General features: G+C 31.5%; 4 protein-coding genes and 1 long non-coding RNA gene across 5 annotated transcripts in view; 1 reads left to right on the plus strand and 4 right to left on the minus strand.

Annotated features, from left to right (window-relative positions):
- Positions 1–15,027: 15,027 nt before the first annotated feature.
- LOC136272438 (carbonic anhydrase 7-like) lies at positions 15,028–21,029 on the minus strand. The gene is made up of 7 exons (XM_066073996.1): positions 20,902–21,029; positions 19,561–19,710; positions 17,967–18,136; positions 17,313–17,405; positions 16,647–16,719; positions 16,121–16,272; positions 15,028–15,295 (listed from the first exon to the last, which is right to left on the minus strand). The coding sequence occupies exons 1-7, from the start codon at positions 21,008–21,010 to the stop codon at positions 15,185–15,187; spliced, it is 858 nt and encodes a 285-aa protein (XP_065930068.1). The 5' UTR covers positions 21,011–21,029; the 3' UTR covers positions 15,028–15,184.
- An 8,256-nt stretch (positions 21,030–29,285) lies between these two features.
- On the minus strand, positions 29,286–33,484 carry LOC136272381 (uncharacterized). The gene is made up of 4 exons (XM_066073866.1): positions 33,389–33,484; positions 30,972–31,265; positions 29,987–30,872; positions 29,286–29,849 (listed from the first exon to the last, which is right to left on the minus strand). The coding sequence occupies exons 1-4, from the start codon at positions 33,389–33,391 to the stop codon at positions 29,821–29,823; spliced, it is 1,212 nt and encodes a 403-aa protein (XP_065929938.1). The 5' UTR covers positions 33,392–33,484; the 3' UTR covers positions 29,286–29,820.
- A 4,382-nt stretch (positions 33,485–37,866) lies between these two features.
- On the plus strand, positions 37,867–42,083 carry LOC105339530 (uncharacterized). The gene is made up of 4 exons (XR_010710486.1): positions 37,867–38,160; positions 38,283–38,367; positions 40,333–40,618; positions 41,354–42,083. It is a non-coding gene; the product is annotated as an uncharacterized lncRNA (long non-coding RNA).
- An 8,884-nt stretch (positions 42,084–50,967) lies between these two features.
- Positions 50,968–53,375, minus strand: LOC136272317 (uncharacterized). The gene is made up of 3 exons (XM_066073746.1): positions 53,230–53,375; positions 52,978–53,079; positions 50,968–52,821 (listed from the first exon to the last, which is right to left on the minus strand). Exons 1-3 carry the CDS (start codon positions 53,351–53,353, stop codon positions 52,223–52,225), a joined length of 825 nt encoding a protein of 274 aa, XP_065929818.1. The 5' UTR covers positions 53,354–53,375; the 3' UTR covers positions 50,968–52,222.
- Positions 53,376–68,027: 14,652 nt separating this feature from the next.
- The window catches only part of LOC117683894 (E3 ubiquitin-protein ligase TRIM45-like), a 4,164-nt gene continuing 102 nt past the window's right edge, over positions 68,028–72,089 (minus strand). Inside the window, exons 1-5 of the mRNA XM_066072632.1 lie at positions 71,208–72,089; positions 70,427–70,742; positions 69,032–69,181; positions 68,789–68,890; positions 68,028–68,632 (exon numbers count right to left, since the gene is read on the minus strand). The exon at positions 71,208–72,089 is cut by the window's right edge and continues 102 nt beyond it. Of these exons, the coding sequence (XP_065928704.1) occupies positions 68,028–68,632; positions 68,789–68,890; positions 69,032–69,181; positions 70,427–70,742; positions 71,208–72,089 (2,055 nt within the window). The remainder of the gene's footprint in view (positions 68,633–68,788; positions 68,891–69,031; positions 69,182–70,426; positions 70,743–71,207) is intronic.

Consider the following 72,089-nt stretch of genomic DNA (forward strand, 5'->3'; position numbering starts at 1 on the left):
AATACAAAATTTATTGTTATTTAAATATTCTGAGCAGTCATTAATGCCAAATATTTCAATAAGAGAAGTGTTCATTCAACTCGTCTAATAAATTCGATGTTGGCCAGGCTGAACGTCCAACACAAAGTCAAAGCTATTTATTTTTCGTCCAAACACGACTAAACGAAGATGGTCAAAAACAGCGGTGTAATATGAAAGACTGTGAGATACTTATAATGTTACTTACACCTGGAGTGTTTGGTATACAATGCAACAACGGATTGTTAGATGAGAGTGGGGCAACACATTTGATGTTGGACCTACCGACAGAAATACGATTGGTAGCAATTGTCTGCAGGTTTCATGAAATAATGCAACTAAGTTTCTCTAATATGCAAAAAATAATGAAATTTTCATTTCAAATGATTAAAACATGATCATAAATGCTTGAGACTTTGAAATTCGTTAAACTGAACAAAATAAATGACATCTGAGGCCATTATTCATGATCTATATCTAGTCTGTAGGCCTTAAAACACAATTATCAAGAAAATCAGACATTTTGTCTCATTAAACATCCTATATCTAAAAATAAAAGAGAACCTTTTTGTATGATTGTAATGAAAAAAAATGTTTTATGTAGTATTAAACAAAATTGATATATAATATATTTGTAGAGTTTGTCAGTGATTATTAAAGTTGTAAGGAATGTGTTAGAGAGAACTTTTAGAACTTGTCAAACAATATTAGAATCAACAACTACATACTTATTAATTATTTTAACCTGATTTAGCTGGTTGGCGTCAAATTTTTTGTGTTGAATCTAATCTTTTTGCTCAACACAATGTACGCAATTGCGTGCCATAACTGAGTTCAAACAGGGTGTCTGTACATCATTTTTATGTAAGGTAGATTGTAAAAAAGTAAAAAAGCTTATTTTCTACGATAACCAAAATGTAAAATTTTTACAATGATTTGTAAAAAAGTCTGCTTTTGCCAAATTAATTTATAGTCATTTCCCTTAAGTTAACAATTATCGTCTGCAAGCCAACGTGGCACCAAACTGTTGAAAAATTTTTGGAATGAAGAAACGATGTTTATACAGATGTCAGATGTTGGATCATGCATGCATAAAACTAAAGAATGATCGGAATAATTAGAAAACCTGTGAGGTAAATCTTAAAACATTGAAAAAGGAGTAATGATGTAATCGTTACTCAGTTAAAAGTTTTTGAAAAAGGAACCGCGAAATGAATGAATCCCATACCGATTTCCTGAGAAATAAAAGGAAACATACGTGTTAAGAGTAGAAAATATTGATTTACTGCAAAACAAGATTCTAGTCTACTAAATCAAATCGTAAGTAGACTTTCTCAGCTGTCATTGTTCGTCACTGATACAAATAACCGATACTCTATCTAAAAAGATAACAAGAATTCTACGTCCAATCAAACAGAGCAGAATTGTATGCATGCATAACTTTCATTCATTAATTTCAAATCTATACCAAATATTGCTTCCACATAAACAAAGGTCGAAAAATGACATTTGAATTTTGAGTGACATACATGTATCAAGTAGCCTCCCTTTATATTAAAGAAGAAGATTGTACGTCGCTAAACGAAGAAAATTCTCAGATTATTTTATACCAAAGGAAAGCCATCTTATACAAAGAACTATATATGGCTGATTAGTCATTTTTCCTTTATTGTTAAAATAGTTGGTCCAAATATTTTAGGGGATGACGAGATCTCATTGAACGTCGGCAATGTTGCGAATTCGTTTGTGGTAAACTACTGTATCTTTACTGATTTGAGTTTGACTGCAATGCCGTTTTGTTCAAATAGCAATTTAACATATTAATGCTCATTCAGAAAAAGTTAAATACATCTGTCACTATAGTGTGAGCAAAAGTTGATGTTCTTGCATTACATACTTCGTACATGTTTTTAATGTTTATAATAATTCAATCATCAAATGAAAAGCTTTTTCTATTATCATTGTGACGTCATAGATAAGTTCACACACATCTGAACGTTCTTGCCACTCTGTAGTCTCTTGTAAGGAAACGTGTTTATTAATCTAAATGTGTCAAAAAAGAATAGATGTTAAATTAAGGATAGCAATGAAATATGGTTGCATATATAAATGTGTCCAAAATAAATAAAACTATAAACGACGAGCCATAGTTAAAAAAGTAATTTAAAAACAACGAATATTTAATCTTTTGAATAAATACGATACTAATTTTTATGATAAAATTTGAAAAATGAATTCGTTCAAACATTATCACTTTTCGCTAATTGTAATACTAGTTTTGTTAAAAAAATAGAATACATGATCTAATGATGTTAAAAACTGTCGATTTTTCTTCAGTTTTTCACAGTCTATTTTTCTTGGGAAAAAAATCAATACATGAACGTACATGTGCATATAACTTTTTTGGCGACTCCCACTCAATAGGAATGCTATTGTAATCCTGGATGTTAATGTACTTTTGCATGAATGTATTATCAACAACTAATTTTTCAAATATCAATAGTTTATCAAATTTTTAGTTTATAGTGCGATCGCAGCTCACAAGCGCTAAGCGACGGCAAGGATTTCGAGCTTTGACGAAAATGCCTGGGCGATTTATTTAATTTATCAGCGCAGTGGTTCAGTGGGCTTGTGAACCAAACTTCACAACTTCGGATTCATCTGTCAAATAATAAAGTTTTTAAAAATTATAATTTTTGTCCCAAATTTCATTATTTGATATATTTGATATGTATACTTTTTTGGCATAATGTTGTCTTGAAATGTTATTTTTTTTTTGTTTTTGTTTTTTTTCCATTCAATTTGTAAAGAATACTGCTTTAATAACTATTAGAAAGGCAAATCTAATGTAATGTAGGTGTTTTAGTTTACTCATAACTCGTTCAAATACTTCAATAAAAATAAATGATGTTTCATAAAAGGATGGATCAAACATACACAAGGAATCATCTATGACTGGCTTGATTATATTTTGTAATTACTTTATGAATATATCTGATATTTTATTGCTTTTACATAAAATATGCACTGAAACATTATGCTAGTTAACACTTCATAGATAGTGCTTGTTAAGTACGAAAAAGACACCCACTCCCATCTTATGACTCTAGCCTCACGATTGAAAAATAATTTTAACCCAGGAACACTTTGATGTTTATTTCTAAATACTTTTTCAACACTTAAAATCAATTTTTTTTTAAATTTGACACATGCTTAACTCAAAATTATTTTTTACATTGCTACGAAATATCGACACATTCAGATTGCTCTCTCTATGTTCATTACTGACCCACGTAGGATGATAAGTCCTATGCTTTAAAAAAACCGTTGCACTGATCTTTCTTCACCGTGGATGGCTGACTTACTTTGAAAAAAAAATATTCAGTCACTAAATTATTTTTCTTTTGAATTTTTTCATTGCATCCATTAAAAAAACATATTAGGCTTGTATATAGTGTTGTGGATGTAAACATTTACTAAAACTGCGATGAATAATCACTGCACGTTTAAATTAATCTGAAATTCCCAATTGTATTGTTAGAGTGCAATTATTTTATAGAATATTTTAGGAAATACACTGTTTCAATTTTCATGTCATTTTCGCCTATTTGTAAAAAAAAAACGTATATCAGGGGCTTGTTGGAATTGCACAATAGTTGCATCATGATGAAGATACTGTAAACACAGGCCCCCTTTTCCTCGAATTTCCACAGAAAACTGTTCTCTGTCCAAACGTAAGTTTGAGATGTTATTATCAACCGCAAACACTCCTGAACGTCGCACGTAAGAATATCCCACTATAACTGCTAAACATGTTGGACCCGCCGCCATACTTATCCCAGATTCTTCCACGATAAATTTTAAACAAAGTACTTTCCAATGATACAACCAACGAAAAGACCACAAATACGTCCACAATTAAATAAGTCAGTAGCACTACTGGCTCTAAAAAGTACTGTAAGTGCCATTTTTTACTGATAATTTCTGATATTTACTGATATTGTACTGTTAGTGCTGAGAATTGCTGATATTTACTGATAATTTTACTGCTGTTACTGATAATTGCTGTTGGTTCTGATATTTACTGATGCTTTTGCTGTGAGCTCTGATAATTACTGAGATTTACTGAGATTTACTGTTGGTACTGAGAATTGCTAATAATTACTGAGAATATTTTAAGGCCCAAAACATTGTCTTTTAATTATTGAATAACACATATTTCAGATTTAACACAATTTATTTAATTATATATTCTTAAGTTTTATTTATTTGAAATTTAGCTTCTTTTTAACTTCGGAAACTCACAGATCACATTTTAGACAATATTAGAAAGCCGGTCAAAAATTGGTACTTAAAGTTAAGGCAGACTCCACAAAAATTTTAATTTCTAAATGCGATGGACATTTTTTTTTCAACAATGAAAAACCCCAAAATTCTTAACATGATTATTTTTCTTTTCAAAACAGAGAGATACCCGGTCAGGACTTTATAATGTCTTTGAGGTTTTACTTCACAGAAAGATTAGCGAGGCAGTATCTGGGTATAGTATACATACTTTCAGCAGATCAAGAGGTTTGAATGTCGCAACTCAACCTTGTAAATTGTCAGTCTGGCACCTTGTGTATGACATTACGTAATATCCGTATACAGGAATCCATGATCTTGAGAATATTTATTCAAAGAGAAAAGAATTATTTTTATTGACAACAATATAAATAACGTATTAGAATAATTTTCATTATTCATCACCTTTTTTGTTCCGCATTCAATTGATTCAAAAACGTTTGATAAATAATCTCTCTCTCTCTCTCTTTCTCTCTCTCTCTCTCCTACCATTTGCTGAAATCCAAATAGGTAACAATCGGCGAAGAATAATTTTTATTGTCCGACCTTTCACTCTTTCTCTTTTAATACATATGCAATATATCTTCTGTTGCACGGCTAAGTAATGTTGTCATGATCTAGTTCTATTATTGTATATCTGCCCACCCTGCTGCTCTCTCTCTCTCTCTCTCTCTCTCTCTCTCTCTCTCTCTCTCTCTCTCTCTCTCTCTCTCTCTTCTCTCTCTCTCTCTCTCTTAGATAATCTATTATAACGTATTTTGAGGCGTCAATGCAGAAAGGCATAAGCATGATTATGTCCCATTACAGTATCATAACCACCGATTGCAACAGTGATTTGATTGAAACCCCCCCCCCTCTCTCTCTCTCTCTCTCTCTCTCTCTCTCATTAATACTTTATTCATGCACTTGTATGCGGTTATATGACCAGCGGCTATATAATTTTGAAAATAAGACACACAATTTAACTGATTTTCCTTAATCTATGAACGCTTAGATATTTAATCTCCACGCCTAAAAGGAAGCAGAAAAAAATATTGTGTATGTCTGGAATTAAGAAAAACCTCAGAACTAACAGAGAGCACTCAGACTATACACACGACAGGGTTACCACGGCAAGGTGTGAAAATTGACCACCTATTTATATGTCTGGCAGTCGCTGAAAAGATTCTTTTGTATGTCTGGGATCAAGAAAACCCTCAGAACTAACGGACAACGCTCACAATATATACACGACAGAGTGACCGTGGCAAGGTGTGAAAATTGACCACCTGTGTATATGTCTTGCAGCCTCAGAATAAACAAATATAAATGGCCGGGAAATACAATGTGAAACAAAAGTGTTTGATTTTATTTTGAAAACAAAATTAGTGATTAAGGCCGGGATAAAAACATATTAAGTTTACAAATTTTTAAATATTTAACACGGTTCAATTAAAGAGTTGATCGCTCAAAATTTAGAATCATTAAATTAAATAACCACAATTACATAAAGTGGTTAAATTTTTGTTTACTATGGATTGTTCTATATATACAATGTAACACTGTAGTATCAAGAAGATTGTCGCACGGGGATGGGATATATAGCAATTCTGCAATTTCTACATTCATTTATTTATGTGCTGAATTGTGTTAATCAGCTAAAATAAAACTTAGAACAAGAACAAACAGAAAAAATATGCATTGAAATAAATAAGCAGATTATAAGAAGAATAATCAAATCTAGTTTTTGTGGTTGTAAAAAAGAAGTTACTGTTGATAAAACTTTAGTTAGATCTTACATATTTCTTTTTAAAAAATGCCCGGTATTTGTTTACCGATAATTTTAAATTAATAAATTTGCATGTAACAGTAATTAAAATTAACCTCTTAAAAATCCCCTGCCTGTAATTCTCAGTAATTACATCAGCAATTCTCAGTACCAAAAGTAAATCTCAGTAATTATCAGAGCTCACAGCAAAAGCATCAGTAAATATCAGTAAATATCAGAACCAACAGCAATAATCAGTAACAGCAGTAAAATCATCAGTAAATATCAGCAATTCTCAGCACTAACAGTACAATATCAGTAAATATCAGAAATTATCAGTAAAAAATAGCACTTTTAGTAATTTTTGAGCCAGTAGTGTAGAAAAAACCATGTAACTTACATTTCTTTCCTTAAAAACGAATAATATTCAAACAAAATTTCCAGTGCGTAAAATCGTGTTTCTAGATCGGTGTAAGGAATCAGAATGAAAGCATGCGGTTCTTTATCAGATTTCCATCGGTCAAGGCTACTATCGATGAGGCTAAGATATTTGGGGCTCAACATGGGGTATCTCACCAGTGTTCAAAAGCAATAACTAATAATACAAAAAACAACTGTATCGCCATAAATGCTATTATCTACATATTAGATGTTTTTCTTCCTTTTTTCTGAACGGGTGTAATGATCATAAAAAAACCTCAACCCTCACTGTTACTAATCCGAAATACAATACTTACATGTAACATCAAACCTGGTTTGTTTTTATTTCAAAAGGTTAAGTTTCTAATAAGGTAACTATCGGTTATTTTTTTTTTTTGTTAAAACTTAGCAATAATTTGAAAAAATACAATGTTTAAAGAGAAAGTTTTACAGTTTTTCTTAACTGTTAATAGAGGTAAAAGCTAAATTCTTTTTTCAAACTTGAACTTTGTACAAAACTCGTATTCATACTGATTATTGTATCTGATCATTAAATTGCTATTGAATGAATTATTATGTTTACGTCCTTGAAATAAACTAGTTAAAATAAACAAGTCATTAAAAAACATAAAACTCTAAAAAAAAAAAAAAAAGTGACTGCATTTCTTATGTCCAAATGATATAGCTCTGTAATTCAGTCCTTTTCAGAGACAGTGCAGCCAATGTTCTTTTTTTGGAATGTCACATGAGCATCCTCTACAATTGATAATATAAGGAAAGGCAAACTAAATGCCCACACAAAATAACATAAAATGGTTATGTATGTGGCGCAAAGATTCAACATGCATACTTAAAACTTTTGAATTACAGTTTATTTTCCACTAATGTTCATATTTTTCCAGTGAATCGAATTGAATATTTTTTACATAAATTTGATATCCAGTAAAATAATGTTTGGTTGTACTTGTGAAAACTCCTTCTGTACAAGTAGGAGTAAATGTTTGATATATAAAGAAACCAATGGTATAACATCTCCCAGTACGTGCTAATTGACGACTCTCTATAAATGTAGAATCAGTCTGCTCGATCTTCACTGCACTTGTTCTTCTTTCCACGAACAGTTATAATGGCAATCGTTCTTCCAAAATCGTTTTCTTGCCAGTTGGTTGACATTAATGACGACGATCATTGCTTTACGCAAACCATCCTCAAACCAGCTTTAATCTGCACAGGACCAAGCGATCGGAACACCCGTTCAATCTTGATGAACAACTTTCTGGAGCATCCACGCCTAGGTAGAGGTTGCAAAGGGCAGATATCATCCTGAGTGGGAAGAATGCATTAAAGACTTATCCAATAGACTTTTAAAAGCAGATTTGCAATGTACATTGTAAATAATCGGATGATTTGAGTGGGAAATTGTATGTTAATTAAGAAAGAAACTATTCAATTCTGAGGATTACAGCAGAACATCTGAGGATGCAGAGACTCTTCTCCAAACCTCAGACGGCGAGTACGGTGGATCACAAATGTGTTTTTTTTAAATTTGACTCTCCTGATCATGTATTTTTCGATTTTTTAAAAATGTATTACATGCTTTTCAATAACAAAACAAGATTTAATGTTCATTTGTAACTTATGTTAAAAATGTGAAATAAAACGTCATAAATGTCAAAAACAAGTGTTTTATTTTGATACATGAAAGATATCCGAAGCAAAATATGTACAATTTATACTGCTTAATGGGGGTAAATTTTGTTCAAGCTAAACAAAGAATAGTATTAAAAAACCCAAATGACTTCACCAAATTTAAAACGAAGGAGTTAAAAAATAATGACAACGCATGGATACAAAAAACGATGAGTAATATGTCTTAAAACAGATTTTTTTCATTTCAATTTAATGTACTATCGGAATAATAAAGATATAAACATGCATGTTATTACTTTGTTCTCTTCATTGAAGTTCAATATTCTCAGACTTTGTAGTCTCGCCCCTTTTTTATTTTGAATTACTTATTGTGTTTGTAATAGGACACACAGATTGCGGATTTTCTTCCTTGGGAAAAGGGTACGGTCATTATACATGTATGTAAAATATTTACTTATTTATATTTTAACATTTAATCATATAATGGCTGAAAATTATATAAATGTATTAAGGAATCATTCTTTGAATATTATGAGGTGATATTTTCGGTTGGGGAATGATCAAATCCATCATTAAGTTCTTTGGGCTTTATTGGATTTGACCACGCCCCGACTGAAATTATCATCTCATTATAAAACTCAAAGAATGATTTTTTATTCCTTGAATAAAGATGGAAGATATCTTCCTACTGCTTTTAATGACACATTAAGCTTTTGTCCCGGGAGACACGATAAATATTCTTCTGTGTCCTTGCTCATTAACCTTTTGCGCCGAGCTTAGGTAGCAAGGGACAGTTTCGAATAAAGTACCTGTCAATATTTTTGTAAAATTGAGAGTTGCTGTACTTGAATGCTTATGAGTGTTGCTAAAATTGATGAAATGATTTTTAATGATTATCATTAGTTAGAGGGGTGTCCCTTGTTGAAATTGATAGCAATATGTAGGCCCCTTATGTAAGGTACATGAGAATCAGAAGTAAAATGCGAAACCTGCGGCTATGACTGTTGTGCTGACTTTACACAGTGAAATTGCAATTTACAGACGGGAGGTAAGATAACACGAAAAGTAGGTGGATGGGACATGGTACACTATACACCGGTAAGTTTGTGACATGTGATAGTGCAACATGCACGCGGTACGGAAGGTCAACCCTCTGCAGGGAATTAGCTTGGGGAGGTCTAACAAGCTGAAAAATCATGAAAAATTAGCAAATATGAAAGGGTCAAAATCTCATAAAAACCAGTATGTAGAGAATTTTACAGGTTTTGATAAGTGATTTTCTTCAGAAATTGGTGATTGGCCTTATAAAGAGTGAATTAAAGGTATTTGTGCTGAATGGGTACTGAGGAAATTCTAGTTACAGAGTTCCGAAGACATGCATCCCTTGGCTACAATGAATTGTATGAAAAAAACTGTCCCCTGCCACCTTAGGTATTGAGTTTTTTGTTATTTCAAGACATGTATTTAGTTGCGTGTCAATATCAGTGAATATATCAGTAAAAATGTAAAATCTCCCTTTCATTTTGTCCCTACCACGCGTTAGTAATACTACTGTTCTGCAGTGACTGTTACCTTTATAATTTTAATGAAACACGTTATCATTCTGAACTATGTCCAGTTTTAAACAAGTTAACTAAACACGGCGTGGCAATGAATCATGTTTGAACAGAATATATTTTAAACATAAGTTGTTTTTGTAATTGTTAATGTTCAAATGAAAAGAATATCAAAATAAAAGAAAAACAATGGGACAATTTTAAGACCGGTTTCAATTCCAAAAAAAGAATGACAACTCGTATACAATTTTCTTTAAACATATTTATTAAATAAATGTTAGTAACAAATAATTTTAAAAAGTTATTTTTTTTCCCTTCACGTAATGATGATTTTTCCGGTGATTAGCTACATGATTTAATCTATGTGAGTTTTTAGCCAGCAAGTCTCGTTGGCATTTTGTAAATCTGGCTTCGCTGAATAAAAACCAATACTTATGTATAAAACTTTTTTGCAGAATCTCTCTCAGAGTGCATGCTTCATGTTTCTTTGTTCTTTTGGTATTGATTTAAATTAACAATTTCAATGTAAGGTGTTAAATACACATAGTTCCACCATAGTTAATGATTTTGATATAAAAAAAAACATATCTTGAACATCTTACATCAAGGACAATTCTATTTCTAATTATTCTATCAAGTAAGTAATCAACATTTGGCAAATATTGTGAAAATGGTAAGTGTTAATTATAAAAGGTAAATGGCGTTGATTTTCTCTCTCTCTCTCTCTCTTTCTCTCTCTCTCTCTCTCTCGACAGACAAACAGACACACAGACAGCGAGAGAGAGAGAGAGAGAGATAGAGAGAGAGAGAGAGAGAGAGAAAGGGAGAGAGAGAATCGCCGTCTATGTTTTTCACGGGGACAAATTAAAAAACTTTTGGATGAAAAAAATTTCCCTTATTATTAGTCTTTAGAATATTCCTTCTGCGTCTCTTTTTATTAAACAAGAACACATTAAATGAATGTCTGTCAAATCAAATCGACTCTTAACCCTTAATTTTTTTTAAAAAGATAATATTAAAAAGCAATGAAAAACTCAGCATAAAAGGGCAATTTCTAATATCGAAGCTTTTTCAAGAACTGTTGCAAGACCAAATTGCTTTGGACCAATTAAATGGAAGGTATTCAATAAGGATTAAATAATACTTTGGTACCCTCCTACTAGTGTCTTGAGAGCATCAGTGGCATATCAATAGGTTTATATATCAATGAAATATGTTTATAAGTATATATTTTTATTATTTGAATAGATATTTATCATAAAAATCTTTATTTAATGTTTATATCATGTTGATTGAATAAAACAAAAACCATTGCTGGTCAATAATAGTTGACATATACATGTAACTGTGTATATTATTGATTAATTAAAACAAAGTTACATTGCTATAAATGTACAATCATGAAATCAATGTGTTGTAGATAATTCATATTGACTATTACATAAACATCTTGAACAGAGAATAATATATCCATAGTTCTCTAAATCGTGATTGAAATCTTGTTTTTGTGTGTGTTTTGTTTTTTTGTTTTTTTTTTGCTTACTTAATCAGTCAGACACATGGAAAGTTTCATTTTCCTAGTATTTGACAGATTGCAGATTTGTCAAATAAGATAATTGGTCCTTATGAGGATACCATTCTAATGGTACAAAGTATCAGATACATGTTACTGGATCAGTAAAAATGTTGCAAAGTTTTGGACGAAGGTTAACAATCCATAATTAAAGTTTATAGTAATTGAGGAAATTCTGAGATTCTTCAAGTAATCTTTTTAATTTTCTCAGTCTTAAATAAAAGTTAATCACAGAAAAAGTTCTTTTTTAATGTTATTCAAAGTACTCAAATATTTAATCAAAAAAGCAATAGGACGATTTTTAGATCGGCAATTCCAATGAAAGAATGATAACTCGTATACAATTTTCTTCAAAGATATTTATATGATTTATGTTAATTAAGCAATGTTTATAATTGATGTTAATTAAGAACCATACTTTAAACAGTTTTCCGTTACACATTGTTATGATTTCTTCAGTTATTAACTTTATGTTTATGATTTAATCTTTGGAAGTTATAAACGGGCGGATTTTGTTGGCATTCAAAAATCTGGCTTGGTTTAATAAAATGCAATATATATGTATAAAACGTTTTGAATTAGAATCTCACTCAAGTGCATGCTACATGTTTTTGATGTTATCTCTAAAAGAAATCTGTATTTGATTCAAATTAACAACTAAAGTGTTTATTATCAAAAGTTTATTTAGAGTGTATATGGTTTATATCAAAACAATATTGAACAATATTTAATCAAGGACATTCTTACTTATGTAGTATCACTAATAAAAAAAATGATTTTGCATGTAGCGAGAAACAAGGAAATGGTAAAGTGTAAATTTTAAAAGGTTATCGACGTCTACGATTTTTTTCACGGAGACAGGTTAAATATTTCTTATTTTAAGTCATACAGTTTGACTTTTTAAAATTGTTTATCTACATCTTTGTAAATAATGTCCACGCACACGTCAAATGCATGTCTGTAAAACCGGGTCGGACATACCCCTATGATTTTTGTTCAATTAATTAAACAAACGGCAATATTGAGACATTAGGAAAACAGCGAAAAATTAAAAAAATTAAAAAGATAATAAAAAAAAACTCAGCATAAAAGGACAGTGTTCGGATAATAAACTGTGTCTAATACTAAAGCTTTTACAGAACTGTTTTAGGAACAGATCGCTCTGGACACATGTACTTTTATTTAAAGTAAGTAAAAAACGATTCAGTTACCTTACTTCAGCTGTACTAAGCTATTAAGCTTATTGGTTCTTGTGATGATACAATTTTAATGTTACAAAGTACCAGATATATTTTTCTGGATCAAAATTTGAAAAAAATTAGGACGAAACATAAACAATCCATACTGTAAGTTTGTGGAAATTTAGGAAACTCTGATACTCTTCAAGAGTTTTATTTTCGATCTTTTCAGACTTTAATAATGGCAAAACAATAAAGGTGTTTTTAATTTTTTTAAATTAAACTTCTAAAATATTGATTTATAAAAGCAATGTTTTTTAGATCGGAAAGGACTATATAAGATAAGGGCCTAAAATGGCCCCCTATAATGAACATCATCATTTTACTGTAATTCTTTGTTTTTTTCTGTACAGATATATATGTAATGTTTTTACATTATGTTCGATTTTGATTCAAGTGCCCACAATTTAGAAATATGACGTAGTAAAGAAAACCTTTTCCCGCCATTTTTGTATTTTTTTGCATAAAACAGCTTATTTTCAAGCAAATTTTCTTTCAGAAAACATAGAGCGCATGCTTGAACAAACGAAATATTTTAATTAGAGATATATTTAGCCAAGACAAATAAGAGACAAAAAAAAATTTCCTTGTTCAAGCATGCGCTCTATATTTCCCATTCATAAAATTATAAGAAAAATGTCAATTATGGACTGATTTTGACTGAATTACAGAAATAACGACACTTCTGACGTCATATACTGCCAGTGAGTACAAATAAATCAAATAAATAGGTGAAAAATATATTTTATATCAGCTCTTCTAAGAAATAACATAACATTTTATTATACCCGAAACACTTTCAAAAGTGACAAATTATGGGGGCCAAATTTAACTCATATCATACATAGTTCTTTCAATGAAAGAGCGATAATTCGTATACATTTTTCTTTAAAAATATTTGTATAGTTAATGTTAATAAAACATATTTTGAACACTTTTTTCGGTCCCACTACACGAATGATGATTTCTTTTGGTTTTAACTACATGATTAAATCCTTATAAGTTTTAAACTGACGAATTGTGTGGCATATGAAACTCTGGTTTAACTGAATAAAATTCAGATTTTATATTTTATATCAAACAATATTGGACATCTTCCATAAAGGAAAATTCTATTACATCTTGAGTTAATTAACCATTCATTAATGATTAGTGTTAATTATAAAATGCAATTGCATCGATTCTGAACACATCGATATAGCCAATCATCGTCTACGTTTTTTAAGGAGAGAGATTAAAGTACATTTGCATGGACAACATCATAGCCGAGCCGTTTATTAGATTGATCAACCCAATATCTTTAGTCAGTCAGCAACAAACCTAATAAGTGTTTTGGTTTCCCGAGGACTATCAAGTAACACATTTATTCACCAAATAGCGATGATATACGCTATGCACAAGATACATGACATCTCGTCCATTTTAACTCATTTAAACTCTTCAATATTATAAATCTAACCTTTCAAATACTCTTTAAATATCTTTGCTTCACCCTTGTTTCCTCACAATGTTTTGTTGCGTTTTAGTTTTAAACGCTTTCCCTCTTTCCTCTGCAGAGATTTTAGCAAATTTTGGCAGCTTGTTCTGCTACAGACACAACAATAAAACGTCAATATTGCAAGAATAACTACTCTAACTTTAAAGAATTTCAAAAGACAACTACAACTCCAAATAATTTTTTAAAAAAACTTACGGCATGTGCTCTCTGTATTAAATAATATGATTTGTCGAAATGAGTACGCAAAGCATTGGTCAAAGATGGCCATATTGCATAATATTAATTATCACCGAACTATCATGGAGATATATGAGGCAGTCACTTGCTATGGTTAAACCGATAAAAGTGTGAAAGTTTAGTCCACGGGAAAACAAATTATTTATTTAATTTCATAAATTTGATTTTTAAAATATTTTGTCTGCATCTTTTTTCATTAAAATCCACGCATAAACCAAATCTATGCCTGTCACATCGACTTTTAACCCCTATGCTTTTTGTTGAAAATGATAAAAAGGCCAATGTTGAGATATAAAAAATGAAAAAAAAATCAACGTGATAGGACAATGAACATCGAAATATTAAAAGAACTGATGTAGAGCCAAACCGCCTTAACTAAGAAAATGTTAATAGGTTGTCTACAGTTACTGATAACTCATCTTTTGATAAATTCTTAAGGAAAACAAATACACCTCAATAAATACAATTTGAATTGATGAAAGGGAAACATTCGAAGGTTCACAAATGTCACGTCATCTTTTTTTTTTACCCAGAGAAACTATTAGTTACAAAAAACAATTTTTCACTAATATTTATCATTAAAATTATTGACTTCTTTTTAAACGCTATCGTCCGGTTAATTTCATGACTGGTGGTGCAATGCAAAATGCCCATAGACTTATTTTTATTTTAAGTTATGTATTTAAACCTTACTAGCCAAACGAGGTGTTTTAAAGGAGAAATCTTGGACTTTTCTTTGATTCTATAAAACCTCAACGTTTGAACCCTGAAATATTTATAAATATCTGATAATTAAAAAAACATGCTGCATTGATATCTTGGGGACAGTGTATAAACTATCTGTATTTTTACCAAGCATGATGACAATTATATACAGTCATTTTTCCTTATTTACTGATTTAATCAGTTGCAATACAATTTCCGTTTCCCTAGTGTCTGTAATGGTCGTAGATTTGTCAGATGAGCTATCGGGTCTTTATGGTGATACGATTCCAATTTTCTGAAAAACTTCATCTACAAAGATACATGTATATAAATATTAAACAATGGCAATCAGAAATCTTCCAAGGCAGTATACAATTGAAGGAGTCAGCAATATTTCAGTTACACGAGAGCAAGTATATTTCTCGAAGCAAAGCTTCGTAAAGTAGGCTTTCATCGAGATATAAACTTGCTCTAGAATCTCGCTGACTCTCTGGATGGTCTTCTTTAACTTTTTTTATACTGATAAAAACAACCAATCACGATAAGTTCAAATTTATATGATTGTAATTCTTCTTGAATCCAACATATTAAAACGTCAAAATGAAATTATATTGAATTAGAAATATTAGAATTAAAACTATATGATTTTAGATATAAGCGATTTTACGGAGTATATTGGATTTTTTTTTTTTTTTTAATAAAAAAACCTGTTTAGAAGAGGGTCTATAGTTTAATAAAATTGGCGCACATTTTTGAAGGATATCATTCTTTGTTACCCACCCCTTCACCAAAATTATGAAAATAATATATCTTTATGATTTATGTTGACACATGTAACGAAGTGCAGAAGCACGCAACATGCGACATGCAGACCATCTGGTACGGGGGTCTTATCGGATACAAAAAAATTAACATCCGTCTGTATTTGCCCTGCTCCTGTTTTGTATTTCTCCATTGGACTTTTGATTTTATATACTGTTCGTTATCACCACATACGCAAAAGAGAAGTCTATACACATTTCTTTTAATTTTATTATTCAATCAAAATTAAGTTAAATCTTAATTCGTTTCGATTAGAATAGGTTTTATAATTATAACATTTGGTAAGTCTTTTTAATCTACATGCATACTCACCGTTCTTGGCGATATCTTTTGAACTTTTCTAAAAATCAACCAATGAACACTCTCGTAGCAACCAGGGGTCGTAAGCGACCCTCTATAGTAGAACAAGTGTGAATTTCTTGGAATGCAGGTCACGGGGTTAAATTTGGATTTTACTGCATGTCCTAAAATTGATATATTGTTATTTCTTATTAGCGTTTTACGTATATGAAGTATATAAGACTGCATCATCAGATGACCACGAAATAATTGAACAGTTTTGCTGCTATATAATGGCATTGTTATAACTTTTAAACTTTTAAAAATACTACATTTATCTAAACTTCTTACTATATAGATAAATACTTATAGAGGAAAAAACATTTCATTTCATTTCTTTTAACGACAAAACTGTAAAACATATCTATTTAAAGACCCTGATTGCAATTCATTATCATATTTGTAAAAAAACATTTTTAAGCAACAAAGGTTGACACATAACCAGATACAATGTAACGTATCAGATAGAACTAAGTTTTGAATTGTAATTGCTACATACCGGGATGATATACGTGGTATCCATATTTTCGAAAATATTGGTCAATAGACGACAAACGTGCACTCGGGCTTTCCTTTTTACAGAAATAAAGTTTTAAAATAGTGTTCAAAAAGCTTTATCTTTTATTTTAAATGTTTCATTTCAATTATTTCTAATTGGGTATTGCTTCATCGTTTTTGTTTAAAGTTTTAGTTTCATAACTGCAACGACGTAAGCCAAAAAATAAACAATTCACAGACACCGTTACAGTTAAAAGATAAGTTATTTGGAATATAAACAAATCAATGCAGCTTAAAATCAACTTTTAAGCTTTCTGCTTTGTCTATTATCGTGATAAATATCTGTATTATCCCTTGATGGAATTCAAATAAAAGCTTTATTGCCTAATATTTTTTAACTTTTTCCAAAGCATTCGTGTAAAACACTTACAAAAACGTTTTTTCTCAAGAATGAAAACATTTACAACACAGAAGTGTAACTCTTATAAATGATTCAGACAAAAGACAATAGTGAATGCAATGAATTTCTGGCTACATAATATCATCTGGAAAGGAATAGATTTCCTTTAATTTTATTTATTAGTAACTTTGTTTTCCTAGTTTTTTTGTATTGTCTGCAAACTATACTTGTATCTTTGATATGCCCTACACAATATTCAAAGTATACCTTGAAGAGAATAGCCACTACAGCAATGCCGTCCTCCTTGTCAATTGCATCAGTAATTGTTCCGTATTTTGTATTGAAATGAACCATGTGTAGCTTTAATAACCAAAAATATCATTTCAAATAATTCTTCACAATTTTTACATGGCTTATCTGAAACAATAGAACCTCATGCAAGCTAGACAAAGACAGTTTATTACATGTCTATTTTTAAATACTGTTTGAACAAATATTCATAACCATTTATCTAAACATTGTTTTGCAATTAACTAACCATATTTCAACAACAGCAAACGCTGAAATAAAATGTTTTCAGTAGTTAAAAAATCAAAGTATGAGCATGAAAAGTAAAAAAATGTATATAAGGTTTACAATGAAATGCAATTTATTTTTAATGCTAACGATGATTAACACTCTAACACTCATTATAGACCATATCAGAGGAGCAGAAGTTTTTCATATAGCCATCTTCACTGTAAATTGCGACATGTTCTTTTGTTTACTGCTCTTTTTTTGGCCCATATTTACTTAAAGTTATAAAACATGTTTCAAGTAAGAAATGTATATTTAATGAAAATCTTAAAAACAACATGCAATATCCTTATCAAATATAATTCGTTTTCACTTAGTATACCTCAATCGGTCATTTTAACATACCTCTGCCGAAAACCTTTTTCCATTAATTGCGTGTTCTGTTCCCAAGTCATGTTTGTCCCCAAAGTGGAAGTGCCACTGGGCTAACTGATAATCAACATTGGAGAAAAATGGAATCCCTGTGATGAACTTCCGCTTGTCACATTTTCGGACAACAAACGTTGGGGCATGTCCTAAAAGAAGTATTAATGTAAAAAAACCACCCAATGAAACTTAATCACACATAATTTATTAACATCTATCAGTAAAATTGGCGTTGTATCAACACATGTGAACTAAACCGTTGATTACTGGTTTTTTCATTTAAAAAGTAATCATGTTTTTTATTGTTTCTATATTATGTTTTTAAATTAAATAAGCAAATTACTATTATATTTCATCTTGCATTAACCGAATACCAAACTCATCACGAGAGCTGGTTTCTGTCGTGAGCTAATACAGGTTGTGATATGATATTGGTAAAACTGCTCACAGTATTTAAGTTATTATTGCAGGGCCATTTTGAAAGAAAAACAATGGGAGTTTACCTATCGCTGACTACTTTGTCTTTAAATTTTCAGAGTGTCAAGGAAGCAGCCGTTTCCATTTAGTTCGAAATTCAAAAGAGGACTATACATTGGTTATTTTAGTAAGTCGGAACAGTGATTACAAAATGCGATTCTACTATAAAATAAAATCATATTTCAATTTTACAAGCTTAGCCATAAAAACTTCAAATGGTTGTAATTATACATCTGCTTTGTTTAGATCTACTACCTGATTTCTCAACATATCTAATTTTTATTTACTTAACGGTCTCACGTTTAACTTTCTAAGATAAAAATTTTTAATAAAGAATGTTACAAAGTTGCGTTAAAATATAAATCGATCATTTTCATTTTCAACAACTGACTGATTACTGATTTTGTAACTGGTTACCATAGTTTTAGCCGAGTAAATCATTAATCGATTAAAATCGCCATCCTTACACATATTCAAACTAAAAGTTGTACTAAAATGATGAATTCTGCTAGGGCTAAAAATAAATTCAAATTGGATTAATAAATATTGAAAAACATGACATATGCCATTTATGTTCATAAATAGTTTCATGCCCATTTCCTTGGTACATACAATACGTCAAGCGGGATAACTCTAACAACTCTCTAAGATATCGCGTGTTTACCATCTGGGCTAGCCTCAATATTAATTTAGATTTAAGGTCGGCGCCATATTGCAGATCAAATTTTTGTTATTTTTGGCTAATGTTAATATCATCCAGATTCACTTGGTTTCAGATGTTTTTTTATTTTTGAAGTGGGTGGCATTTTTACTTTACCCCACCTTTGATGTTAATATTTTCATTGGAATTTTTGAATTTTTTCATTTGTATTACTGCAAGTTTTTTGGTCAAATTAAATTTTATAATTGTAATATTTTTACAAGTTCGTCATTTAATAATAAATGGCCTTTTTAAATTTCAAACTGTAAGTTTGTTGTCAATTATAATGTCACATCAAACAGAGAACCTGTAGTGCGATTCATATTTTGGAAGATGGGCATAAATTCATTTAGATAAAGAAATCAAAAATTAAAATTCCCTTATTAAGTTTCATACCATTGTTGATAAGATATCCATTGCATTGCTCTCCATGGTTATTGAACTTCAGCCTAAATCTTTTCTTAATGCACTTAGAGTGCTGAAGGTCAACTGGTGACTGGTTTTCTCCCTTACATTCCCGCCATGTTACTCCCCATTTTGTAGGGCCTATGATTATACATATTAATTCAAAATAAAATCCTTGATTAAATATCAATATCGATGTAAATATGATTATTGATACTACTGTACTTCGATAAATATACAGAAATCTGTTTTTATTGGTTTCCCTTCTGGTTCGTAAACGTGTATTAAGGAGTTAAACATTGAATAAAACAACACAACCCGCGTCAGCATGTAATGTTTATTTCTATTCTTTTTACAAAATTGTCGCTATCTTTATAGTCCGCACAATTTTTCAAAAGCAAGAATCTTTCTATCTTTACAAAGTTGATATCTTTTTTAGTCTTATGACTTTTTAGTTGAAGTTGCAGTTTAGTTAAAAGTACGTAAGTTATTGTTATTTTTATAAGAGTTACTCAGAAGGAACAGCAAGTTATTTCATGTATAAAACAATTTTCGAATATCCGACTAAGAGTAATAAAGTCCCTACAGTCCGTTTAATTAGTGTTATAACTAAAACCATGTTACGAAATCATCTTCATGCACGTACAGCAAACTTTAATGTATGAAATAAGGAGCAATTTTTGGCAATCTCATTAGCATTAGACCTTTCATTTCGCTCTCTATTATATATGGTTATCGTTCATGAAAAAAAAGCGAAATGGAGGGTCTTATTTTAAGTAGATTGAAATTTAAGTTGAACAAAAATTGATCATTGCCTAATTATTCATTTAAACGTAGTTAAGAAAAGTTCAAATATTACGTGTATCCGTAGGCAGAAAATGACTGAGGTTGCATTTGGTAGAGAAGATCGATATTTGATATGGTTGCAAGTGTATGAGTGCAATCTGATATTTTAAGAACTTTATCAGAAAAGTTTTATGTAAAGAAAAAAATTTGGAAACAATGAACATTTTAGTCAATTTCCAACACATCTTAAGTATTCTGAAATGAAAAAGTTATACACGTTTAAAAAAGAAATGTCACATCATGATATCTCACAATTTTACACCTATTAAATTGATCATTTTTTATTCGTAAACCAAAAAATATAATTATAATCAATTTGTATAAATAACAATGACGTATGGTTTATAACCAAACTGTTCGCATTCTCAAGAAACCTTTTCTGTAGCTGATCAGGTCACAAATTCACAGTTCTTAAGAAAAGTTGGTAATTACATGATAAATGCATAAGAATGACAATCTCATGTAAAATAAACTGTCATTACAAACCGTATTGGTCGCCGCCGTAAGAAAACTCATGATGTCTTCTGCAAACAACGAAGACAAAGGTTAAGATATAAATTACAATCCGGAAAAGTGTTTCCATAACGTGCTTCATTCAGCTACTAAATGTTTTCATAATAATACAGCGAGTCCTTAACAGGATTATACAATTTTTCCACACCACATCTCAAGTAAATATAAGTGGCAAAATAAAATACGATATAGTGATGTTGTTACATATTTTCTCTTGCTCGATTTCCTCTTAGCTTATGTATAATTTCTTTGAACTGTAGCATAAGGTCTAGATTGTGCATAGCTTTGGAAGACGACATTGTCCTTTGGGTCAATTTGCAATATTTTTGCAATATTTTTATTGAACGAACAAAGCTAATAGGTTAAATAAATGTTCAACTCACATGAAATTATTAGCAATAAAAAAATTCCTTATTCAAAATTGTGTAAAAGATTTCAAATAAAGTAAGATTAAAACTCATGGTGGGCTCCCTCAATTCCTATAACAAATGTACGTTTACTTAGTAATATGATCGAGTGATCACTTTGTGTCTGTTTTAGTATGCCTCTGTGTGTTTCAGAGGATAATTGTCCTTTCTGACATAAATTATTTTGTAATAATACCTGCAATATGACTATTGAAAAATAATATGTGCCAGAAAAGACAATATGATGGTTTAATACATTTATTTGCGCATTGAAAATAGTCACCGTTTTTGAATTAGTTTTAAATATTGAAAAGAAAAACAAGTTGCAAGATGATTTTGTGGTATTTGATGTACTGCTTAGAAATATTAAGATGCACATGTCAGTAACAATTAATTATACATCATAAGATTTGAATGTAATTCTAATGTGCCTGATTTTGCAAAGGTTTATTTTTTATGCAATGCAAAGTTTAGTTTTCTTTTGTATTTTGTTTGGGTCAAAATTAACATTATCCGTGTACAATTTTATAACTTGTGATTTTTGATTTAATTTTGGTAAAATTCAGAAATGGCATCGTTTCTAGGTATTGTAAAGTATACTAGAGCCAAAGGAAATAGAATGACTTGTTCGCGTACCTAGTTGAGTCGGTCTTGGATTTTTATTAAAAGGACATAACAAATAAATATTAATCGAAAAAAAACCCTGTAAAGTCGGCATACATCGTAATATGCAAAAACAATGTGCACGATACAATTTCGACTAAATAGTTGGAGCATCATCTCGGTACTCTTTTTCCCTGTTAATCTGCAAAAAAACTGACCGGTCAATGTTTTGGCATAAAGGGCCTCGCTTTTTGAGATTATTAAAATTATATTTCAAGCTCATAAGATATTAAGGACTTTTAATTAAGATACCGTTGAATTGCAATTTATTCTTAAGACAGTTCTTATAAGTAAAATGAGCAAGAAACCACATTTTCTTCAAATTTGTTCTTTGAATCCGATAGTCTATTCATTGAAAAGCACAAAAATGTATCCAGGAAAACCGCTCAGACAATATTTCAAAAAGTCTCGCAATATTATTGATTGAAAACCGCACTTACATTATACAGAACAAAATAGAGCAAAGCAACAAATATGTTTAAGATTGATTCATTGAGATAGAACGAAAAGATTTTGCTTCCTTACCATTATAAAAAAGAATTTAAAAAGTTAAAAGATAGATATATTTTGAACTCCAAAGTGCGACGGAATTTAAGGTCAAGATCTAGTAAATGAAAGGTGCCTACAGGTTCATAAAATTGAAGACATGAATTCTTTCAATGATGCTTCGTAACAATTGCTACGTTTAATAGGGTGTACCGGGGCTAAAAGGTTTGGTTCACACAATGAAAAATCATGTTGTAAACTGTCTTTTTCAATGAAATATGAAGGAATTGAGGAACAAATTTCGGAGTATTATCCATTTTTTACTAATAAATATATCTGGAATGCCTACAGTCTCCCCAAAAATTGAATTAAACAAGCTCTTGATCTCCTTGTTAAAATGATGTCAAATTGAATATAGGTATCGTGAATACTTTTCCCGTGATTTAACATAGAATATCAAAAAATTGTTTAATTTTCGACATAATTCCTTTAAAGCTGTAAAGTACGGGGAAAAGATTCTTCAAATCTAGCACCAAAAAGCCAGTCTGGAATCATTTACTAGATCTGGACCTTAAAAGTGCGAGGGTGTCGCCAAATTCCGATGGTGTGCGTCAAATTCCGATGGCTTGACACGCCAAAGTACGAAGGTTCGGGTGCAATTGCCAATGTCTGCTGGTGTTAAAGTTCTAATTAGAATCAAAGGCACAAATTTTGTTTCCCATATCTATCCTTTGTCACAATTCGATTGTAATAGTGCAAGCAACAGGAAATTAGATCGAGATTAATTATAAAGAAGAAACAAAAATGATGGTAACTGTTTTATTAATATCCTCAAGTGGTATGTTTGCTAAGACTTTATCATCATTGACTTATTAATTTATAAATAAGAGATTATTATTGAATATTTTGCAAGTACATGAACTAATTGCCGGTGTAATGAAGAATAATGACCCCCGTATAATGAGGACCGGGGTCAATTTTGACGTAGAATAATGGCCCCCCCTTGCTGTAGAATAATTGCATTTTTCTGAAGTAAAAAGACCCAGTGGTTATTTTTCTTCATGTTAAACACAAAGAGAGATGACCCCCGTAGAAAAATGACCCCCGCTGTAAACAAGAATAAAAATTCGTTACCCCGTAGCCAAGATATCTGACTTTGAATTTTCACACTGTTCAGCTGATTTTGAAGTTATAAACACGAAACAGAAATCGCTGAATATATAGTTTTTCATATTCGTAGCAAATACACCCACAAACACACATTGCCACCAGGCTTGGGTAATGTAAATGTAATGGTAATGCATTGCAATGCATTACATGTTTTCAAAGTAATTCTTGTAATGTGTAATGCCACACATTTAGCATTACAAGTAATGGTAATGTAATGCATTACTTTCCAAAATCTAGAGTAATGGTGGCATTACATGGCATTATTTTTCATTATTATGCTTATTTATGCATTTTAATTTTAGAAATTGTCATGAATTAAACAAATGAAATTGCATCTGATTTAACAATATTTGAAATATAATAACATAATAATATTTGAGATAAAACTATTCTAGTTGTATTATTAAAAATATAAAACACGCCATTTTAAATTGTCCATATTTTTAGGCATAACACCACTTTTAAAATTAATGTGTTGTTATAAAGATTTTGAAATCATTTGAAAAATTTACTCCAATTAATTGCTTATTCAATTAATTCTTTACTATGATAAATGTGTCAACAGCACTCATTATAATGCCCTTAGGATAATCTTAATATCAAAACAATCTGTTGTTTTAAAAAGTGCTAAACTCCTCTATCAACTTATCTTGGCTGACCTACCTATAAAGAGGATAGACAAGCATCTTTAAAAGCTAAATTGAATGTGATGTCCAACCATAAAAATCAATTCCATTATTATAACCCATTTGAAAATAATCTCTCTCTCTCTCTCTCCCTCTCTCTCTCTCTCTCTCTCTCACACACATACACATACTCAATATCTGTGTTTTATATAAAGTACATTTGTTTTGACTGATAGAAAATACAATTTCTCTTATTGTCTGAATATTTGATATATCTTACGTTAAAGATTACCAAACAGCACAGGATGAATGATCATCTTTAAGTTTTCCTTAAAGATAACTTAAAGGTGTTTAAAGGTAGCTTAAAGACGATCTTTAAGCCACCTTTAAGCTGTATGTGGTGCTGAAAGGTGGCTTAAAGGGGCCCAAAAGAAAGCGTAAAGATGGCTTAAAGGTGTTTAAAGGGAGCTTAAAGACTCTCTTTAAGCCACCTTTAAGGACAACTTATAGGTCCTTTATGTCCAAACTTTTTTAAGCCACATTTAAGCCACCTTTAAGCCAATAATTTAATTTAATAGTGTGCCTAATTTACCATTCAGTTTGTAACAATCATAACCAATTAATGAATTACATGCATACATGCATGCATGTATTTAGAATAAAATATGGTACTTGGTCTTCAGTGAAAAAAAAATATATTAAACCTAAATGGAAACTGTTAGGCTTACTAGTACTTAGTTAATAAATTTAAACTGGGAACATAACTAAATGAAATACAAGGAAGGAAATGAAACTATTTAAATTTAAAATGCTGTTGAAACTATTAGGGTTGTATTTCTGCGCAGTTTCCCGGTTTCCCGGTTTTCATTATCACGGCGCCGTTCCAGCATGTATGATTTTAATATTAAAATATTGATTTGATATATTTACAACAGATCTAGAATAGCAAATTAAATAATATATGTTTAAATATTTACTTGCATACACGATTTTTAAACTATCAATTCTATAACAAACAATATTACCAATTACCGGAGACATATTTACTGCTTGTGGCAATAGCAAATGATGTATACATATAAATGTTTATACAATCTTATTGTATGATGTACCCGGCTGGGTATGTGACATATTTACCCTTATACATATATTGAAAAGAATTAATCCCCATTTATGATCACCGGCACAGTAACTAATTAGCCTCTTACATACATGTATCTTTAATTTTTAAACATAACATTTTTAAAACCCAGAGTTAGGAAATAATGCTTTGAGAATGAATTACAAATGTAAGATTTCAACGCCTTTAGAAACCCTGACGTGCACCTGGGCACACGACAAACCTGTTGTGTAAATCTTGTATATTTAGTGTTAGTTCCAGGGGTTTTCTTATGTTGGGCAAACAATAGACTCTAAATAGATATACTCAAACGAACAAAACTATGTCTAGACAAACAAAGCAGTAATATCCTGCCCGATATAACAAAGGCAGTTGAGAGTCTTTTCATCTTTAACATTGTCACAAATCAGTATCTACCGGTATTATATTTGTTTTCTTTACATATAAGTATCCTGTAGGGACCCTCTTTAACGTTCCTGTGTAACTAGTTTTTTTACCCGTAGTGTACCTCTCTGGACACGGTGTCAGCTATAGTACGTATTGGTCAGCTCTTTTCTATTGTTTGATTACTTTATTTAAACTGCCGCATTGCAGACCTGGCAGACAGTGGCCACGTTTTCCCCATGACAGGCATGAGCAGCTAAGGTTTTGAGTAACCCTTTCTCCTATTAGGGGTCCCTATCCAGTTTCTGGCAGTCCATCGCCGTGGTAATACCTGTCCGCCACTGACTCACGCCATGCGAAATCTACCCACTCCTCTTCTACATGCCCGTGACGAAGACTATGGACATCAGAAACTGGATAGGGACCTTATTAAATTAAACAAATAAACATATTTTGAGTTACATGATTAATATACCTTACATAAACATAGGCTTAGTCGCACGGACTTAAAATATAACATTATGGCAACAACAGCACGCCACACAATAGCACGAAACCACAGCGAATACGATCACTGCATAACGTTAAGAGTATCACACTACTTAACACAGAAAAACCACGTCAAAACGATATACAAATACTCCGTACTACACGGACAATATACAAGTACACCGAACTACACGGCAAAATACAAGTATATCATGCATTTATATCTCAATATAAAGCACACACACTCGACACGTGAACACACAGGAACACGCGCGAGCAAGCACCTATGTTTAACAGTTCTACCTCGTAAAACCAGTATATCAAAAGTAACAGAAATACTTAATATAAACTCCACAGTAATGTAAAAAGACTGAGCCGTAGTTCAATTACAAAAGTATAGAATAGTTTAACTTACCCCTAATAGGAGAAAGGGTTACTCAAAACCTTAGCTGCTCATACCTGTCATGGGGAAAACGTGGCCACTGTCTGCCAGGTCTGCAATGCGGCAGTTTAAATAAAGTAATCAAACAATAGAAAAGAGCTGACCAATACGTACTATAGCTGACACCGTGTCCAGAGAGGTACACTACGGGTAAAAAAACTAGTTACACAGGAACGTTAAAGAGGGTCCCTACAGGATACTTATATGTAAAGAAAACAAATATAATACCGGTAGATACTGATTTGTGACAAACATGTATCTAGCAGATCTAGAATTAGACCTAGAAATAATTAAAATCAATTTTTTAAAACTTATTATTGTCTTTTCACAAAGTAATGGTACATGTAATGGTAATGCATTACTTTACTCAAGTTATGGTAATGTAATGCATTTACTTCAAGAAAATTAAGTAAAAGGAAGCATTATGGTAATTTAATGCCCAAATCCAGGAAGTAATGGTAATGTATTGCATTACTTTACAATGTATATCGCCCCAAGCCTGAATGCCACAAATTGATTGTTAACAGTTGCGTATGGCGGGAAATGGTGCTTCTCTTGTGTAGAAATCCGCTACACTATTATATAATACTTGATACTTTACCATGAATAATTCTGAACAACATTTTGAATATCTCTATTAATTAAAAACAACATTTGATTTACAAAATTTATGCACAGCTTGCTAAACTTTATTTTATTACGATTTTACAATAGCATTCGCAACAAATTAGGTCTACACTTGTGTGATTAGAAATCTGTGCAGATGTTGTTACTGTTGCAAAGTCATACCGTATTTAAAAAAGGAAACAAAGGAAAAACCAATTCATACCCTACGAGGAAATTGTGTGTTAATTAATGAATGATTATCATGAAAGAATAGTTGTTGTAATAATATAAGCAATAGTCATCTGTAAATAAATTGTCAGTCGAAGAATGATATTTATTTCCGTGAAAGACTTAATAGGCAGGTAACGTAAGAATATGTATACTTCTTATTTACATTTCTGGGGGAAAGTGATGTATAAAAATCATTTTACGTTAGTTTTGGTTTTTTTACTTAGTACTTTGTACATTGATATTCTAAACATATGTTGTAACGTTGTATTTGTGATCATGAATAGACTTTTTTTTCTTAGAGCAAATGTGTGAAGAGTACCTGACTATGGTTAATCATGAATACTAAATAGATAATAAACACTGATCTAATATGATAAGAGGATATTATTTCCAAAAGCGATGATAAGGGGTTCGGGCTCATTTAAAAAGTATGCCCCCCTTGATTTGGATCACAGGAACTTAGAAACACATGTGTTAAGTAGAGGAATTTCTTAATATTTGTAACAAGGGTCTGTGTGCTTCTATCATATCTTAATTTGTCTATTTAGCTCACTAGAATTTTTTCATTTTTTTACTCTTCACAACGATATTGTAGTGAATGGTGGGCCGCTGTTTCCATTATCTTTAAAGTATACATCAAACAAATTACAGGGCAATGCAGGAGACCAATAGGGCTATTATTTTTATGTATCAAATCTGGGCTGTACGGGTACCAATAGGTGGTTCTAAGGGGTTTATATTTTTGGTTTTGATCCCACGATCTTTACTGCTTCGAAGTTGTCAATGCTTCTACAAACTACAAAGTTAACACATTAATCAGCTTGATAATAATTAAATTATGCCGATGATAACGCAAAATATATGTTCTGTTCGAGTAGTCCCAGTATTTTGACGATTTTCCTTACTGTCCGTGAGCTTCTACTAAACATTTCATAATTTTGGTTTTATCATTAATTCTTGGTGATGCACTTGCATACCCAGTAGAATATTATTTATGATTTCTGTTACTTTCTGTAAACTGCAGTAAAAATTACAATTTTAAATTATATTGCAAAGGCTTTCACAAATAATGAAAAATTGTACTAAAAAACTTTAATCTATATGTGGGTCATTATTCTACAGGGGTACTTTTCTTCATGTAGAGTTTACTCGTTTTTATGAAAATGACACTTATTCTTAAGGGTCATTTTTCTACGTAGAATAATGACCAGGGGTCATTTTTCTGCGTAAAATATTGACGCGGGGGGGGGGGGGGGGAGGGGGGGGGTCAATATTCTACGTTACACCGTTCGAATTATTGTTTCGAACCTATTTATGAACTTCATGGGTAGTGTTACAATTTTTTATTTTTTGGTAAGGTAAAAAGGTGATATATTTTTAACTGCCACATGATACCATGTCAAAACAGCTTCAAAGAGCGACTCAAAGCCGATGTCAACATTTAATTCTGTAGTAAACACTTTCATCTTATATTAAAATTCTGCATTGTTTTCATTAAAATTACCAATTGTTAAAATATAATTTCTTCGATCATTCAACTCAAATTTGCCTAAACATACACACGTAGTAATCAAAACGGGGGCGGTTATGAAATATTTGTCCAACACAAAAAGTTTCAAAAGCATTAATTTTTTAACCTGTATATTTAACCTGTTTAATCAAATCCAAGCCCTACTAAACATAAACTGTTAAACCTCATTTCACAAAGAAAAAATATGATTCCGCAATACATACCTTAACACTCTTTTATTTCCAAGCGTATTTTAGATATTCATTGTGACACAATTAACAATTTACATTTCTATAAATTGGGAATTTTTTGTTCACCATATATTTTTGGCTGTTTTTAGTTAAATGCACAGAAGCGTGAAATTTGTTCATAATATATTTCTTAATGTAACAGTAATTTTCTGTCATGAGACAATCTACAAAAATTAATTTTATCATGTAAGCAGCAATGAAACAAGAGTTAAGAAAAAGACCAAACTTTCATGCTAAAAGTTAATACGATAAGATCAGATAAGATATTAATAGTAAATAATAGTTGCAGAGTTTGTAATGAACGTACTCTTTCAGATTGTACTCTAAGCTCATTGATAAATCTTTTTGAAATAGGTTCACAATCGATATTAACTTTTAGTTAAGAGATGCATCTTTTGAGACAATAAAAGTTTCAATGCCAAGTTTATATTCAAATGTTTCAATCCAAATTCATTGATATTTCATCAACAACAAAACCCATCAACAATTGAAAAACAACACATAAAATCAATTTCCTGTCTTCCATTCTTGGATCACTGCAAATACAAAAGAAAAGACTTTACAGATATTGCCGTTTAGTAAAATGATATGTGAGCTATTCCTTTTATTTCAGTCATAATTACTATAGCAAATGATAAGTACATATTCATATATCTATAAACGTTATACTTACATTCTGCTCTTGCCTTCAAATGAATAGAGGATTTAAGTTTTTCGATTTGCTGGACTGCACTTTCTAAATCTTCTACGGTTTTTTCGCACATTTGTCTGACTTCTTCCTGTATTTTTTTTAGTATTTCATTTCTGTTTTCTTGGACCTTATCATACACTTCATTGGCAACCTTCCTTCTCCACTCTGTAGAATTTACATCAACTGAATTAAAGAACGTGACAACTATTGATCCCATAGCTAATACCAGACCAAGCAGGGGAAAGAATATGAAGGTAATAGCCCCAATTATGGCAAAAGAAAGTGATTCTATGATTTCAGGTGGCATTTCAAATTGAAGTCGGAGCATATCATGCTGCAGTTCGCTTTGTACTTTGGATCTAATGTGTTGCAAAATATCTTTCCCTATTTCTGATCCAAGTTCATTGCCAATATTTTTCAATGTAGCTTTTACTAAAACCTGTTTTATACTGTTGACTGTTCCTGAGTAAAAGCATCGATAGGTTGAACTTCTTACTGTGCCGATGCGTTCGCCTTCGCATTCGATGTAAACATCATAGCATTTCGTTCTGATTTTTTCTCTCGTCATAGCCCGATCAGCTGCAGTTGAAATGATTGAGGCAAGTTGAGCAAGTGGAATGCTCCTTTTCAAGGATTTTACAATTTCGGAAAATGCAGACGCTCGCTTGAATGCATATAATTTTGCAACATAATCGAAATTTTCAGATGCATGCTGAATGTAAATATCTTCAGCATCTATGTAATGTGCATATTCAGCATACACTTTTTGTTTGGCTTCTCTAAGTTGCATGGCGCTGCTTTTTATCAGAATAACTCTCGGTACACCTTTGGGATTTAGGCCAAGGAAGGTGGATCGGTTCATCGGATACTGAAATAGATTTATATCATAAATTGTTTGACTGACTTTTTCTAAAAGATAAAAATATTGATAGATTTAGTAAAGTCAATATAGCTAAGATCTAGTTACATTTTCAATAACTTTTATTGTTCCTTTCTCATCATGGTCTACTTTAACTTCAAATACGAGGACTCCATCAGCCTCTTTTCCTGTAAATCGCTCGTAAGCAGATTGAAAAAGACGCAGTTGTCTCGAGGAAGCTTGAATTTCCTTGACATATCTACTTTGAATCTGACCCAGCAGATTTGTTGCAAAAGAAGCCTTATCTTCTTTTATTCGGACTGTGAATGAACCAAACAATTGACGAAGGTTGTGTGATTCTATATCAACCGTCAAATCTGTATGATCACGCTCCATGATCAGCTACAAAAAACAGGAGATTTTTAAAGCAAGCCACAAGCTCGAAAGGAAACTTTTAAAAACATTGATATTATTTGCAAAATCAATGAAAAACGACTGACATTCAGCAGGAGAATTTTCTTAAAACAGTAAAGTTAAAGTTTATGCAAAAAAACCATTGAATTTAAGAAGTAAAAAGAAGTGACGCGATTCATTCGAGATTTCTTACATGAATTTGATTCAAAGGTTCCTGTTAATTGTTGCATTCTTACTATAAAAGGTAATACGATATTCAGTGACTCAAGACTCGAACTATCAATCATCAAAATGTTATGTAATCGCCTGTAAATAATCTTTTTTGATTTAGAATTTCATTTTAGATCTGAAATTTTTTGGCTTAAATTTTTTATTCTCTCTCTCTTTCTCTCTCTCTCTCTCTCTCTCTCTCTCTCTCTCTCTCTCTCTCTCTCTCTCTCTCTCTCTCTCTCTCTCTCTCTCTCTCTCATGTGTGCATGTGTGTTCGTGCGTGCGAATGGCATTGAGTTTAAAATATAAAAATCGATGAACTATAACTGTTTAATAAAACTACAGGTTACATTAGAGATCTGCATAAGTATGCTTTTATATGATCTAATAACTTAATAGATTCCTAATTATATTAAAAAACTGAGGTTCTCAATTTCAAAAACCGTGTTTATTTTCTTTGCTACTAATGTTTCTGATGTTTTTTTTCGTCTGCTACATTAACACATAATAAAAAAGCAACATTGTTTGTCATTGTTACCAGTCTTTAAACTTTTTAAGAATATGTTAACAGAACATGTACCTACATCGCTTTTTGAAGAGCAGTGCAGAAACATTTATATTTTCATAAAGTGTTATCAATATTTTCTGTCGAAATTAGTTGCTAAAATGATATAGCAGGAGAAAATTTGCGAAAGTAATATTACGAAATAAGCGATAAATTTCAAAATATATTGAAAAATCAGACATTGAATGATTACAAAAAATTAAGCTACTTGTAACAGATAAAATTAATCTAGATACACAATCACTTTTCTAAGTATATAATGAAAAGTGAAGACAATCCTACCATAATGAGTATGTTCAAATAGAATAAGAATTCCTCTGCCTTATTCTAATTCCTCTCAATACTTTAACCATACAACCAGTCCGTCTTATGAATTTAGTTTTGTTGCAAGACAAAAGGACTTTGGTTTGTTTATTATGTTGTTAATGACTATTTTTTAATATAAATCGATAGCATGATACCTCAAATTACATTTCTGCAATATTTGCATCATCTGTAAAATATTCAATTAAAAATGTTATGATTTTATAAGATGATTATTATCAGTTTTACTATCTTTAATCCTAATATATATATATATATATATATATATATATATATATATATATATATATATATATATATATATATATATATATATATATATATATATATATATATATATATATATATATATATATATATATATATATATATATATATATATATATATATATATATATATATATATATATATAAATGTTTGCTGGAGGCAGATGAATTATATTAAACTAATCAAATACATTTCACCGTCTAAACAGTGTTAGTTTAACTGTATTAGATTAACTTTTTAAATATTACTTCGACGCTATGAAAATAAAATTACAAGGATATTTCGATGAAACACTGAAATATTCAGTATTCTCACGACAAATGTCTACATTTCCTGTTAACTGATCATCATATATCTGTAAAAGTGTATAAATTTTTGTGATATGTACATGTTAATGAAATAACCCTTTAAAAATGTTAAAACATTGGTACAAGGAATTCACAGACTTGCAATAATTTTTCTAATCGTAATAATTATAAGAAGGGTAAATAAAATTTTATTCTTTAAAATAATATTTTATTCGTTAAAATAATATTTTATATGTTTATTTGCCTTTAAAATCAATACATAAATTCTAAAAACCCTGGTAAAGCATTCGCATTTAGAATAAAATTTTTGATGGTGGTAATTATAATAATAATTAATAATGATAATATCAATAATTATAATAATAATAATAATAATTATGAGAGTTCAATTATTCTGATAATAATGATAGGAATGAAAGTAATAATGATAACTAACCATTCAAAATAGTCTTGAGCAGTAAAACAGGACAAATTGGCAGCGTCTAGACTTTGACAAGCGCATGTCTTTAGTTTTATAAATCCTTGAACAAATGTTTCTATTCAAAATAGAGGCCGACCAATAAAATTTAGGCTAGTCTTAACGCCCTTTGATACTGCGCATATACGAACAGATTATTGGAAATTGCACAATTCCTTACAACTGCGTAGTTGATACCTGTTGTTAACTTAAACAATAACGAATTGATTTCTAGATTTGTTAAGGAGCTAATGCAGAAAATGGGGACTTTTACGTGCTGCAAGTTCGTGCTTATTTTCACAAACATTTGCATTCTTTATAACAAGCAACAAATCCATGTTCCTACTACAATGTGTCAACAACTTCAATTTTTTAGAACTTATGCGCATTCATTTAAAGTTTCATATTTTATCAAAAAAAAATGTTTATACATTAAGTATACCCGATAAACGAAATAGAATCTCACAATATTCACTCTCTTATTAAAGTCCTCAATGAACTGAACTAAAATATAATAATTTAATTAGTAACTTATACATTGCTGTCTGTAAATTCTTAACTGTAGTGTCCTGTCGTGTTTAAGTACTTAAAATCCGTTAAACCTGACATATCTTATTATATTCTATTTTTCGACTCACTGAAGCATGACAAATATTATAGTTATTCTAAACTCTTTGCTTGCCTTACCTACCACTACTCTCTTTCATTGTTATTCCAATTATTTAAAGAAAATAAGACAATTCAGAATGGAATAAAACCATCATTATGTTAATGCATGCTCATACTGATTCTATTGAAGTGAAAAGTTCATCATAAATATTAAATCAAACATTATATTAATAATTCTTTAAATTTTAATTAAAGTTGTCACCAAAGACAAAAGAAGTGTGCATTTTTTTCTAATCAAAATTGAAGAATTAATGCACGTTGAAAATATATTATACATGTAATTAAAAAGATTGAAACGATTGAAGATAAAAAGTATCAATAAAGTTAGTTTTGAACAGTCAGGACATATATTTTGCAATGGGTGTACATTGGCGTATTGCCCCTGAAAAAACCTGTTATGTATTATGTCAGTTTTATACCATCTTTAAACAAATAGATTTGAAATAATGGCAGATAAAAAGATAAACGCTTTTGGAAAACCAGACTTAACTGCGCATTGGGAATGAAGTCCTTTGAAATATCAAGTGCTTTTCAGGTGTTAAGTATAATTCTCAAGGATATTTGGTAATAAAATTATGTTGGATTGTTTGTGTAGTTTCGGAACAATTATTCAAGACCTGGTCCTTTAATCACTCCAAGACGTCCGTCGGCTGCTTTACCAATTTTTTAATTACCTTGACATTTCTAGCCACTGTGATGCATGTATATTATATTGATCTTTGCAATACCTTGTAAACGATTGCAGACGTTTTACTTAAAGATGCTAACTTGGATTTTTTGGCAAAACAATCTCTTATTTTTGAATCAAATGTAACGTATACAAATTATAGTGTACCTACGATTAATTAGTTTTAACATATCACATCTTGTTGTATCTGTTTAAAATAAACTTTCTGTTTTTCGGAGATTGTTATAGATACATGTATACTACAAATTTACAAAGTGTTATTCAAAAAGTCATAAAATTATTAGATACAACGTCAAATAAATGAATTCTATTTATATACTGTTTGTGTTTAGAACAAACTTTTATCATATCATTATAACAATCAGAGTTTAATACTGGTAATACATCGTCATCAAATATAAAGTTTCCTCAAAAAACCAATATATTTTCATCAATAATATGCTTATTGGGTTAAATTTCAAGTCTGCAAACACACGGATTTTTTTAACCACAAAAAATTAGATAAAAATTAAGCATAAATATATAACTCAGTTGCTGATTATTAAGACTCTGCCGATTGATTGATCACTGACAGACTATTTCAAACCATTGAATGGTCTTATTGTTCAATTTAATTTCTAATGATATTGTCACATTGACTTTATAACTAATAATAATATAATAATGCGTAGTAGTACTGATGGGTTTCAGTTTTAACAAGAGGCACTAAAAAATAAGCATTACAGTATCTAAATTTAAAATATCTTGACAATTTAGTAGATAAGATCTCGCACAAAAAGTTTAAACATCTTCCTTTTTTATCCACATATTTTTATAATAAAATTCAAACCCCTTTTGTTGTTTAGTATTTTTCTCTATTCCTTTTTCAAAACCCCCCTTTTGTGGCTCCATCCTTTATCAGGAAACCGTGAATTGATCAAACTTTAATCTGCACAACCTGTGCTTTAACACAAGTTTAAGCGTTTTCGGCTACACGCTTTTCGAGAAGATTTTTACGGGTTTTTCTCTATATATATATTCCTATGTTAAAAAAATGTGACCACCCCCCCCCCCCCACCCAATTTAGAGGCTCAACCTTATCCCCCAAGATCATGATTTTTACAAACTTCAAGCTAAACTACCTGAGGATGCTTCCCGCAAGTTACAGCCTTTCTGGCTGACTGGTTTTAAAGAAGAATATTTTAAAACATTTTTCTCTATATAATCCTATGTTAAAATTAAATCCCTCATTGTGGCCCCATCCTACCCACGGGGACCAAGGTTTGTACAAACTTGAATCTATAATACCCGAGGAGGCTTCCACACAAGTTACACATTTCTGGCTAAATGGGTTTTTAAAAAGAAGATATCAAAAGATGTTCTCTATATAATCCGGTGTATAAAAATTATTAATCATTGTGGCCCCATCCTTTCCCCGAGGATTATGATTTGAACAAACTTTACAAAAAAAAAATAATTATAAACTCTGTATCTTGCTTATAACTTGATATTTGACTTTCAAATTTTGACATAGCATTTTAAACTACTTTATTTATCAGTATAAACATTGGAAATGGAAAAATAAAATTTGAAATTCTAGGTCAAATCGTGTCCAAGTCCCTTTAATATGCACTACCTGAGGATCTTTCCAAACATGTTTCAGCTCTTCTGGTCAAAGAGTTTTTGAGAAGGAGATATTTAAAGATTTTTGCGTGGACCCTGAGGTCCACGCAGAAAATATATAAGCGAGGTTAAACCGGATGCAATGGAGAAAATTCATTCTGCGCATGAGCTTGCCTGGTTCCTGTGCGTAATGGGTAGCTTAGGGAACCAGGCTAGCACACGTTTATCTGAATCGGGATCGGGATTCCGTGTCATATGCACACATTATTAAGTTCAAAGGCGCTGTAATTGTAATGTTGTCGGTAAACAGTACAGAAACAAAGTATTCCTTTTAAAGAAATGATTGGCGTGTAATTTGAACTATCAGTATTATGAAATAAGTTAATGTTATGCCGAAACTACAACATGCATCAAATAGCATAATTTGCAATGTTTTGTTGTTTTCCGACTTATCGATTAAATTTTTCAAAGCATTTAAGTATGATTGAATAATTATGTCCCTGCATAAAAGTTTAAATGTCAAGAAAAATACATCAAAATATGAAATTTTTAATTTACACAAAGCTGTCACTGCATAGTAAACAAAGTAGTGCGAATCGTAATGTGTGCGCAAATAGTAGAATTCACCGAATGCATGATACTATACATGCAAACTTCATTCATAGATAGATCATAATTATTTTAGAAGTATGAACCTTTTAAATTCTGAGATAAAAAATCAGGCTATACATAAATGTATACGTAATACAAGGTACAAATTTAGTGGTTAAAAGCAAAGGGCTAGAGTCGGTGGAATCTCTGATAATCTTAAGGCTTTCACGTTTTCGTTGGAAACACCTGCAAATGGTCTACGTATTGTAGTCCTTTTTTAAAGGATAGCAACTTGTCTCTATATTATCCTTTGTAAAAATTTATCCCCCAATTGTGGCTTGACCTTACTCCCGGGAATCATGTTTTAAACAGAGTTGAATCTGCATTATCGTAAGATGCTTCTACACAAGTTTCAAGTTTTTGCCGAATAGTTTTTGAGAAGAAGAGTTTTGGAAAATACCAATAATTTTTAATAATTCTAAATTATATCACCTTTAAATAGGGTGTGGTCCTTCATTTAAACAAACCTTAATTCCTTGTACTCAATAATACTTTGTGCTAAGTTTGGTTAAAATTGGCCAAGTGGTTTCGGAGAAGAAGATGAAAATGTGAAACGTTTAGGACAATGACAACGACACTAACGACGACAGACAACAGACGAAGAAGACGGGGGCTATGCCATTCAGTCACCTATCAGTTACCGTTCAGTCACATTTCAGTTAACTGAATGGCAGAGGTTCAACCTGTGCAAATTAACGGACTGGTATTATTTTTTCAAAACGTTCCATTGTTGGGATACAAAATGATATTTTTAATGTATAGTGGGTCATCTCTCCACGTTTTTAGGGGGAAGCGCCTATTGCAATTGCTTTCATGACCTTCTTTAACCCCCCCCCCCCCCCTGTTCGACCCCCGTTTAAACATCGTTTTTGATAATAGAACTGTGGTATGTATCAAACTTTTTACTTCATCGTTTTTAATTATCCATTGAAACTGCCTTTAGCAAAGATAGCAATTGGTAGATCTATGAGTTTACGTTTTTTATAGTACAGGAACGAACGATAACCCTTGCGATGGTATGCGACATAAACAAAGGATAAGCACGGAGTCTGATGCCTGTAGATGAAATTGCGAGGGAAAAATAGTTCAATTTGAAATTGCGTGTTTATGAGTACAAAAGGAAAAATTGATAGGGAAACAGGTACTGAATGCTTTTTTTTTAAAACAACAGTGTGTATAAATCTATTTAAAAAAGAGTGTTAGAATGCTACCATGCATATAAATTATTTGTAAACATACCAATTTTTCGCGTAGTAATATCAGACAATACTGCATATGCAGTGTAAAAATTTTGTCAACAAACCCACGTTGAGAACAACTGGTGACTGCCCATCTTTGACATAGTAAGGTAAGTTAGGTAACTAATGTGTTATTTCTCATTGTATAAACATATGCCTCATCATTTTAAACTTTCGTGTTACAATAATGGTGATAACGTTTTCTTGATCGAGGAGCTGGTACTTTCTTAATTCGAAATTCTTCTGACTCTAAACCCCGCTTGTATATTGTGACGTGCGGAAGAAACATGTCACAGTGTAAAAGCGGGGATTAGAATCAGAGAAATCTCTGATAAGTACATTAATTTTATGAAAGAATTTATATTGTTTGTGTTAGGCATTCATCGTTAATTCTGAAATGTCGGTCTATAGTTATGAATACTGTACAAGGCGAGGCCTATATGATTTCTTTAACAGGTCGAGACCACTGTATTTTGTGACGTCGGCATAAATTTGCATACTAAATTAGCCATCTGTTTACTTTTATCGACAAACCAATCAGGTGAATGAGTTGCAAGGCATTGTGGGCTACAAGTCTCAGAGTATACAAGGCGTATTGAAAATATATACCAATTTGAATTGTCCTTTGGAAACTCATTTTGAATGATTTTTCAGAATTTATGAAATTAATATGGACAATTATGTCGGAACTTCAATTTCTATGCTCACATTAAAAAAAATATTGCATATGAGGACTTATATTAACATATTATAAATACCCCATTGCCAATGTTCAAAAGAGAGGTACATCCTATTGAATTAGAAGCAGTAAGTATATATCGTTTTTTCACGTGATTCCCCATATTTGGGACACCATTAGTAGAATGCGCGTTGATATTTTCTTCAGGGACATTCATCAGAATGCTTATCGTACAAAATACTATATATGCTGCATAGCTTGCGCTTCTGCGTTTGTATATTTGTGCAGTTCTACTACCGTGGCTATTCACGTATGTTAAAAATGTACATTTACCTGTATTTATTTCTAGTGCAAAATAATAAGTCACCAAAACACAATTGGCGGTTTTACTTATCAAAATCTGTTTGTATTTGTATGCGTATGTTTGTTAGTCGTTTGATACTGATCATTTTTTGAAGCAACAAATGATCAACTAAAACAACGGTATTTTTCAATGTGAGCATGGAACAAAGTTAATGGTACGTAATCTTTCGTTTTTTACCTTCTAAAGTAAAAATGAAGATGTACAAACATTCCGGCAAGCAATTGAATATTGTGAATAAAACAGACAAAAACCACGTGTGTTTGTTGAATCGTAAACGCGTTGTAGACCGCCATGCATTGCAACTCATTCACTGGATTGGAGAATCTGTTTGACGTAAATACTGTCACGTGTTAAGTAATGCTATCCATATAAGGTAGTGTACCCGACCTGTTTAAAGATTAAAATTTAGCACAATGGAATCGCATATAACGGAAGATAAAGTTTCTTTTTTATAAGTTCATGTAGTGATTTACTATACGTATATAATACGTTACGAACTGCACTGTATGATACAGGGTTCATTCATTATTTAAATTACAAAAAAATTACAATATTCAGCTTGGTTTTAAAATGGCTCATGAATAATGCAAATGGATTTTCTTTAAAATATATCTCAAATACAGCTTTAAGTATCATACAAGATGCAATTAATTGGTTGATATCATAAATATTCCAGATAGGCTATTACAAAGATATTTAATTGAACATTTAAAAGGAAATAACATGATTTATCCTTTTACCTACCGTATTTACTTGTATCTCAGAATTACGTCATCATTACTCTATAATGAAAGTGACTAAGATTTCCTATGGAAATTTCTCTACGTCATAATTTATGTGATAATTTTGATGACTGCATCCTTTTTTACAATTTTAAATTCATGAGAACTTTGACTATATACCGGTATATATTTGATCTACCATGTTCATGATTAATTGCAATTCCAAAAAGACTCAATTATACACCTGACAATGATTATAGGTAATAACATAACATATATCTATTTGTTCTTTATGTATATGTTCTTTCAGATGAATGTCAAGAAACTGATTAACATTAATTGACAAGAGAAAACAACGAGAGCCCAACATCATTCTTCATTTCTGGTGAAGGGGAGAGTTGCTAAATTTGGGCGCACAGCAAAATTCAAGCAACACAAGGAAAAAGACGGATGCTGTAAATGCGGTGTTGGCTTCCCAGTTCAGCACTTTTAAAGAGGGACAAACATTGCACATTTGCAACTTCTAAATGGAAGCAGGACCGGCCTCTTATTTATGCTGGGATCCTCATCTTAATGGCCTTAACACCATTTTCAAGGTTAGTACATACACTGTACAACTAAATTTCATTACAATATTCCCCGTGGTTTTCTGGTTTAAGTATGACTTATTATACCCATGCTCGGAAGGAGAGGGGTTTATTGTTTTACCCTTGTGTGTCTGTTTGTCTATAACACAAATTTTGTCAAAGATATCTCAGCAACAATCGCAGATGCTTGAAATTTTAACTCAGTCTTTGTAAAGGCATGCCATACGGTAGGATTCATTTTTCAAAATATTTGATGTCACCTTCCCTTACATGTAATGTTAACTATGCTTTTTTGTATACACATCAGAGCAGGGGTATCACTAGTGAGCATTGACTCACAAATACAATATCTTGTTGTCATATCTTTAATGATTAAGTACATATTCTTGTTCTAAATGCAATTATAAACTAAGGAATTTTTTTTGGGGGGGGGGGGGGAATTAAACTTTCATTTACAGTTCAATCACTATATTTTCCATTACTTGTATGTAATATACCCAAATAACCTTACAAATATTGATAATTCATATTGTGTGATCTTCTTATATATTTCATCCTTTATTTGCAAAATACATGTATACTTTTAAAAATAAATTATTTAAGGTAAAACACACATAAATTCAAAATATTTCATAGATTAATTTTATTTTCAAATCCATGTTTTCGTTATTGGAGGTTAAGTATATTGTATTGAAATATTGCTTGATAACATATCCATTATTCATTTTCATCAACACATTTTAGAATATCCTGCTGAAAAAGACAGCTGTCATTGGTATAATGGATGCAAGACAACACTAGTGAATTGAAATTGTTGATACCACAAATGGCACTCTCTAGGATTACACACTTTCCAAAAACACAATTATGGCATGCAGCTATAAAGGGATTCTTTGGAAGTCTATGTTCTGTAATGGGGGGAATTTCTCGTGAAGATTCCATAAGTATTAAAATAAAAACTTAAAAGTTAAAAGTTCAAATGTCTTCAGTACTAGAGACCTGTGATTTGACAGTACAACATTGAGCAATTGTAAAGGACACATAATTTGTACACTATTGAATATCAATCTATAGTTATCCATAAATTACTTGGCTTTTACATTGTACATGTATTGTAATTCTCAACATTTGGATATATGTTTGATCTTTGTTAAATATATGTATGGTGTACAGTACAGTAAGTAAATACATTCTTTCTAAGTTTTAAACATTTGTCAACAAAATATATGAACTGCAATCTGAGGATCATTTAGAGGTCTGCAATTCTCCACATATAAAATGACTTTGAAATCAACCTGTTACTGTTAAACTTGAGAATATATTAAGAAAACTTCAAAATCTCTTTATTGATTACCTTTTTTACTACACATTGTCCATTTATTTTGTGTATTATTCTATAAAGCTGATTTCTCAATGGCTTTTGCTTCTCAGGTGAGCAAAGTGACACACATATTACTTGATTGTGTAAAATACTGTAATCAAGTGATGTACAAAATTAATGTAACTTCTGTATATTGGTGAAACATTATTGTAAAGAATAAAATACTGCAGTCTCAGAAGTTCAGTTTACTAAATTCTAATACTATAATACTCTTTCATCATTTTTATGTCAAAATGACTATTTTTATATAAATTGGCATAATAAATGAAAATGTATTCCTGTAATTTCAGCTTGCATATAAATATCAATTGTTATACGAATGTACATCACAAAATAGATGTTTTGATGTTAAAATTGCTTTTCTCATCTAATCTTTATTTAAGGCATGATCCCGACTAATATGGTGCAGTAACTGAGTATTTTCACATTTACTACATGTATATACCTTAATTGACACATTAGAATAGTGTTTTCTGTTATCAAACCAATTCTTAAAAAGAAAATAGTTATAACACTATTACATTGACAACTTGCAATCATGCTTCCGCCTATTAGTACTTTCAGTACTTTGATTGTTAATTGAAATTGGGTTTTTTTCTAGAAGACATTAAGACTATAAAAAAATATGGAGCACAGACCCACTCTGTAAAAGAAAAGGCCTTGAAGTTCTAACAAATGACAGTATTTGCAGGTTTTGATACGTATACGCCTGTTTGAGTCAACATATTCTAAGTATTGAACATATCTAAAAGTTAAAAATTAATGATTTGTTCAATATATATTGTTTTAAATGATTTTAAAAAAAGAAATATTAGATTTATTGATACTTTAACATTTCAGTAGCTTGTCCAACCGTGTATGGGCATTTTATACGCCTAATCTATCCATCTTCTTTTAAACAGAAAAGCTCACTGAACCTTCAAATCGGGTGATTAAAAAAAAACTTTAAATCTTATGAACGATGGTACATTCATGTCTGTTTTTAATTCCAATCGTTTAAATGTGTGACCTTAAAAAAAACAAAAGCGACTGGGCTATATAAAGATTAACATTACAGTCAACGAGTTTTAAATTTCGTCTACTCAAATACGGACTCAAAACATCTTTTGCATAGTTTAAACTTTATTTACGTTGATGTCTTGTTTTTTTTTTCCTTAAACTGCTCTGGTTCCAATTCTTTTTGCAATACACACACTAGTATACGTCGTAATATGCTAATTAAGTTGTAACATTTCTCAGATTCGGTTCTCGCAATTACAGAGAAAGAAAGATCTAGAATTTTTTTCATATTAAAATATCAATTCCTACCTTTTTTATTATTGCTCTTATTTGAGGTAAACGTGTCTTTTTTTAAATACCAGAATATGATAAAATAGTGTTTCCTTTAAGACAAAAAAAAAAGAATATTAAATGAGTCGAGTCCTGTTGTAAAGTCGATTTATGATTTTAAAAAGACTTTCCCATTTACTCTAGCTGAAATAAATCAACCATATTTTTTATTATTATTTTTTTTTATGGCATTTTTTCCTATTAAGTGTTTTTCATGCGAAAAGATTATAGCGTTGTTATTTAAATTTGATTTTCTGTAAGAATGTAAGTGATTTTTTTTTTACTAATAAATAATGTTTTCCTTAAAGTGATAAGGTGCATTAGGTGACTGAAAAAAAATGAAGCAGTTACTTAAATATTTACAAGTCATGACTTACATTTCATAATTGACAGCTGCAATAAAATTCCTATTAAGTCGTTTAGATTGTTAGTTCTTTTAGTTATACCATCAATTTTGGAAAAGTCTTGAAAAAACTATGAAAATTTAAAAATTCTTTCTTCACAATCTACAGCCTTTTTTTGACAGCTGAGAAATGAATAAAAATTAAAATATGTCATAGAGAGTTAGTGCATTTCATCTTTAATATTCACATCCACCGAGTATGACTCACTCTTTTTCTTACGGAAACGTAGAGTTACATGTAGTTCATAGTTCTACAGACTAAAATTTATACGCCCCGTTTATCGATTAGTCGAAATTTACAGGGCTGAAACTGACAGGAAACTGACAGGACAGAAATTAACAAGCCCTTTTTATCGATTGGTAGAAACATACAGCGACTTAAGAAAAATCACGGACTGCACCTGATTATCATGATGATGTTAGACTCTCACTTTTTGGCTGTTTCTTTTAGCTAACGTTCTTATGTACATTAATAAAAATTTAGTGAATTTTACTTGCTTTTTATGATTAATTTATCAATTATCTAAAAGAAGGATGTAAATATAAACAATAAAATGCTTTCTTTGATGATTCATGCCAGTAATAAAGGTAGCGATCATTGTAGAAAAAAATTACATAACCCGTTAACGCGGGTATAACCCGTTAACACGGGTTATGTATTTTTTCTGCAATGTCGCCACCTTCATATCCTGAATGAATCACAAACGGAAGCATTTTATTGTTAAAATATATGCTGTAGTGCGTTTCTGATGAATAAAAAAAAACAAAAAATATAACTGAATATCATTTGTTTCAATATAACCACTATTCTGAATAATTAGCCTTATTTAAAACGAACTAAGGTTATAGGTATCTGTTAAAAACCTAATCTGGCACTAGAATTCGTTATACACTTGAAGTCAGATTAATGTTGTGTGATTCTACATGTATAAGCGTAATTGGAATTCTATGTATCGTAAGTTTATAAAGTTAAGTCTTTTTATCAACCTTACCAATTGAGCTTATTAATAACGAAACATATCAAATTAAATAAAGGCGTCTCTTTTGGAAAAAAAAACTAACTACGCTGATAGTGAATAGTAAATTAAGAGTAGATAAGGCCAGGTAAGAACATTTGTTCAGAGACACACCTTTACACAAAAGAATGTATGCTCACAACCATAATTAATTTAGGCCAGGGTTTGCATGTGTCAATCCAAACTACACTATTATCCTGCAAAACTCCCATGCCAATTTTTTGCTTGTCACACTTTCTAACGAGTGATTTGAGCTTTAAAGGTATTGGCATTGGGGATGTTCAACAGTCATGAGCGAATGTTTGTTATTGTGATAAAGTCCATCAGGTCAAATCTTGTATTATCAAGTGGACATGCTTCGTAAACGTAAGAGAATATGTGACATTGCATGTTGAACATTGTAGCTGATCGTTTGGTTTGGTCTTGTTAAAACACTCAAAGCAGAAAGAGTGAAGACACGAGACCAGACGAGCATGATTACCAATGCAAAGATCGTGAAAGCCCAATGTCGTTTAAAGATATCACAAGGAATGTGTTATTAATCTCGAATTCAAGTCATAATATAAAGTGAACTTTCATTTGCCAATCTAATGTTTAATTTTTATTTAAATATTATGACTTTATTTTGCTTATCAATCTGCATGTTTTCTTTGGAATATTAAAACAACAAAACGTCCGAACAAAATATTCCGACTAATTTTCATTTTGATTGCATAATGATATTTTCATTGTCAATTGTCATTTCCTCGAACAGCACCTCTCTATATCCGTTAAAAGCTGAAGCTACGCACAACTGGCTTTTACCTTTCAGGTATGGTTTTGAAAAAGTGTTAAGGCGGCTTAAGCATCAAACTCGTAATATATATATATATATATATATATATATATATATATATATATATATATATATATATATATATATATATATATATATATAATGCATTCTCAAACCAAAATATATCTGTGCGCAGCCATGTCTGCTTGACCTTTAGTCTTCGCGATTGATTGTCTGTACTTCATACGATATGACGTCATAATTAACTTTGACGTCACGATCTGCATTCCTGTCGATAGTTCTCAGGGAATGTATCTTAACGATAAAAGTGAATTATATAAAACCAGTATAATACCGCACATTTCCTTTACATAGATGCTGCTGTTAATGCTAGACGTACAGAATTCATTCATATTAAAAACCAGTATCAAATAATGGGGAGTTTTAAAGCTTCGTTTTAAGTAAAAGACCATTGATGAAATAGTGGTTTTGAGACTCTCCCTGCTACGCGTATAGAAATAAATGAAGTAAAAACCAGCTTGGCGCAGGTGAAAAATCAACACAATTTTAGAATATATAACGTAAAATTGGTAGAGAATATATGTCCCAATATGAATCGTGCTTGGAAAATCTACCGATTTACCTCAATTTTTTGTAAATCGCTTTTGATTAGTAAAAATTTGCATTAGTTTGATGATTTTGTGGAATGTTTCAACAATATCTTCCAGAAATGAAATATCTTTTTCAAGCACAAGCAAGAACTTCAAAGTATATGACGTAACAAAGGATTTTTCTGAAAAATATTTATGATTTAATGTCATTAATCACCTGCGCCGATGCGATTAAAATGGATCATTTGCATTATTAGGATTCGCCCGTCACGTGATTACAAAGTACATATGACGTCACAAAAATGCATCAAATATAATGTTTAACATCGCTGTCAATAAATATTCCATATATTTTAAAAAATACTCCCGGTCAAAGTATTTTTGCGATGATTCAAATAATATCGTTTTCCAGCCGTATTTTAGCATTGGGATGCCTTAAAGTAACGTTGCTGCGTGAAGCGGATTATACCTCCATGTCTTTCAATACGAGGATATCCTATTCATCAGTGTTGTCTTTTGTGCCCCTCCCCTGAGATCGGTATCACATGATAATACAAAGATTAGTTATTTATTTTATAAAGACAGAGGCGTAATTGCATCAACAAGTTCGACAAAACGAAAAAGAAGAAAATGTCGGCATTGTTCATAATTAAGATTTGCAAATTCTGAATAATTTAGTCTTGCAACTTTTTGACCCATTCTTTGAGCAAACAATTTGCATGTAACCGCATTAAATGGCAAATACAAAAAACACATGTTGGGTCTTCACATGTTCATACATGTACAACGATCTTGTTTATATGATTATTACGAAAAAAATCTTTCAAAAAAATGTTTCGGTTTCAAACCAAATTGTCTATTTAAAGGAAGTGAATGTTAAAAAATAATCAAGGGTTTAAATTTGTCATTTTGATGTATATAATGATTTCGTAAAGCCAATTAGACATAACTATCCTCAGTAAGAAAATATTCCATTAATAATAACTAATTCACTCTTGCAATCCATGGGAGTCGCCAAAATGATAAAATCGTTACCTTCCTGATGAGTTATCTCGTAGCATTTACGAGAGGGCAGCACTAATGCTGACGTCAATGGGACACTTTGCATTTTGTTGGCATATTGGTAATCAACACTTAGTTACGCAGTTAAAGTGCCATCTTAAGAAAGTGAAATAATGAAATTGATATTGATGGCTATCAATTTAAACCAGAGTTAATAGAGGAAGAAATTGAAGCCCTGAACGACGCCCTTCCACCTACGGTTAATTTGAACGAGAGAGGAGCATCATTGGATTGGTGTACTGGTGAAAACTGTACAATTCTACCTCATTTAAGGAATTTCTTTGTTGCTACAAATTTGAACAATTATATGGCGGACTACATTTACAAACACAAGTGCATATTATATGAAATTAACCCCGTGACCTTCACAATTATTCAACATACGCATTATAAATTACGGTTTCTACTAACAAATGTTCTTATCTTATAAAGTTTGCACCGTCTTTCAAAATCTACGATATAACATCAAGTTATTTTATATTTCAGTTGTGAATTTTGACATGATTATGCCCTTGCAATATTGAATTTTTTAAATGACTTCAAAACACAAATACATCTGCTTGTACCGACTGCCATATCACGTGACCACTATGAAATATTGTACTGTTATATATAGTTTAGAAATATATCGCATTTGAGTAACTGTTATTGATTTTAAAAAGGACATGCCAGTTAAACGAAAGTATACGTGTTTTCATCGCAAAAATTTGCCGATATTTTTATTGGCCGGTTTTTAAACGTATCATCTTTTCGTTAATCTTCTCCTCTTTAGTTATAAAAAATATAGAAAATTGCATAGTTATACAGAATTGCGTGTAATTAAGTTTTAAAAGTACACGCGAAACAAAGATCTTGTTATACAACTTTAAACATTTAGCATAAAAACAAATGTCCTTATGTTATCGTTAAATATCGTTAAATTATCGGTACCGACTAAAAATAGATAATCTAATGAAATATTGTGCATCTGCCACTTACAAGTAGTATTGTTTTTTGCAATAGTATTTTTTTGGCAGAAATTAACACATCTTAGGAATCGACATAATATCAGATACGTGTAGGTGACTTAGTATTAGATACGTGTGTGTACGTACTTAGTATCATATACGTGTACGCGACCTTGTATCAGATACGTGTACGTATTCTTAGATTACGAAATATGTAGAGTAAAGCATTTTAACATGTTTTGCAGTGCTTTGACATCATGTTCATCGTTGATGCATTTTGTCTCCCTCTCTGTTCAGTCTCAGCACATGGTGTTGCAGATGTTTTTTCTTTATTTTTTTTAAGACAGAGATACCATTATATAAAATAATTACATTTCAATATTTATTTTAAGTACACGTAGAAAAAGTAATGCAAATTCCCAGTTCGACAATACGAAAACAAAAAGAAAAGTTTGGCGTTGATCGGCTTTAAGATTTGCATAAATGAGTTTATCATGACAATAATCAGTTTCGTAATCTTGAAACTTTTAAAACAGTAGTGATGGATGGGTATATTTTGATACATACTATGTGCCAATAATTTATAACTAATCCTGTCAAATAAAAAATGTAACAAAACACATGTTGGAACTTTACATGCGCATACAACGATGAATTTTATATTAGTTCTCTTATTTCTGAATAAGTTTTCTTTCTACATTTTTACCGAATAAACTTGTTATCTTTCATTCTTGTTAAGACTAATTACAAGTTCATCGTTGCAGATCGCCAAACGTGACAATAGACTAATACCAGTTGTTGGTCAGCAATTCTGTGTTGGATATTTATTCAACAGACGTTTGAAGTGAAATACTTTTGGTTTTTTGTAAACATACTGTTCAGTTCATTGAGATGTTCAGTCAGTTCTAAGTTGTTTGTCTGTTTTGAAGGACTATCTTGTGTATTTTTACAGGCCGGGTTAGCCATGATCACTTAATTAAAAAGTTACTCATCTATAACCAATTATTCAGAATTTTTTTTTTACTTTCAGTTCCTCTATCTTAATTGGGTTTTTTTTTGTTTCATTAATGGATACATTTAATAAATAACAACAAGGTCATGACTACTTTATCAATGCTGAAAAGTTTGAGTGAAGTTAAAATTAGTATATTCATGGCACTTGACGTTTTATATTTTTCTTATGATAAAAATAAATATCCTTTACCTAATAATACATAAGTTACCTATCGCCGCACTGGCGTCTGAAGCAAATTGAAAGTGTGTGTGTGGGGGGGGGGGGGGGTAGACTAATACTTAGAAATATTGTGACATAAAAATTGAATAAAAATCATTGCAAATGAACACACACAAAAAATTAAAATTTTATTTGGTATGAAAGTTCCTCAATTAAGAGTTAGCGTTTCTAAGTCCCTAGGGCCCAAACACCATGAGAACTTTTCAATTTGTGAGTGGAATAAAATTTCCAAAATTTTGTGTTCGAGTGATAAATACATATTACATATTTCATTACATGTTTATGTAATTATGCATATATTTTAAAATATTGACACAAACACATGGTGCATGAAAATCTGATTTACATATAGGTGAAAATATCCATCCCTTTCAGACACTTATAGCATATCTAAGGTAGTAATAGGGCAAAGTAATAAACTTTGTGTAATAAAAGCTATCATTGACATTTATATCCACTTTTTTAATTACAATTCGTCGTTTTGACATATAGATCAATAATAATCCTTCACATATGTTCGATTATCATAGGATTTTTTTGTATTTTATCATATGCCTTTTCCTCGCCTAGGTGGGCTAGCATTCCTGTATGGTAGGATGGGGTGATTTTTTCATGATTTTGATGGGGGTTTTGATTGAAATGTTTGATAGGGAGTTTTGAAAGTGACGCTTATTTTTTTTTCTATACTCTGCAGGAATTTACAAATGTTATCATTATTTTGTTTTTGTTTTGTTATTTTCTAAAAACACCTCCATAATACAGCTCTTCCGAACGCGTAGGACTCTGATGAACGCAAAACAATCCAATTTTTATCAACTCTGTTCCCTTTGAACGCTCATAATTTATTACAAAGTTAAGATTATGACTTGACATTTTGATAGAATGTAGATTGATGATTTTGACAGATTTGTAGTTTTTGGCGTTGAAATGGCGTTGAACGGTCACACTTGTTACATTAAGTTTATGTTTACATAACTTTACGACGATTTTGATGTTAAAACACCAACAACGGAAAAATGTCTATCTCGATTTGTTAGAACTTCGTACCATTAGAAAGCTTAATGACCCCTTTATGATTTAAACCTTTAAGAAGTTTCAATTAAACATTTTATGACCGATATGAAGGAAATAAAAAGACCTGAGCTTTTTCGTGTCAACTAAACACTGCTCCGCGCTCTGCACAGTCCTCCGTGTTTGGTCGAATGGTGGGGGTGATAAAGTCGTTAATAAATATTGTTGTTTGTTGAAACTGGTGTTTTACTTTTATTTACAATGCGTTTAAAGGTGTAAAAGGTGGAATAGATATTATCAAACTTAAAAGTAAAACCAAGTAGAATCTCAAATCACAAAGAACCTGGGAAATAAATTACAACACATAGGACACGGTAAACTTATTCAGAGTGGGATTCCGATCTGACCCGTCCTATAACATACAAATCATAATACTTTTGCATATCATTCTATACGATGCATTTAGTTTTTCCATCTTCATGAATACGACTACACTTAGGATAACATTATTTTTATAACGTATGACCCGTATAGACAAATGTCAATATTGATTTGATTTCTATTTAGCAAAGAACGAACTAAATAAAAACAAGATGTGCTGTACACTTTATTTAGACAGAAGAGATAAATACAGATAAACAAACATCATGTAAGTAATTATCATAACCAACCAAATATATATCCGGTAAAACAACCCGAATACCATACAATGCTTCGCTACGTTTTGTTTATGTATAACATGTTATACAGAACTTCCCGCCTTTTTTTTCAATTCCCCCAAAAAATACCAAGTAAAACGAAACATATCACATATGATTAAATCATCAAATAACAATAGAAATACTACCAAAACAAATTGGACCACTAAAATAGGATAGTCTTCATCAACATTAAATCAAAATACCAATAAATAGATATATATAAAATATCAACTTTTTGGTTATTTTCCTTTTGTGAGGAAGGATGGATTTCTTCTTAGATCAAACTATATATATGTGAAGAGTTAAATCATCAAATAACAATAGAAATACTACCAAAACAAATTGGACCACTAAAATAGGGTAGTTTTCATCAACATTAAATCAAAATACCAATAAATAGGTATGTCTAAAATAACAACTTTTTGGTTATTTTTCTTTTGTGAGGAAGGATGGATTTCTTTTTAGATTTAACTATACAAATGTAAAGGGTTAAATCATCAAATAACAATAGAGAGACGATGAAAACAAAGTTTACCACTAGTGTACAACTATAATGATATAATCGTGACTAACATAGAATTAACATTCCTTTGCATGTTAATAGATATATCAGTCTACAAAAGCTTTAATTTGTATTTTTTTTTCTTTTAATAACTTTTGGATTTGGCATTTCAAACATTTGCATTTGCATTTTAGAAACATTGATATATAATCGATAACTTTTTACAAGATCATTGTACAAAACAATACAATATTATTTTCCCATAATAATCTTAAATATTACAAGTTCTATTTTTAAAATCATATACATTTGTGCAAGTATCAATAAACAAGCGCCTGTCATAACAATGCGTATACACAAAAAATACAAGCAATCATAATTTCAGTTAATTAAAAATAAAACAAAAGATAACAATTAAGGTTATTCAAAAAATATATAAAAAAGAATATACAGAATTGTGTAAGGAAATATTTCCATGAATTATTCATTTAATCAATACAATTTAATGAAATATAACTAAAGGTCAAAGAATAATATGAGAGTTAACATTAATTCGATTTATCTTGCAGTTTATTTTTTTTATCAAATTCAGAGAACTTGGGTTTTCTGTTCATAAGTTTTATTTTTTTTTATGTTAAATGTTACACGTCCATAAAGGTAGCGGTGACTTCCACGCTGTTTGGATTGTAGCCAGCAACAACTGGATACAAAAACTCGGAGCAATCAACAGACTCCACAACGCATATCTTCTTCTCAATCTTGTGATCGAAGACTTTCCATCGACCAAACTCGGTGTCCAGAAGGAATCCAAATACTCTATCCATAGTGTTTCCGGTTTCGTTCTTTAATAGAACCTCGTGGTAGAGCAAGTGGTTGTCGTGCGCAATGTGCAGACAGATAGCATCACAATCCACATGGTGGGACCCGATCATTGACCATGCAAATTTGTGCCCCTCCACAACCAATTGTTTCCCGATGACGGACTTTCTAGCAATCGCGAGCTCGTAGACAATATTGCTTTTATCCAGAGGTTTTTTAACTTTAATGTTCATCTTGATCGCGTAATAATATCTCCCAGGATATCGTATGCCTTCTATACTGAAAGTACCCTTGTATTTTTGTAAACGACCTGGTACGAATTCCTTTAGCTCTTCAGCAGAGATGTTTTTGAAAACCTTCCCATCAGCAGAAACGTAAACATCATTGTGCGCCATGTCTTGGTCAAATGTCATGTCTGGCTCTGAAATACATTAAATAAAAGTAATTTGCAAGTAATACAACTTGGGAGTAAAATGCCAAATCTGGCCCGGCGATGGCAATAAATAAACGTATAACACCTGTAATACTACGAAAAAGTAAAAACAGTGTTCTTTAAATACAATCATTATGTTTTTACTTTGAATGCCAAGTGGTGCTGGTTCCTTTGGTTTCGGGAAGTTCCTCTTTAACGTTCGCACTTTTTGAAAAGATGCATCCTCTTTGCTCCCTCCCACCTCAACTTCAATTGCAAATCGTCATATCAAATATAATTAGCTTGGTGCTTTTATAAAATATTTGAATTAGGTTGAATGGAATTGACTTCTGTATTATATGTATAGATGCCTGTATACTAGATACTGGTATGTAAATACATTTATAGAACATTTACCTGGTTTGCTCTCAAACTCTTTGCTGACAACCACTCTATCCAGTATTCTGATATCTAGAACATGTCTCCCCGTCATGGCTGGCTTCACGGTGACCTCCAGCTCGTCAGTACTTCCTTTTTTCATCTCTGTCAAACATTTTGCCTCGTTGCCTGATGTCAAAAAAGTTTTAAGTTTAAACAATATAGGAATAACTAAAAGGCAGCTAGATATTCTTGCAGTAAGTGAGATTACGTTTTTTTATTTGAAAGGTGTAAAAAGAAGATTTTTTTGTTATTTTTTCACTTTCGTTGCATAAAATATTTATATTATTTTCCTTATTCTTAACCCAATAAGATGTTATTAAATATACAATGGGTGGGTGCCACCCAAGGTACTGCAAAATGCTGCATGAATAAAATGTTCTAACATGAAAATGATCATGTCCAACAATAGAACTTTCCAATGCAACAGGTGATACAACACGGAAGGTAATTCTTTTTTCATTGGTGTTATAAGCTTTACCAAGAGTTTAAAACATTTATTTGCCACCTATATTTGAAAAAAAGACAGCACAGTCAGAATTATGTAAACATTTCTGATGTCGTATTTTTTTATCATTAATATTTCAATGAGCTGAAAATTTAAGGTTAATGATTATTCATTGCATATGTATAGTGTGGCAGAACTCCTCAAAATCTACAAAAGCGACATATTAATGCTGGGGTTTTGAAATTTCAGATACAAAGTTGTCAAAGAACGAAAATGATAAAAGTTTACACCTCACAATTGTGATTAGATGGTTATTTTTCGATAAAGGTTTTATGTCACATCTTTAGCATCCATTACATATAAAAAAAAAATAAACAAACCTATTGGATCCTTAACAACCACATCCATATTGGTTGTGTTTAATCCTCTCTCTTTAAAAGGTGCCAGATTTTGAAAATCTCTTAGTTTCACGTGAAAAGTTGCTGATTTATTCTCTTCCAGTGAGTCCCATTGCTCAACACTGCAGTTTGGTGGAAAAATTGAGACAGACCATACATTGGCCATCTCAACGAGCTTGGTCTGAAATTCTGAATTTAAACCCTTGGCGTTGAAACCGAATGTAGCCATCTCGTGTGGTTTCTTGTCAAAGTACTGTGTGACAAGGATATTCAATTTATTCTGAAGTGTCGGGTACACCTGTCAAATGAGAAAATAAACATACTCATCGACATTGTTAAAAAATCTTCGATAAGTATATTCTTCTATTAACTGTTTTCATTCATACCGTATATCAGGTTTTTTTGCGTGTCACAAAATTTGCGAAAATCGGGAAAATCTATAACAATTTAAATTTGCGGCGGTCTCTTATAGACAATGATAAAGGATATCGTTACTGTGTATTCCAATATTTGCGAATTAAAAGGGGTCGCAAAAAGCCAACATTTCGCAAAAATTACCGGATATACGGTATTATAAGTCAAGTTCCAATCTGTGGGGATATATGGTTATATGAATACTTATAACAATCTTTTTTATTAATTCCTTTCTTATACACTCGCATGTTAGTGCAAAGAGCTAGGTCAAACTTATAACCCATTTTCAAGGTAATTTCAAATGGTCAATCAACACATCCTTACCTGAAGAAGAGCTGGTGCGCTGGAAGAAGAAAGTGTCTGGTTTGCAAACTTGTTCGACTCTTCAATATCTAACTTTATTCTCCTAAGATTGTCTTCCTGCGCTTTCAGATGACTCTGTTTGCTCAAAACATTGCTTTTCAAGGTTTTCTTTAAATCTATACGCCTATTCCACAAAATGTGCTCTAGATTGTCAAATGTTTTATCAATTTCATCCTCCACTGACTTTTCCATGTTTAATATTTCATTTTGTCCATCCTTAATCTCATTGATAATGCATTGTATTTGTTTACTTACTTTCTCGGTATTGGATATCTGATCTTTCATAAGCTGCCTTTTTGCATTTGCAACGCTGTCAATATTTTCAATTTTGTGATCGTTGGCCTCTCTACAACTGTCAATGGCACAATTAACACATACAGGTTTTTGGCAAGTTGATTTAGTGCAGTAGTTTTTTAAAGCACTATCCGGGTGCTTACTACACATCAATGGTCGACAAAAAGCTTCCACGTTGTTGGACTTCTTAAGCTCGGTTAATTCAAACAGGCTGTGGTTTTTAGTTGCATTGACACGCTTATGTGCCTTCTGGCATTCATTACACAGAAATTCCGCACATTGCATACATCTATGAGTAGCAATTTCGGAAGGACAAACACTACAGCAAACAGTCATGAGCGAATGTTTGACCTTGACAAAATCCATCAGGTCACGTTTTGTGTTATCACGCGGACATGTTTCATCAACGTTACTCACCGAGTGATTGACATTGCAGGTTGGACATTGCAGCTGATCGTTGACTTTGGTCTTGTTCAGGCATTCGAAGCAAAGAAAGTGCAGACAAGGAAGTAGACGAGCATGCTTTTTTCCTTCGTCGAACTCGTTATTACACATGTGACACTTAAGATGCATTTGAAAGAACTGTTCTGCTGCAACGGAACCGTTCGAAATTGTTTCTACAATGGTATATACATGTGATTATTGTACATTCTACTACAGTTTTAGCCGTAATCAAAGAGATGCCGCGGACATTATTTTCCAATATACCTTGAACGTCATCAGTAAATTATCAGATTAGAAATACCTATTTGTCTGGCACTGACCATGAAAGTACAATTTCAAACCGTAAAAAGTTGTTACTTGTTACTTTTACGGCCACCTTTAATCAGCGGCCACTCGCCATGAGCGGCCAGTTTCAATCCCGCCCGTCTAGTTTTTCATTATATTTTAACTGATTTAAGCGGCCACCTGTCTAACGCGTCCCGCGGCCACTGTTTTTAGGTCCCGTGGTTTCAGCATGCCTGTTTTCAACGGCCATTTTGTATGTTTTGTCACATGACTTTTGACTCTGACATGTGATCTCGTATCGAAAAAATCCAAACTTCGAGAGCTGATAATGAGTTAATTTAGTGTTTAATTTTAAGTCTGCTGAGATTTAATGAGATAATTGATAATCATATCCCCTGTTTTGTGTTTATATATCTACACGTCCTTATATACTTCATTACTATGTTATTAAATGGCCAGTCTTGCGCCGAACCGCTTAACATGTACAGCAATTATAGCCAGTAATACCCACCTTTTTTTCTAGAAAATTTCTTTTGAGATAATTAAAGGGGTGCTTATTATATATCCCAATGGAACTTTGATACTTTTTAAAGAGGTAAAACATTGGCCATCGTAGTTCAGTGCGTAGCCTTTGTCGGAAACGCTACTTCTGTTTGTTAACCGCATTTAATTACTTGAAAATTATTATTTGGGCGTATTTTGCGGAAGATGTTTTGCTCTGAATCCCTTGATAAATAAATTGAATTAAAACGGCCATTTAAAATTATTATAAACTGTTTATTCAGCAATCCAAGCTGTGCATTCACCATCTCCGTGTATGCCGCCATTACAGATGCTATTAATAAATCTGTGCAATAGAGCCAAAATGAAAATACTTGGTGTTATTTCTTCATTAATTTGAAACCTGGAATAAGAGGCCACCTGTCTTAAGCGGCCAGTTTGTCACTGTCCCACAAGTGGCCGCTTAAAACAGATGCGACTGTATGTCAATTTCACGTGTTAGTTCCGGTGTTGTATAGCAGTTTTCCCCCATAGTAGCTTTCCCCCCCCCCTCCCCCCGGAAAACCTACTATATAGTAACTTTTCCCCCATAGTAGGGCTTCTCCCTCACGTTTTTGGTTCAGATTTTATAAAAAAAATATATATATGTAAATCCAGTAAGGATCAAAATCAATGTTTATACACTCCCAGGTTGCATACATGTATATCTGCATTCATCTGTACAGGTTAAGTTTCGGTTTGCCGATTTATTATTTTTATAGACAATGCTGAAAGTTGAACATATACATGTACATGCATGTAATGGAATTTCACATAGAACTTAATTTAGGTAATTTAATGCAAAAGTTTTACAAGTTATACACTTATATGCATAATTCTGTGTTCTGAATTGTATTTAGCGAGAATGTTTTAAGAATTGTTTTATAAATTTATCAGACTGTTTGTCTGTTTGTGAAAATTTCATCCAGGCTAAACCTCTGATTTAGAGAAATTTTGTTTCCGATGTTTCAGAGCCCGATTTTTAAAATTCTATTATAATAATTATAGTTCATATTCTTTAGGGTCCAATGTCTCATAAACTAGAGATGACCATATCACCATATTTTTATAGTAGCAGTGGTTTACCACATGAAAATGACTCTGAAAACTTCCGCCCTCAGGGTAGGGGCCCTTGATGTTTCAGGGCCCGATGTTTAAAACCCCATTATAATGATTGAATAGTGTTCTATAAGTGGGGACCCGAATCTCAAATTCTAGAGATGACCAATTAAACATATTTTCACAGTGATAGTGGTACACCACTAGTAGATGGCATCGACAATTTAAGCCCCAATGCAGGGTAAGAGCCTTTGCTGTTTTCGAGCCTGATGTTTGAAATCCAATTATAAAGAATATGTATTTTTTAGGGCCCCATATCTCAAAAACTATAGATGACCACATGAACATATTTTTACGGTCATTGAAAAGTAAGAGCATAATTTAAAAATGCACAATCACTCATATATTTCTTTATCAAAATGATTGAAAATTATGTTTAATTCTGCTGCTTTTTTTTTTAAATTTACGAACAAATTTTTTTAAAAAGGTACGCGGGTAAAATTCATTATTCTTCAAACGTTTAATCAATTTATAATAGACTAATGATATGATAACAAATTAGATAAATAAATCAATGAACTTTTATTCATAAAAGGAGAAACCGAAAAAATAAAATAAATAACCAACCTAAGCGCATAAACGACTTTTTTACTTGTTAGCTAGATGATTAGAAGAATAAGCTTATATTTAAAAAAGTCAGCTCATCACAATATCTGTGTTGGTTGTTTTTTTTTATTTGGGAGGGGGGGGTGTTGTTTTGTTTTTTTAATTACCCTTGTTTAATTGTTCGAAGAAATAATATAGTACACAAGTAAATCTTTATTGCAAAAATATGAAACAAATAGTATAATTTTTTTAGGTAATTGAATCGTATATCCTGATTTATATGGCATCGTTTTCAAAATTGTATATTTATAAATCACGTTGCAAACTTAAAAGTGGAAAAATTAGCAAATAGTGAGTTACAATATAAACATAAAGTTAGTTCAGGCTCCATTTCACATTTTCCAAAATAACCAGCAAAGATACCGACATTGTTCTGGTTCTGAAGACATTTCATTGTTTTTTAAAATGTTTACATGTTAATATCTCGCGTTTCGTAGAAATGTGCTTTAAAATATGAATATGCGTAACTTTAAAACGAAATGGTAAACACTAACTTTACACATGCTTTTAATACATATAGAACCCCATCAATCAAAGTAAAACTAAAATATTTCAGTTTCTCATCATATCATTGCATCCTGTCTCCCGTTTGATATTTAGAAGAAGAAATATATAATTGTTTTTAAGATCGTCAATTCTAACGGTATTAATTTAAAATTGATATCCTTTCGGAAGAAGGGAGTAATACATTTCAATTTTATTCCATTCCTCTACAAAATTAAGTCAAGATTTGTCAGTTAGATCCCTGGGAGAAGCTTATACATTGATGGTAATACATTGGAAAATTAAAGTTCCAAACCGGCGTATTTTCACTCAAATGTGTTCTCAACGTCGAAGTCAAAACTGAAGATAAGCATCAATTAGATGAAAAAGATTCGAGATATTCCGAAATCTGTGTAAAAGGCGTTCAAAAAAAGGTGTGAGAACAGGTGAAATAAACGATAATGACAAATGAATGTTATTCTATGTATTAATAAATGCCATAATTATCCTTTTTCGTGAGAAATTAATATCATATCAGTTATTGCAAATTATTGCCACGGGGGAAAATCCACTATATAGTAGGTTTTCCGTGGGGGTAATCTGGCTATAAAAAGGGGGAAAGCCCACTATATAGTCAGCTTTCTGTGGGGAAAAACTGCTATATAGCCAGTTTTCCGGGGGGAAGAACTGCTATATAGCCATTTTTCCGGGGGGAAAGATGGCTGTAGGGAAAAAGCACTATATAACACCGGTCAAAACGGTGTGTATTGCCTCAAATGTTTTTTGAGAGATCAATGCGGCTGTTCATTAAAACCTCACAAGCACATTTTCACTGCGTGTTTTTGATCGATACACCTGTAAACATTACTAACAAAACCATTGGGGCTACACGGAACAGCCGTCAAAATGATCTAGGTCGTCTCTCTATAGAAGAAACGATCTGTAGAAATTCTGGGCTGTTAGTAGAATAGAAATAAAGTTCTTGTTATCGTGAATGTTGCAGGATAACTTCCTCGGTCTCGAAATGTTGTTTGAAATATAAACAATTTCAAAACAACATTCCTCGACCTCGGGGGTTATTCTGCAACATTCAGGAAAACTTGTACTTTATTTCTCAATTATATATCAGTGATATAATAACAGTCTCCCATATATTTCCTCTTTGCTTACTCTTTTTTTCTCTTTCTATCCCTTTGTTCATCTTTCTTTTTCCACTCTCTTCTCTATTGTTAAATGTTTATATATTTAATTGTGTTCCAATGACTGTTTTATTAGACGATGTCCAACCATATTTATGCAATACTTTTTAAAATTATTTGATACCATACACTTATCCGGAAGATAGTTTCTCTTTTGGGTAAAATATAGAAGAGCCTTCCTATTCGTTTTTTTTTATACTGATGTAAATATATTTTGTTTTCTTTATTTTAAATTGAATTCAGTAAGTAAGCATCGCACAAACAGCCATCTGGTAACTGTTTTGTTATGTATGTATATATTAATATTCGGCTGAGTTGTAATTAACATGAAATATCCCATAATTTTTAATTTAAGTTTTATATATTTAATTGATCAGCAAAGTAATTATTTTTTATAGGAATCGTGCCTACAGCTCTCAATTTTTTAGTGTTAGAGATAATCAACCAATGAAACTACATGAAAAAAACTTCGCTTCGAATTTTGAGCAATAGTATTCAAGGGGATGGATAGCACAGATTTTACTCTGTGGTATAGTTTGGCTGTACGTGAAAAAGCTATAACTCTGAACTTTAGGAATAATTTAAAGGAATAATATTTTATTATAATTGCAATTTTTATATAGCGCTTTTATAATGCTGATGCATTCTCAAAGCGCTTTTACAATTATTACCCCAACAGACCTTATAGCATTCCAGAGCCTTCTCAGTGCGGCAGCCGTTAAGGCGCTCAAACACTCACATTCTGACAATATCTTTCACTGTCTATAGCCAGGTACCCATTTTACACTGGGGTGGAGTGAGGAAATTCATGTAAAGTGCCTTTCCCAAGGACACAACGTAGACCTGCCGCGGCCAGGATTCGAACCTACAACCTTTTGGTCATGACCTTTCGGTCATGAGTTTTCGGTCATGAGTCCTGCACCTTAACCACTCGGCTACCGACGCCACTACTTTTCAAAAAAAGTATAATAATCATCAATACCTCGCATTTAAAATTACTCATCAAGATTACTCATGAAGCTGGTTGTGTCAAGAAGTACATGTATATCATTGAAAATTTTAAAACTTCGAAGAAAAAGGGATCAGCATTCATCATTGTGAGTTAGGACGCTTTTAATTTGATCTTTGTTCTTTTTAGACCTTTGCCGACATGCGGTATTTTAACTTAGCAGAATAATTACATACAATATATGTTGTTTTCATTGTCAACTCACATGTATGCACAATGATCAGATTGAATAGGATGATTACGAAAACATTTTATATGTGCTGTAAAATGGTTTTGTGAGCTGTCTGCACCTTAAATTGGCAATTATCCTAAATTTCTAACATTTTGATTGAGAATGAATTTCTGAATGACGAAATTTATTTTAATTTAAGGCAACTTGTTTTTTTTATGTGTATTTTATTGACATATTAAACCACAGAGGTCAGTGATTTAGCTTTGATTTTAGAAAGATAATGATAATGTGTACTATCAATCAATAACTTAAGAGTGAAGGAATTTCACTATCTACAGGAATATTTATTGAACTATTATTTTTCTCGCATTATTTTATGAATGATAAATCTCTCTTAAGACCTTTAAAAATTTACTTTTGGTTTAACCCTCCCTATGCTACATATAGGGCACTTGATTTTCCATAAAAGTGTACACCGTTTCTACACATTCGTATTTATTATTATTATAATGTTGACTAGGGAGGACTTTAAAGTTGGAAATTCCAAGATTTAAAATGGAAATTCCAAGATTAAAGTTGTAAATTTCAACTTAAAATTTTGGAAAAGTCAACTTTAAAGTCAAAATTTCAAGATTAAGATTGAAAATTCCAAGATAAAAGATAAAAATTCCTACATTATAGTTGAAAAAAACCAAGTTGAAAGTTGGAAATTCTAAGATAAAAGTTGGAAATCCCAACTTTAAAAAAACTAACTTTAATGTTCGAAAAAATCAACTTTTAAGTTAAGATAAAAACAATAAAGATATTGCATTTATATACTTCCGTAGCTACCTTAGCAAGATAAAAAAGATAAAAAATCCCTGGGAATGAGATGTTCTTACACATGTCCCTGCATGTATTCTACAGTACTAGAATTTGTTCAAAATTGTTTAAGCAAAACTTCTGTCACAATTTCGTTTAAGCTAATCATTTCAAATGCAAGTTGGAAGTTTTCATATCATTAACATATATAGTGCGATGTCATTACTTTCAACAGCTGTTCAATGATCTTGTTGACTTTTGGTTTCGTTTCAAAAAAGACTTTATAAAAATTATTGAATATTTTTTACAAATTTGATCTATTCAAGTGCAGTTTAGAAATATTACTTACCGGTAACTGCGCATTGTGCCATCTTACTTTAGGTATTAGTAGAAGTTTTATTTTATTTAGTTGATTGGAACCTGTACACAGGAGGATAAAACTTACGCTCAACTAGGCCCCCAGGTCACCTGCTCGTTCACAACTACCAAATCTGTGCACTCCGCTACAAAATGTAGTGCCTTACAACCGCAAAGTAGAATAACTCGTACCACTACTTAGCCTTTAGAAATGATATACAACAATCCGAAAATGTATTTTTAAAAAGAATAATCCTCTGAGGATTGGAAATACACTATAGAGGATAAAGAATTCAACATTGACTGCTATTTTTAAGATATATGATATACGTTATTTAGACGTTAGGTGACAAGTGGTATCCATAAGGATATCTAAGTTATAGGTGACGTTTTTAATGTAACACAAAATCCTCCTAATTGAAATATCACGGTAGTTGACCATCTTATTCTGTATACGTAGGTGAAGCCTGTCGAAAGATGTAGTCTCGTCCCCACCCCGAAGACTTTTTACTGATACGTTAATATAATGGTAAAATGATTTGATAATAAATTATATAAGATGACCTCTGGTATCCGTGATGGATACATGCCAAAACAGTTTTGTATGAAAAAATATCTTACATTTTCGAGCCCCGTTAGTGTCGAGAACTGTCTGATTATTTTTTTTCCATACAGAGCTGCATATATCGTACCTAAATCACTGCTATTGAATTTCATTGTTGATTTACCTGAGACAATCTGATTTTATAGGATATCAGTACTTAAGAAGCTCACAAATATCGGACTGTACGGGTCATATTTTAGACTGTGGGAACACAGGAATGACATCAAATTTGTGTTCTAACTAAAGATACATCATACAACAAAGGCAACCTTATAAACTTAATACTCTCGCTAACATCTTTATTGTCATTACGGAGTAGGTGTTCCCCTGTCTACAGGTGGTGCATGAGGGTTGGAGTTCACCACTTCCCTTCCCCGCTCCACCCACCACTTCCCTGGATTTTCACTCCATGAAAAATGTATAAATGTCTTTTCGTACATAAACCACCGTTTAAAAAGCAACGTGAAGTAAAAAAAAAAGTGGTTGATAAAAGCAATTAACATATAACGGGGTTTTTTAAGTTTTATTTTTCATTTAAAATGTAGATAATGAGACTACTCAGAATTAGTTTTTAAAAGCATCATCGTATCGTTAATCCTCTTTAGTTATAAAAAAGATATAGAATTTCATAGTTATGCAGAATTGCATGTAATTTAATTTTAAAAGTATAATAAACGCGAAACAAGAATCTTGTTTTACAAAGAACTAGGTACAGTTTCAGTCATATTTTGCCCTGTTTTAGAGTGATTTTTAAAACTACCACCAAAAATGGAAACGAAACATTTATTTACACAAAAATACCCATAAACTAAGAATCTATAAATAGTTACCTACTTCGACTTTCACAAGGGTAATTGTGACGTCACAAACAGTGCATTTTACCGTAATTTTCATAAAACTGAGCAGAAGACATCAATTCCTCGGTGGTGTTTTGAATAGAAAACTATGTCCGCAGCCATCGCCCACAATGAAACTCAAATTATAACTTTATCATGTTAAAACACATTAAATATATTAATTTTGTTGTTGGCGACGGCTGCGGACACATTTTCCTCTTTAAAAAACTATGAGAAAATGTGCTATTTTTCACCATTTTTGACTAAATCTTAGAAATGTGCCAAAATGTTGAGGTCAATTTTATTTTTTGAAACAAGATTAAAGTGTATAACTTAGAATTTCATATACACATATGTTCAAGATAGTATATGTGTGTTTTCATGAGATTTTAAAGAACTTTGGAATTTTAGGGCAAATATTAAAAGAAACTGTACCTTGTTCTTTAAACATTTAGTATAAAATCAAATATCTTCATGTTATCGTTAAATTATCGGCAGCGACAAAAAATGAATAATCTAATGAAATATTGTACATCTGCCACTTACCAGCAGAATTGTTTTTTGCGATAGTTTTCTGTTTTAGGAAATTAACACATCTTAGGCATCGACCTAGTATCAGATACGTGTATGTATTCTCCGATCACGCAATATGTAGAGTAAATAATTTTAACATGTTTTGCAGTACTTTGATATCATGTTCATCGTTGATGCATTTTGTCTCCCTGTCTTTTCAATCTCAGCACATGGTGTTGCAGAGGTTTTTTTCCGGGGGGGTTTTAAACATAATACCATAATATAAAATGGTTACATTTTAATATGTTTTTAAGTATACGTGGAAAAAGTAATGCAAATTCCCAGTTTGACAAAACGAAAACTATGGCGTTGATCGTTGATTTGCATAAATTTGTTAATCACGACAATAATCAGTCTCTTTATCTTGAAACTTTTATAACAGTAGTGTTGGCTGGGTATATTTTGATACAAACTATGTGTAAATAATTTATAACTAATGTTGTCACATTTAAAATGTAACAAAACACATGTTGGAACTTTACATGCGCATACAACGATAAATTTTATATCAGTTCTGTTATTTCTGAATGTCTTCTTTCTACAAACAAATTTCTTACAAAGAAAATTGTTATCTTTCATTCTTGTTGAGACTAATTACAAGTACCTCGTTGCAGATCGCCAAAAGTGACAGTGGATTAAGACCAGTTGTTGATCATCAATTCCGTGTTCGATATTTATTGAACAGACGTTTGAAGTGAAATACTTCTGGGGGGTTTTTGGTAAACATACTGTTCTGTTCATTGAGAATTTGAGTCAGTTCTAAGTTGTTTGTCTGTTTCGAATGAATATCTTGTGTGTTTGTACAGGCCGGGTTAGCCATGATCACTTAATTAAAAAGTTACTCATTTATAACCAATTATTCAGAAGTTTTTCTGTTTACTTTCAGTTCCTCTACTTTAATTGCTTTGTTTTTGATCGTTTCACTGATGTATGCATGTAACAAATTACAACAAGGTCATGACTACTTTATCAATGCTGAACAGTTTGAGTGAAGTTAAAATTAGTATATGCATGGCACTTGACGTTTTATATTTATCTTATGATAAAAATAAATACCCTTAACCTAATACGACCATAAAACATTAACCAATCAAATATTTAAATGATGATAGTGATACTATAAGTATTAATAAAAAAATATATATATTGTTTTTTCGTGCTTTTCTACGATAAATTTTAAAAAGTTAACTATTAACAAATTGAAAGATTTTTTTTTGTCATGGATATCTTCTTCACACACGTAAAAAATATATAACATTACATAACATTCAAAACTCTTATTATTGCAATTTTTTTAGTATTTCCCCTAAATATAATTTTTCGTATCTTCTCACTCTGTTGACAAATCATCTGAGAAAGCTGCTTGAAGTTATACGAAAATGTATTTCATTGAATAAAAATCATTGCAATTGAACACACAGAAAAAATAAACATTTTATTTGGTGTGAAAGTTCCTCAGGTAAAAGTTATCGTTTCTAAGTCCCAAGGCCCAAACACCCTGGGAACTTTTCAATTTGTGACTGGAATAACATTTCCAAAATTTTGTGTTGGAATGATAAATACATATTACATATTTCATTACATGTTTATTTAATTTTGCACATATTTCAAAATATTGACACAAACACACAGTGCATGAAAATCTCATTTACATTTAGGTGACAATATTCATCCCCTTTAGACACTTATAGCATATTTAAGGCAGTAATAAGCAAAGAAATAAACTTTGTGTAATAAAAGTCATCATTGACAGTTTTTAATATCCACTTTTTTAATTACAATTCGTCGTTTTGACATATAGATCAATAATAATCCTTTACATATGTTCAATCATCATAGGTTGTATTTGTATTTTATCATACGCCTTCTCCTAGTCTAGGTTGGCTAGCGTGCCCGTATGCTAGGATGTGTGATTTTTAATGACTTTGATGGTAGTTTTGGTAGAGATTTTTTATAGGGAGTTTTGAAAGTGATGCGGCAGGACTTTAGAATTGTTATCATTATTTTGTTTTTGATTTGTTTTGATTTTCTATCAATACTCCCATTATACGGCTCGCGGAGGACTCTGCAAAACGCAGAACAATCCAATTCTTATTAACCCTGTTCCCTTTAAACGCTCATAATTCATTACAAAGTTAAGATAATGAGAGTAAAGAGAATGTAGATTTATGATTTTGACAGATTTGTATTCTTTAAAATGACGTTGAACGGTCACACTTGTTACATTAAGTATTTGTTTACAAAACTTTTCGATAATTTTGATCTTAAAACACCTGCAGAGGAAAAATTTCTTTCTCGATTTGTTAGAACATCGTACCATTAGAAAGCTTAATGATCATAAATTTATGATTTAAACCTAAAATAAATTTCAATTAAACATTTTATGACCGAATTTGAAAGAAAATTACCTTAAAAGAAGACCTTAGCTTAGCTTAACTAAACACTTCTCTGCGTTCTGCCAGTCCTTCGTGTTCGGAAGAGCCGTGTGATGGGGGGGATAAAGTCGTTAATAAATATTGTTGTATGTTGAAACTGGTGTTTTACTTTTATTTACAATGCATTTAAAGGTGTAAAAGGTGAAATAGATATTATCAAACTTAAAAGTAAAACCAAGCAGAATCCCAAATCACAAAGAACCTGGGAAATAAATTACAACAACATAGAACACGGTAAACTTATTTAGAGTGTGATTCTGACCTGACCCGTCCTATAACATACAAATCATAATACTTTTGCATATCACTCCATACGATGCATTTAGTTTTTCCATCTTCATTAATACGACTACACTTAGGATAACATTATTTTTTATAACGTATGACCCGTATAGACAAATTTCAATATTGATTTGATTTCTATTTAGCAAAGAACGAACTAAATAAAAACAAGACGTGTTGCACACTTTATTTAGACAGAAGAGATAAATACAGATAAACAAACATTAAGTAATTATAATCAACCAAATCTATACACGGTAAAACAACCCGAATACCATACAACGCTTCGCTACGTGTTGTAAATGTATAACATGTTATACAGAACTTCCCGCCTTTTTTCATTTAAAAAAATACCAAGTAAAACAAACATATCACACATGGGCTAAATCATTAAATAACAATATATATACTACCAAAAAAAAATCGGACCACTAAAACAGGGTAGTTTTCATCAAGATTAAATCTACATACCTATAAATAGATATATCTGAAACGTAAAATTAAAATACCTTTGCATGTAAATAGATATATCTACAATAGCAATGTTTTGTATTTTTTTTTTCTTTTTAGAACTATTTATTGGATTTGGCATTTCAAACACTTGCATTTGCATTTTTAAAAAAAGAAACATTTATATATGTTCTATATCTTTTTACATGATAATTGTACATAACAATACAATATTAGTTTCCCATAACAATCTTAAATATTATAAGTCCTATTTTTAAAATCATAAACATGTGTGCAAATATCAATAAACAAATGCTCCCTCCCTTCCTCTCTCTCTCTCTTTCTCTCTCTCTTCAAAAATCTGTATTAATAACATTACATACACAAAAGAAAAAAAAACATTACAATTTCAGTTAGTGAAAAATAAAAATTAGATAACAATAAAAGATATTCACGCACAATACATGATAAAAGAATATACAGAATTGTGTAAGGAACTAATTTCATTATAAATCATTTAATCAATACCATTTTATGAATTATAACTAAAAGTCAAAGAATAATATGAGAGTTAACATTAATTCAATTAATCTTGACGAAAATGTAGTTGATTTTTAATCACATTCAGAGAAACTTTGTTTTTCTGTTCATTAGTTTTTTTAATGTTACACTTCCATAAAGGTAGCGGTAACTTCCACATTTTTTGGATTGTAGCCAGCAACAACTGGATACAAAAACTCGGAGCAATCAACAGACTCCACCACGCATATCTCCTTCTCGATCTTGTGATCGAAGACTTTCCATTGGCCAAACTCGGTGTCCAGAAGGAATCCAAATACTCTCTCCATAGTATTTCCGGTTTCGTTCAATAATAGAACCTCGTGGTACAGCAAATGGTTCTTGTTTGCAATGTGCAGACATATAGAATCACAATCCACATGGTGGGCCCCGATCATTGACCATGCAAATTTGTGCCCCTCCACAACCAAAGTTTTCCCGATGTTGGACTTCCTAGCGATCCCGAGCTCGTAGACAAGATTACTTATATCCAGAGGTTTTTTAACTTTAATGTTCATCTTGATCGCGTAATAATATTTCCCAGGATATCGTATGCCTTTTAAACTGAGAGTACCCTTGTATTTTTGGAAACGACTGCTGCCTGTTACGAATTCCTTTTGCTCTTCAGCAGAGATGTTTTTGAAAACCTTCCCGTCAGCAGAAACGTAAACATCTCTGTGCGCCATGTCTTGGTCAAATGTCATGTCTGGCTCTAAAATACATTAAATAGAGATTATTTGCAAATAATACAACTGGATAGTAGAATGCCAAATCTGGCCCGGCGATGGCAATAAATAAACGTATAACACCTGTAATGCCACGAAAAAGTTAAAACAGTGTTCTTTAAATACAATCATTATGTTTTTACTTTGAATGCCAAGTGGTGCTAGTTCCTTTGGTTTCGGGAAGTTCCTCTTTAACGTTTGCACTTTTTGAAAAGATGCTTCCTCTTTGCTCCCTCCCACCTCAACTTCAAATGCAAATCGTCATATCAAATATAATACGCTTGGTGCTTTTATAAAATATTTGAATTAGGTTGAAATGAATTGGCCTCTGTATTATATGTAGATGCTTGTACACTATATATGTAGCACATTTATAGAACATTTACCTGGTTTGCTCTCAAACTCTTTGCTGACAACCACTCTATCCAGTATTCTGATCTCTAGAGCATGTCTCCCAGCCATGGCTGGCTTCACGGTGACCTCAAGCTCGTCAGTACTTCCTTTTTTCATCTCTGTCCAACATTTTGTCTCGTTGCCTGATGTCAATAAAGTTTTAAATTTAGACAATAGAGGAATAACTAAAAAGCAGCTAGAAATTTTTGCAGTAAGTGAGATTACGTTTTTCCATTTGAAAAGGGTAAAAAAAGATTTTTTTGTTATTTTTCACTTTCGTTGCATGAAATATTTATATTGTTTTCCTTATTCTAAACCCAATAAGATGTTATTAAATATACCAGTATCATGGTGCTGGTTTAAGATCTTAAATAAACAAAAACTGTCTACTGTTCTGCTCCATGAATTAAGCCATCTTAATCTAAATGCAAACGATTCCATTTAAATATAAACCATTTACAAATCATTTTACAAAGCTTTAAGAAAAATAAACAGAATGTTAAATGAGCAAAATTTAATTTCTGTGAACAAAGCGAACATTTGCCAATTTATTTACATATATACCAGGGTTCTCCACAAGGGGTTTTACGATGGCCGCGTTGCTTTACCATGGTCAAAATTAGAAGTCGCCATAGTACAATTATAATACGTTTTCAGTGTGACACCCACACTCTAATGAGTTAAGTAGTGAAATTGGTTAACACAACTGTACTTATTACAAATCGGATGCTTTGCAAACAAGTCAGAGTTATTCAAGCCTCGAAATTGTACTAGGTGGTCAATTAACTTATGTTCGCTAATGATGATTGAATAATCAGACATTAATTCAGAAAGGTCTGTTGGTAATTATAAGATTCATTACAATTTAAAAGCGAATATTTAATAAAAATATTTTGTAAAAACACAATGCAGCACAGTTCATTAAGGTACTGCATAATGCTGCATAAATAAAATGTTCTATCATGAAAATAATCATGCCCAACAATAAAACCTTCTAATTCAACAGGCGATACACCACGGAAAGTAATTCTTTTTTCATTGGTGTTATTAACTTTACCAAGAGTTTTAAACATTTATTTGCCACTTATATTTGAAAAAAGACAGCACAGTCAGAATTATGTAAAAATCATTAATATTTCAATGAGCTGAAAATTTAAAGTTAATGGTTATTTATTGCATATGTATACATTGTAGGATGGCAGAACTCCTCAAAATTTACAAAAGCGACATATTAGTTTGGGGGTTTTGAAATTTCAGATACAAAGCTGTCAAAGAACGAAAATGATAAAAGTTTAAACCTCACAATTGTGATGATGATATTCATTTTTTTTCGATTAAGGTCATATGTCACATCTTTACTATCCATTATATAAAAAAAATAAACAAACCTATTGGATCCTTAACAACCACATCCATATTGGTTTCGTTTAATCCTCTCTCTTTAAACGGTGTCAGATTTTGAAAATCTCTTAGTTTCACGTGAAAAGTTGCTGATTTATTCTCTTCCAATGAGTCCACATGCTCAACCCTGCAGTTTGGTGGAAAAATTGAGACAGACCATACATTGGCCATCTGAACGAGCTTGGTTTGAAATTCTAAATTTAAACGCTTGGCGTTGAAACCAAATGTAGCCATCTCGTGTGGTTTCTTGTCAAAGTACTGTGTGACAAGAGTATTCAATTTATTCTGAATTGTCGGGTACACCTGTCAAATAAAGAAAGAAACATACTCCTCGACATTGTAAAGAAGTCTTATATAAATATATTCGGCTATTAACTGTTTTTCATTCATACCGTAAATCAGGGTTTTTTTCGCGTGTCACAAATTTTGCGAAAATCGGGAAAATCTATAACAATTTAAATTTGCGGCAGTCTCTTATAGGAAATGATACAGGATATAGTAACTGTGTATTCCAATATTTGCGAATTAAAAGGGGTCGCCAAAAAAGCGAAAATTAGATCACCGCAAAAATTACCGGATATACGGTATTTTGGTTCAAGTTCCAATCTGTGGGGATGTATGGTTATCTGAATACTTAAAACAATCTTTTTGATTAGCTGGAACTTTGTAATTCCTTTCTTATACAATTGCGTGTTAGTCCAAAGAGCTAGGACAAATGTATATCCCTTTTTTAAGGTAATTTTAAATGGTCAATCAACACATCCTTACCTGAAGAAGAGCTGGCGCGCTGGGAGAAGAAAGTGTCTGGTTTGCAAACTTGTTGGACTCTTCAATATCTAACTTCATTCTCATAAGATTGTCTTCCTGTGCTTTCAGATGACTCTGTTTGCTCAAAACATTGCTTTTCAGGGTTTTCTTTAAATTTGCGTGCCTATTCCACAAAATGTGCTCTAGATTGTGAAATGTTTTATCAATCTCATCCTCCACTGACTTCTCCATATGTAACATTTTATTCTGTTCATCCTTAATCTCATTGATTATGCTTTGTATTTGTTTACTTACATCCTCGGTATTGGATATCTGATCTTTCATAAGCTGCCTTTTTGCATTTGCAACGATGTCAATATTTTCAATTTTGTGATCGTTGGCCTCTCTACAACTGTCAATGGCACAATTAACACAAACAGGTTTTTGGCAAGTTGATTTAGTGCAGTAGTTATCTAAAGCACTATCCGGGTGCTTGCTACACATCAATGGTCGGCAAAAAGCTTCCACATTATTGGACTTCTTAAGCTCGGTTAATTCAAACAGGCTGTGGTTTTTAGTGGCATTGACACGCTTATGTGCCTTCTGGCATTCATTACACAGAAACTCCGCACATTGCATACATCTATGAGTTGCAATTTCGGAAGGACAAACACTACAGCAAACAGTCATGAGCGAATGTTTGACCTTGACAAAATCCATCAGGTCACGTCTTGTGTTATCACGTGGACATGTTTCATCAACGTTACTCACGGAGTGATTGACATTGCAGGTTGGACATTGCAGCTGATCATTGACTTTGGTCTTGTTCAGGCATTCGAAGCAAAGAGAGTGCAGACAAGGTAGTAGACGAGCATGCTTTTTTCCTTCGTCGAACTCGTTATT

This window comes from Magallana gigas, chromosome 10, assembly GCF_963853765.1.
Source record: "Magallana gigas chromosome 10, xbMagGiga1.1, whole genome shotgun sequence".
In the NCBI taxonomy this organism is placed as follows: domain Eukaryota; kingdom Metazoa; phylum Mollusca; class Bivalvia; order Ostreida; family Ostreidae; genus Magallana; species Magallana gigas.

Bases quoted from the DNA above. Each gene is read 5' to 3' on its own strand.
- LOC136272317 (XM_066073746.1), bottom strand. From the start codon at position 53,353: ATGAAAAAAGGAAGTACTGACGAGCTGGAGGTCACCGTGAAGCCAGCC. The intron at 53,080-53,229 runs GTAAATGTTCTA...TTGCAATTGAAG, and splicing joins AGAGTTTGAGAGCAAACCAG to TTGAGGTGGGAGGGAGCAAA. The intron at 52,822-52,977 runs GTAAAAACATAA...AATGTATTTCAG, and splicing joins AGCACCACTTGGCATTCAAA to AGCCAGACATGACATTTGAC.
- LOC136272381 (XM_066073866.1), bottom strand. The intron at 30,873-30,971 runs GTAACTAGATCT...AATCTATTTCAG, and splicing joins CAATAAAAGTTATTGAAAAT to TATCCGATGAACCGATCCAC. The intron at 29,850-29,986 runs GTAAGTATAACG...TTGTATTTGCAG, and splicing joins TTTGAAGGCAAGAGCAGAAT to TGATCCAAGAATGGAAGACA.
- LOC136272438 (XM_066073996.1), bottom strand. From the start codon at position 21,010: ATGAAGCACGTTATGGAAACACTTTTCCGGATTGTAATTTATATCTTA. The intron at 19,711-20,901 runs GTTTGTAATGAC...GTATAATCATAG, and splicing joins TTACGGCGGCGACCAATACG to GCCCTACAAAATGGGGAGTA. The intron at 18,137-19,560 runs GTATGAAACTTA...TACTTCTTTTAG, and splicing joins TGGATATCTTATCAACAATG to GACATGCCCCAACGTTTGTT.